The sequence below is a fragment of the Cyprinus carpio genome, unplaced genomic scaffold, assembly GCF_018340385.1.
Source record: "Cyprinus carpio isolate SPL01 unplaced genomic scaffold, ASM1834038v1 S000006781, whole genome shotgun sequence".
NCBI lineage: Eukaryota > Metazoa > Chordata > Actinopteri > Cypriniformes > Cyprinidae > Cyprinus > Cyprinus carpio.
Genome location: NW_024879370.1, coordinates 21,591 through 93,679, shown reverse-complemented (window position 1 = coordinate 93,679; position 72,089 = coordinate 21,591). Strand labels below are relative to the sequence as shown.

At 37.2% G+C, this 72,089-nt stretch overlaps 1 protein-coding gene across 1 annotated transcript; it reads right to left on the bottom strand.

Moving 5' to 3' along the window:
• Nucleotides 1–35,470: 35,470 nt before the first annotated feature.
• On the bottom strand, nucleotides 35,471–44,132 carry LOC109070321. Its single transcript, XM_042756051.1, has 6 exons — nucleotides 43,786–44,132; nucleotides 40,119–40,466; nucleotides 38,812–38,934; nucleotides 37,992–38,288; nucleotides 37,038–37,346; nucleotides 35,471–35,880 (listed from the first exon to the last, which is right to left on the bottom strand). The coding sequence occupies exons 1-6, from the start codon at nucleotides 44,060–44,062 to the stop codon at nucleotides 35,861–35,863; spliced, it is 1,374 nt and encodes a 457-aa protein (XP_042611985.1). The 5' UTR covers nucleotides 44,063–44,132; the 3' UTR covers nucleotides 35,471–35,860.
• Between the last annotated feature and the right edge of the window lie 27,957 nt (nucleotides 44,133–72,089).

Here is a 72,089-nt window from a genome sequence, read left to right as displayed (position 1 = left end):
GTAGGAAAAAACAATGCAGCATTGATTCAATTCAATTCAATTCAAGTTTATTTGTATAGCGCTTTTTATTGATTCAATTCAAATAAATCAAAGTTTATTTGTATAGCGCTTTTTACGATACAAATCATTACAAAGCAACTTTAAAGAAAATTAAGTTTCTACAATATTTAGTAGTAGCTTATCAGTGGTGACTGTCAGTTCATGTGCATATGGCAGAAATGTTCAGAAAAATCAATAAAAATACGTAAACAAACAGACGATTAACACTATTAACAGCAATTATGCAATCAAACTTATAGCAAAATGTGGTAGTTCTGTATGTTGTCTCTGGGTTAGCATCATCTGAGGTCCTCTGAGGGGCTGGCATCCTCTCTTCTCAGGTGTTCTAGATCCAGACTGGAGCTTGTGTAAATCCTAGTTACCACGGGATGTAAATCCCGTGGCAAAGCAGAGAAACAAATAGAGACATAATTAGCGTAGTGCTGTTCCAGCCTGAGTAAAAGACAAGTAAAATTAATTAGGTTAACCCAAGCTAAAGAATAATAATGCACATTTGATCAGATATAACTGCAGTCCAAAATTATGAGATGCATTATTTGAATGCTTGGCCAAAGAGGTGGTTTTTAATCTAGATTTAAACAGAGAGAGTGTGTCTGAGCCCCGAACATTTTCAGGAAGGCTATTCCAGAGTTTGGGAGCCAAATGCGAAAAAAGCTCTACCTCCTTTAGTGGACTTTGCTATCCTAGGTACTATCAAAAGTCCAGCGTTTTGTGACCTTAGGGAGCGTGATGGGTTGTAGCGTGGTAGAAGACTAGTTTAGGTACGCAGGAGCTAAGCCATTAAGGGCCTTATAAGTAAGTAATAATATTTTGGTAACTGATACGGAACTTAATAGGTAGCCAGTGCAGAGACTGTAGTATTGGGTTAATATGATCATATTTTCTTGACCTGGTAAGGACTCTAGCCGCTGCATTTTGGACTACCTGTAGCTTGTTTATTGAGGATGCAGGACAACCACCTAGCAGTGCATTACAATAGTCCAGTCTAGAGGTCATGAAGTGCATGAACTAGCTTTTCTGCATCAGGAACAGGTAACATGTTTCGTAGCTTGGCAATGTTTCTAAGATGGAAGAATGCTGTTTTTTGTAACATGGGAAAATATGATTTTCAAAAGACAAGTTATTGTCTAATATAACACCCAGATTTTTTACAGTAGAGGAAGTAACAGTACATCCGTCTAGTTGCAAATTGTAATCTACGAGATTCTGTGTAATGTTTTCTGGTCCAATAAGTAATATCTCTGTCTTATCTGAATTTAATAGGAGAAAATTATTGGTCATCCAATCTTTTACATTTTTAACACACTCTGTTAGCTTAGATAATTTAAAAGTTTCACCTGGTCTTGTTGAGATATATAGTTGAGTATCATCAGCATAACAGTGGAAACTAATCCCGTATTTTCTAATGATATTACCAAGGGGCAACATGTATATTGAAAATAGCAGAGGACCTAGGACAGATCATTGAGATAAACAAATATTTTACTGGTGATAAATGAGATGACTCCCCATTTAGATAAACAAAAGTGGTAGCGATCGGACAGGTAGGATCTAAACCCTCCTAAAAAGCCTGCCCTTGGATACCTGTATAGTTTTGTAATCTATCTATGAGTATGTCGTGATCTATGGTGTCAAACGCAGCACTAAGATCAAGTAAAACTAGCAATGAGATGCAGCCTTGGTCTGATGCAAGAAGCAAGTCATTTGTAATTTAAACAAGTGCAGTTTCTGTGCTATGATGGGGCCTGAAACCCGACTGAAATTCTTCACTAGTTTTATTTTTTTTTGCAGGTAGGAGCACAATTGAGCAGACGCAACTTTTGAAAAAATTTTTTAGACATAAATGGAAGATTTGAAATGGGTCTGTAATTTGCCAGTTCACTAGGATCTAGTTGTGGTCTTCTTAATAAGAGGCTTAATAACCGCCAGCTTGAATGGTTTTGGGATGTGACCTAAAGATAACGACGAGTTAATAATATTTAGAAGCAGTTTTTCTGCTACAGGTAACAACTCTTTCAGTAATATAGTGGGTACAGGATCTAATAAACAGGTTGTTGGTTTAGATGCAGTGATAAGTTTATTTAGCTCTTCCTGTCCTATAGTTGTAAAGCACTGCAGTTTATCTTTGGGTGCGATAGATAAACCTAAAGTATTAGACGCTGTAGAATCTACATTTGTTATTGTATTTCTGATGTTATCTATTTTATCAGTGAAGAAAATTCATAAAGTCATTACTATTTAACTGTGAGGGAATATTTATATCGGGTGACGTCTGGTTATTTGTTAATCTAGCCCCTGTGCTAAATAAAAATCTTGGATTGTTTTGGCTATTTTCTATAAGTTTGTGGATATGCTCAGCCCTGGCAGCTTTTAGAGCCTTTCTATAGCTGGACATACTGTTTTTTCCACGCAATTCTAAAAACTTCCAAGTTAGTGTTTTTCCTTCATTTGCGCTCAAGACTACGAGTTTCTTTCTTGAGAGCGTGGGTATTACTGTTGTACCATGGCACAGTACGTTTTTCTCTAACCTTTTTCAATTTGATGGGGGCAACAGCTTCTAATGTATTAGAGAAGATACTGACCATGTTGCCAGTCATTTTGTCTAGTTCATGTGTATTTATGGGTACACAGAGCAGTTGAGATAAATCAGGCAGGTTATTTGTCTTTGGTGGCTGGAACAATAGTTCTGCCCGGACGATAACGCGAAGCTAGATAGTTATTATTAATACGCAGAATGCACGATAACAAGGAAATGGTCAGTAACATCATCACTTTGAGGGTACGATATCTATGTCAGTAAGATCGATTCCATGCGATATAATTAAGTCTAGCGTATGATTAAAACGATGAATGGGCCCGGTGACATTTTGCTTTACTCCAAAACAGTTTAATAAGTTAGTAAACGCATAGTCCTAATGCATCATTTGTATTATCAATATGAATGTTAAAATCTCCGAAAAATGAGAGCTTTATCAGCGGTAACCCAACAGGTCTGAGAGGAAATTGATCATATGAACATACTCAGTCCCTCGGTTGCTTCACTTTCATAATCTAAGCGTGTACAATATTGTTCATAATGATTTTCCATAAAAACTATGCTTCAAGAGTAATGAAAACAGTTACTTAGCATTTTGAGCAGTTGTATCAATTGATAGTTAGATCATTGTAATGAAAAGAATAGACGCTCAACTCAGATGCGTGAGTTGCATTTTGAATAGTAATACTTTGATGTTAAGTTGTGTCATTTTGAACCAGTGATTTTAGTTCAATTAACACAATATCTTTGGTTTATGTGTATTGTATCCAAGCATTTGGGAAAAAGTGTTTAGTGTTTTTTGAAAAATGTGCAGTTTGATCATCGGTTGTGAAATATTTGTCTAGAGTTTTGAAAAATGACATGAATGTTCTGTTATTAGTGCAAAAATGATTGTAAAAAAAAAACTGTAAAAAGGAAAGTATACGAAGAGAAATAACTAGTATGCAAAATAATAATAATGAAATATAAATAAAAAATAAATAAATAGAAATAAAACGGGGGTGGGGAATAAAGAAAGAGGTGTAAGTCTATAAGGCAGTGAAGTGGGTAGAGAAAGGGGTGTAATGAGAGAGAAGATGAAGAGGGTAACAGCTTGAAAGAAGTGAGCAGAGAGGAAGATGGGAGAAAAGAGAGAAGGAAAGGGAAAAGAGATGAGTAGAGAGGAGGGCACTGGTGTATTGGAAAGAGCAAGAGGAGAAACTATAAGAAGACATGGACAGAGAGGAAGTGGGCAGCAGGGTGGAAGAGGTGGAAAGAGAGGTAGAAGGTGCAGATGAATTTCAGATGAAATCAGAGCTACTCTAATTGACCATGTAAAAAAATCATGGCCTCTCCTTTAGAGGGGAGAGACTATGTCAAAACTCTTATAAAGTGTTGTGCTATGATTGTTGATAATACAGATTTTAGTCCTACTGGAACAACTTCTGCTATTTACTGTAAATATCCAAAAAAGTTTTTCAGAATTTAAGTTTGAGATCATTCAAGTGGATAATCGAGATTATTTTTAATGGAACAGAAGCATTGTTGACATGGTGAGCCAGAACAACATCACCAGCCACAAAGGAAAGAGGCCTGTGGAGATGTTGAGGACAGGAGCTTGTCAAGCATAGATTTATGCTTCTTACATTTGTTTTCCGATGATGCAAGCACAGCAAATATGTAGTGTAGATAAAATGCATTGAAATTCTCTTCTAGATGGAAATGAAAGTAAAAGATCAATAATTAGGATAATTCATGTATACAGCAAACACACACACACACACACACACACACACACACACACACACCACAATACAGTGGTGGCCAAAATTATTAGAACACTAGTGTTTTCACCAGCTAAAATCCACCACTGTGGCCTCAGATGATACACAAACCTGCCAAATACCAGTGTTGGGAGTAATGCATTACAAAAGTAATGCATTACAGTAACATATTACTTTTTGCTGTAATGCAGTAGTGTAAGGCATTACAAATCAATTTTTCAGTAATATTTTACTCGGTACATTGTTTGTGATTCTGGCTGTCATCCTTTATTGCATTGTCTTGATCCTTCACTTCACCAATTATAAGCTATATTGTTATTAGTAGCCTGGATAGCCCACAGTCATTATCCTACACCATATCACCCTCTACTGGATGTAAAATGCGCTCTGCAGTACGTTGAAATTTCTGCACTGTGGTGATGTGACAATAAAAGTGATTTGATTGAAAATAACTCAAAAAGTAATACAGGAGTCGTGTAACGCATTACAATTCTGAGACAGTAATTGTAAGGTAAGGAACTACTTTTAAATTACAGTAACAAGTAATCTATAATGTATTACAGTTTGGAAGTAACTTGCACAACACTGCCAAATGCACATACTACTTTGTCTAGAGAACACTAGTGAGATCAATTCAAAATACTGTTACTAAAACCTCCTTTTGGGAATAGGAGGCCTTTTGTTAGTCAATGACTGTTACAGTATACGACATAAATAGAGCGGTGCAGAGACAGTAAAATTCAGCAATAAACTTTAAGAAATTTTACTGTCATTAATGTAAAGAGATCTTACAGTAAATGAGAAGCACTAGAAGAGAAAGGTTCAAAAAACCAAACATCTGAATATGCTGTAAACAAGTCAGGTCATGTCAAGTCAAGTCAAGTTTATTGTATAGCATTTTTTTCACAATACAAATTGTTGCAAAGCAGTTTTACAGGAAATTACTGTAAGTTTCTACAATATATTTAGTATTAGCTTGTCAGTAGTGTGACTATGTCAAATTGATGGTACACATTGGAATAGACTGTCAGTTACTTTACATAAATTAATTAATTAATTAATTATTAATTAATTCATCTCATTCATTTAATTAATTAATTAATTAATTAATTAATAATTAATTATTAATTAATTAATTAATTAATTAATTCATTAATTAATTCATTAATTTCATTAAATTCATCCTTCATCATTCATTTCCATTCAGCAGACCTCTGCCAAATTCCATTACACATATTGGTAATATGCTAATTTGGTTTATAGCAGTTTCTTAGTCTTCTGAAAAAAGACTTCTCTGCCTCCCCTAGACAGTCATCTCTCAGTTCTGCACAAATAGAGTACATGTAAGGACTACTTGGCTACAAATCAATCCAAAAGTAATGAGTTTGAGGGTGGGTACTGTACATACAAATGCGCTAGAGTATTTACTGGTACATTTGAATAATGAAAGTTCTCTCATCTGAAGGTACTGCTGCTTTGTACTGTGATTGTATTGGTATGTGTATTTTGTAAAGTCCGTATTGAAACCTTGTAGATGAGCCTGTAGTAGGCCAACTTCCCTCATGATCAGTACATGCAGAAGAACATGGTCACTACCCCCCCCCCCCCACTAGTTGCTTTGTATTTCAAAAGGAACAAATGACTTTTTGACCTCATCCCCTTCCATTTTTATTTTCCCCTCCTATTCCTGTTTGTCTCCCACTACCAAGATTCATTTTCCAAAACACATTCTCAATCCTGAAGATTCGACCTGTGTGTCATCAGTTTTTGCTACTGAATGTTTGGTTAAGATAAGTTTGTGTTTGGATGGGGCTGTGCTAATTGTTTTGAGAACAAGTACATTTTATTGGAGAGAAAAGTGTCAAATTGATTGAGAAAAACTGTAACTATTATGAAAGTCTTGTTCACAATATTTATAGAAAATTATTTGCATGATTTGTAATCTGTATGAAATTAATGAAAATGTACAATCTCTTTGTGTGCGAAAGATAGTATGTGCATAACATAATTTTGTGACAAAACCATGGAAATAATTTGTCATTTTTTTTCACATTGTTTTACTATATTTATTTGCTTGGTCAATGCCATTGTGGGTTTTGGTTCTTCTGCTAGGCTCTAGGCAAAGTGATTTGGACATGTAATGCAGTCAAGACCTGCCTGGAACTACTTACGTTTGTCAGCCAACCAGATTCAAAGCACTCAACAGCCCCAACACACTTCAGCTTAATGTTTTATTTTTGACTTCTGATTGAAAGCTTATCATATTCATGTGTTTTAAAGTCTTGTCAATTTAAGCATTCAAAATGATTTCAGACAGTGCACTATTATACCGAACTGAGTTCACTTTTGCATCTTATCGCGCTTGAATGGTCAATTACACACAAAATTAAGTTAAATCCTCTTAGGCACACTCTTAAACATGCACATGAGTAGCCTTGTAAGTGCAGCCTTAAGGAAGAAAGGTATTCCTGGACATGAAAGGAATGCAAAAGTGCTGAAAGGAAATTATATGACTGAATGAATAAATTCTATGAATACATAAAGGGCAAACTATCTTCAGAAAGTGTCAATGGCATTTGCTTTTCATTTTCTCTAATGCCTCTAATACCTAATAAATGATTTTTTATAAGCGGAGCCTTGATCTATTTACAGAGGTTGTTGGGAAACAGCTCTATTTCTGCTGTTCCATCAGCGCCACCCTGCTGTCAGACAGTGGGATTTACATTTTCATTTAGCCTGTCTGCCTTTTTTTGTTTAGACCAATGTGAAAATTTAGACCCAAGTGTTTGTTGTAAATCATAACCGTAGATGGACTAATGTTCATTCTAAAATCACAACACTTCACTTAATATTTTATATACGTCCTCATAATGTTGAGAGAAAACGTCCTGAGATCCGTGTCCTTATGATGATATTTCTACATAAAAAGAAAATATATCCACTTCATGAGAAACGTATGTTCTAACTGAAATGAAAACGTTTTTAAACCAACACCCCCCACCTGTCACAAAAGAGTTGCACCCATGCAATAGGTTCGTACAATATTAAAAATAAAATTCAAATTATTGTTTTTATTTTACCCCAATACAAGTAATTTTTTTTAACTAACCTAGTATATTCTAATTATACAATATATATGGCATATTATACATATATACACTCTATAAATATATAATATTGTATAAGAATGTATAAAATGGGTCACATATCATTTGTGCCATCGTTGGGTTAAATTTTTTACAATACGATTTTTAAATATTAGGTTAGTTCCCATAGTTGATTATTAGTTGTGGTTGTCTACATCACCATCATTTTTTAGAGCTTGAATATGCTGACTGGTGTAACTTTGCTGGTGCAAAGTACTTGATAAATGTCCAGCCTGCTGTGGTTCTGGTGTCTGTGGATATGGTTATAGAGATCCACAACTGATCCAGTTTCAGTCTCTCTCTGAAGCTCCCATCGGAAGAGCTGTCTGTCATTGTCATTTCTGAGTGATTTTAACTATGAGACTGTTGTGTTCTGAATCTCCACATTATCAGATTTTCTCCCATCATAACAACACAAATAGAAATAATATCCACACAACACACACACATAACACACACAAACACCAAACAAACACCAAAAACAAACAAAAAAAAATACTTAGTATTATGAGATTTACCAGATTTGGAGTCTTTGAAGCCTTTTGCAATTAAGGGGATCTGATGATGGCACTGAAAAGATATTAAAGTGCAAAATTAAAACAATAATAGAACAGAATGATGTGCCCAAAATGAAAATGTTGTCATTAATCACTTACCCCCATGTCACTCAAACCATAAAAGCTCAGTTCGTCTTCCAGACACAATTTAAGATATTTTTGGATGAAAACAGGAGGCCTGTTCTGTCTCAGCATTTCTGACAGCAAATAAATTACAGTTTCGGGGTCCTGGAAAGATTGAAAAAGGTCAAATACTCCATCTGTGGTCAGTACTGCAATCTGGGTTATATGAAGCCACGGGAACACTTTTTGTAAGCAAAGAAAACAAAAATAACAAACTTTTTTCAATACACACTTTTTTCAAAATACACGTAGAAACAGCGCATCCTTGTGGCGCGGATGACACAGAAGAGCATACGCAGCATACGGTGATATGGAGAGATACAGAGGAGACCGTTGACAAAGGAATGTTGAAAAAGTGTTATTTTTTTTTCTTCGTGTATCAAAAAAGTATACTCGTCGCTTCATACGTTAGGTTGAATCACTAGACAGACAGATGAGTATTCTGACGATGCTTATTCATACTTTTGAATACCTTTGTGTTGTTTTTATTTGGCCATCTTTGGGACAGTCCCTCAAACCTCTTGGTTTCATCCAAAATATCTTAAATTTGTCATCCGAAGACGAACAGAGCTTTTATCAAAGCCTTGCGTATCCCTTTAAGATCAAAGAAAAAAAACATACAAAGACGTTGCGTATCCCTTTAAGTTCACAGTAGAGAAGCAGACAAAGCCCGAGGACATCACAGATGAACACAGATGAGCGTGACAGGAAAGATTGTGCAAGCATTTTTGTGTAACTATGTCTGGTGGCCTGGCCTTATAAAGAGATATACGTTTGTATGATTTAAAGACTATATTCTATTTTAAGAAAGCAATATGCAAGATAAATAGCTATCAGTTCTCTATATATATATATCATTTAGTCCTTAAACATAAGTCTCATATCCATAATAGGTTTTGCCTGTTTTAATTTCTAATATTGTATCAGAAACTTGAATATACTAAATACTCTTGTTTCCATGCACTGCAAAACCTGTATATATATTTACATATATATATATAGTGCAGATATGAAGAACTATATATAATGACAAATAAACCTAGTTAAAAACGATCTAATACTATCTATGAAAGTCTTTTATTGAGTAACAACTGATCTCATTTGTTGTTCATGAATTCATTGATGATGAAGTCAAATCAATTTATCTGTTTTTGGAGTACAAATCTAATGAGGACTCTTAAAAAACAATAATTATTCCCACAAACCTTAAAACAAAACCACAAACACACTCTCAAACAAAACTAAAAACACTCACAAACCATAAAACCATTTAACAATCCACAGAAATAAAAAAAAGACAAAAACTGAGAGAATTCAGAGACAGACTGAAACTGCCCCACCATGAAAATCATTTAACATCCACAAAAGGAACAGGAGGGGGTGACTCTGGGAATTTACATGTACTTTTCTGCAAAGAAAAGATACAAAGCGCATCGCATATTCAGAGCCCGACACAAAGCTTTGTTAAAATAGACTGGTTTCTTTCCTCTAACATCATTCATTTAAAAAACCAAGTAAGCATCACTTTGTACACATAGCTTCAATAAAAACTGCAAATAACCCTAAATTCCTCAAATGTCATGTCAGAGAAACACTAATATTCTGGTGATATTTTGTCTTGAAAGACATGAAAATGAATGGTTTTCACCACACACATAAAATTCATATCTGTGTGATGTATAAATACATTTTATATACATGCAGGACATTTGTAAATGTTATACGGGAAATACTTTTCCTGTAATTCCTCTCTAAACATTAATCCTTGTTGTCAATATTAAGAGACTATATTTCAGTTTGTTTATTACATCTGTAAATGTACAAATAAACATATCTCCTTTCTGTTTTTAAGATCTAATTATCCTCACATGTCAGCTCATCTGCCTGTTCGAAGTCATGATAACTCATGATCATCAAAACCAGCATACTAAATGTGTGTTTTGTGGTTCAGTGGAAATGTGACTGCAAATAAAATAATCCTAAACAAAGGAAACAGATTTTAAATAAGTCCAAATATTTCAGATTTTGTCTCATTTGCAACTTTAGAAAAATTTCTTTTAAGGTGGAGTGTTGGATGATTCCAAAAGATGATTTGTGAAACATTCAGGTTACTTATAGATCAAACTTAAACTGAAACTCTGTCAGCCATGTTTAAAAAAATCTGTTTAAAACTTCATGTTTACTACACTATTCACCAACACTAATGATGTCTCCTTCACATCCTCCAGTTTAACTTATCTCTGATAGTGTTGATCTATTTTGCTGCTGCTAAATAAATTTAATAAATAAAACTAAAGCCAAAGTAAAATCTATAAAAATCTACATAGACATACAGAAAAAAAAAAAAAAAAGGCAAGTATTGCCTAAATTACCTAAACTAACAAAATGTATAACAATATAAAACAGATACTCGGTTATCAGTTAATTGAGAATTTTGTTTCTGTTATATTTTCTTACAGTTCTGCTCTTCTCACATTGTTATCAGGTAATTTGTAATAGACTGCATAAGATTCACAGAGTAATGCACTGGTTCCAGTAAAAACGATTTTGGAGCTATAGGATGCAGTCTCGTTTCTCTAATCTGAAATGTGTCTTCACGGCAAAAGTGGCTCAGTCAGAAACGGTCCAATTCTTTTCTGTTCAGAATGATGATTTTTTCCTCATTGCATAAGCAGAATCTGCTCTATGAACAATGTGTCTTTTTTGTTAAAAGTGGCTCAGTCAGAAACACTGATTCTTTTCTGTTCATCATTAATGATTTACTTTAACTCAAATGCATTAGAATCTGCTCTATATTTAAAGAGAAGAAAGCCATTTAACTTTCAAATTAAATGACACACTTCGCTTTAAAGCTCAACTTTCTTCAAATTATTATTTTAAATACTCTACTAGTCAAAAGAGGTTGAACAGGAACATATTTTGTTATGTTTTTAAAATAATTTTGTTCTGTTCATCAAGACTTCATTTATTTGATTCAAAGTACAGCAAAAGCCCTCGACCAGTGAAATATTTTTAATATTCAAAAACAACTGTTTTCTGACAAAACACAATATCCCTACTTGTCATTTATTCCAGTGATTTCAGTAATGAGTACACAGACATCATGGGGCTCGGGGCTCCGTGTCACATGATAACTGGGTAAAACATCTACAGTGATGAATGGAAAGCTACAAGAAACTTATTTCTTTTACTGTTCTTATTATTATTACCAATCAGTATTTAAAAAAGTCCACATACATTTTTCCAAGGATTCTTTGATAAATGGAGAAAACACCAAATTTCATCAATTTATTCTGCCATTATTTAACGAAACACTAGTTTTATGAAACTGAATGATATATAACACAGAGTAGTGTTATAAACATAAAACAAAATACAAAATACAAAACTCCTCTCTCTACTCAAGACACAAGATGATTCGCAAATATGAATAAAGATGAATACGAGACAAAACTACAGAATGTCACATTTTATTATTAGTGACTTTCAACACATACGTGTTTTACCAAAATAAAAGGGACAGCACTTTTAGAGTTCATCCCACTATTTGAACATGTAAGCATAAGTGATTGGAACAGTTGAATTTAAGTCAGATGTAAAAGATTAAAAGCTAATATTTTAGTTGCAGAGCCCTTGCATGCAATCAGAGCAGTGAGTCTGCAACCCATAGACATCACCAGACTCTTGGTCTTATGCTCTTGAAATGCTTTTCCCCAGCCTTTAATGCAGCCAATTCCAACTGGTTGCTTGTTTTGGGGAGTTTCTGTTTTAGTCTCCACTTCAGCTGGTGAAGTTAATGTTCAGATGGTGAAAGGTAATGTTCGGATTTAAATCTGGAGATTGATTTGGGCAATCTAAGACATTTCTTTGCCCTGATAAGCCCTTGACTGAACTGGCAGGGTGTTTTGGGTCATTGTCCTGATCCAATATGAAGTGCTTTCTAATGAGTTTGGTGGCATTTTCTTGAATATTGGTAGCCAAGATGATTTTGTACCCTTCCAAATTCATTTTACTGCCATCATACATTAAGTTATCATTAAAACAGAGAGGGCCTGTTCCAGAGACAGCCATGCATGCCCACACCATGACACCACCTACACCAAGCTTTATAGATGAGGTTGTATGCTTAGGATCATTTGCAGTTCCCTTTTTCCCCCACAATTTTGCTTTCCAATCACTTAGATAAAGTTTCATCTTTGTCTCATCAGTCCATCAACTCAGTTCCAAAACTCTACTGGCTCACATTTGTGATGAATCTTGCCTTTCTATTTTTGGTGCTGATCAGAGGTTTGCATCTTGCTTTGTAGCTTCTGTTATTCTGTGTCAAATTCTCCTGCGTAACTGTAGATTGACAGAGTAGATCACCCCAGCTTTCTGGAGGTTGTTGGTGATTTTACAGACATGTATTTTATGGGTCATTTTCACAGCTTTTATGATTTGTCTGTCATCAACTACTGTTGTTTTTCTCTCAGCCGAGTCAGGTCGTCGTTGGTTGCTGATGTCACCGGGTAGTTTCCAAACTCTTTGATTTCTCCATGCCCTTTGTTTTTCCTTTAGTTTTAATGGACTTCGTCTTTTTCTTTTAGCATCCAAATTGCTTGCTTTTCTTTCAGATCGGCTTCCTCGTCTTCATCCTGGTTTGTGTGTCATCATTGAACGCAAGACTTAGAATGCAGAAGCAATGGATATAACTGATAAGAGACTTTCCCTGCTTTTAATAACTGAATAATTAATGCAACAGGACACAGCTGAACACTTAGAAAGATCTTTGAGGCAACTGTTCCAATACTTCTGCTCACATCAGATAGGGAGATGAAACTCTAAAGTGCTGATCTTCTTAGCTGGTAAAACATCTTTGTGTTGAAAATCACCCCAGTATTAAATGTGGGGTGGGTCGGCTATAGAAATTAATACTTTTATTTAGCAAGGATGCTTTAAATTGATCAAACGTAATAATAAAGATTTATAATGTTACAAAAGGTTTCTATTTCAGATACATGCTGTTCTTCTGAACTTTCTATTCATCAAAGAAACCTAAAGATTCTACTGTTTTCAGCATAATAATAATAATAATACAGTAATACTACTACTAATAAATGTTTTTTGAGCAGCAAATCAGAATATTTGAATGATTTCTGAAGGATCATGTGACACTGAAGACTGGAGTAATGATGCTGAAAATTCAGCTTTGAAAGCTGTATTTTGGATAAAATAAATGCAGGCTTGGTGAGCAGAAGAGAATTCTTAAAAAAAATTACAAACCTTGCTGTTCAAAAACTTTTGACTGGTAGTGTACAATTTAAAATTTATTTTGAAAAAAACATTTAATTTTAAAAATAATCATAATTTTAAAATTGAATTTCTCTAATGAAAAGTTACCATAGTTCTTGAATCCAGAATTGACTTTCGATTCTCTGTAGTAAGATCATGATATTCAGGTAAAATCATGTTTTCTCATTACATATGGTTTTCTAAAAAAAAAAAAAAAAACAAGGAAAAAAAAAACTAATAATATTTTAAAATATAATAATAACAACAACACACAACAACAACTATGGAATCTGTGAAAAAACATCACATCAACAAGACACTGAAAAAAACCTTTATAAAAGTGACATCACTTTTGCAAGAGAGTGCAAAATCTTTGAAATACATACAGTATATAATATATATTATCTCATATTTCATCAACATGTCTCTTTAGGAGCTCCAAATGCTTATGATTAAGATAATGAATAAAAATAATATAACAGTTTGCAGTATCAAGCATCACAGTGGACAGTTTCTGTCCAGTTATAATAACTGGAAACCTCGTTCATTCACGCTACTCTTATGTTAAAAATAGGTGGCTAAAAATCTCCCACTTTTTCAGTGATCAGTGCATTACTCAGCCGACCCGCAGGGAGTGTACCAGTGCTCATGATGGCCAGTAGGCCTATACTCCTGCTTATACAAAACATAATAAAAATCAAATCACCTGGCTAAAGAACCCCCTGAATTAATAATGATCTGCCCCTGACTGTGACTGTCTAAGTATCACTGTTTTTTTTTTAAATGTACTTATATTTATTTCATTTAAAGTTTCTGGGGAGTTTATGAACATTAATGTGATAATAAAAACAAGGTCAAAAGGTCAAACATTATAACATTATCCCAGTTAAAAATGTAATATTAATGGATTATAATTATTGGCTTTTGAGCAGTGTTATTGTCTTATTTATGTTTGTGTTAATATCAATATTTTTGTCAGTCCTGTGTGTCTCTTCTGATGAATCTGCTGGAGCGCCACCTACTGGATAAACATGTTATTTCACTAACAGCTCCTCAGTCACATATTAGATTTTATAATGTAAAAGTTCTTAAAAAGCTGGTATGCATCCGTATTTTATATATATATATATATAATTTTCTTTAACCTGTTTCTGTACAATGTTAAATAAACATGCTTTGATATATTCTTTAAATATATTATTTAGACCTCTTTCCTGACCTTAGAAGAAAAAAAAAACAGTATTAAACACTGCATCATATGCATTTGTATCATCATTCATCATTTGCTTCATAAATACTGAAATCTAATATAACAAGTGTTAAAACTATTGAAATCTCATGTATAAAAAGTGTTAAAATGGATCCAGAATAGCTGAAATGTCTAGCTTTCACATGAGCAGCAGTCCAAAAAGACCAATATAACCATTGAGAATAGAGATCTATACAGGATGAGCCTCTGGAAATAACATCCACTGCTTTTTATGACATAAAACAAAATCACTTTATATTGCTCCTGGATTCTATGTTTCATTACATGTATTCATGTAACTAAAAAAAATAAATAAATACATATTATATATATATATATATATAATATATACATACATATATATATATTGTGACACGTGTCCCGAGCTCTCGTCAGCGTCGCCCCTGGAAACGGAGCAGGCACACCGGCGCCTGCTCATCACGGGCTGAGCGCCCACACTCTGTGCCCCATCAGCTGCTGCTCTCATAAGCCCTGCAAACCAGCACAGAGGTGAGAGATATCTCCACAAGACTCGGCTGAAACTTGTCTTTCCTTTTGCCCACAGAGAGCAGCGTGTGACCGCCAGCACCACCAGCCACGGGAGATCACGGCCCCACACTGCACCAGCGCACCGACAGCCAAGACGCCGAGCACCAAACCGCCTCACAGCAACGCCTATCACCACCCTTCCTATTGAATAAAATCCACCCTTCGGGAACTTACCCTCATCCTCGAGTTGTGTCCTCCTTCACCCCACCACAATATATATATATATATATATATATATATATACTCACCTAAAGGATTATTAGGAACACCATACTAATACTGTGTTTGACCCCCTTTCGCCTTCAGAACTGCCTTAATTCTACGTGGCATTGATTCAACAAGGTGATGAAAGCATTCTTTAGAAATGTTGGCCCATATTGATAGCATAGCATCTTGCAGTTGATGGAGATTTGTGGGATGCACATCCAGGGCACAAAGCTCCCGTTCCACCACATCCCAAAAATGCTCTATTGGGTTGAGATCTGGTGACTGTGGGGCCATTTTAGTACAGTGAACTCATTGTCATGTTCAAGAAACCAATTTGAAATGATTCGAGCTTTGTGACATGGTGTGCATTATCCTGCTGGAAGTAGCCATCAGAGGATGGGTACATGGTGGTCATAAAGGGATGGACATGGTCAGAAACTATGCACAGGTTAGGCCGTGGCATTTAAAAACGATGCCCAATTGGCACTAAGGGGCCTAAAGTGTGCCAAGAAAACATCCCCCACACCATTACACCACCACCACCAGCATGCCACAGTGGTAACAAGGCATGATGGATCCATGTTCTCATTCTGTTTATGCCAAATTCTGACTCTACCATCTGAATGTCTCAACAGAAATCGAGACTCATTTTTCCAGTCTTCAACTGTCCAATTTTGGTGAGCTCGTGCAAATTGTAGCCTCTTTTTCCTATTTGTAGTGGAGATGAGTGGTACCCGGTGGGGGCCTTCTGCTGTTGTAGCCCATTCGCCTCAGGTTGTTGCGTGTTGTGGCTTCACAAATGCTTTGCTGCATACCTCGGTTGTAACGAGTGGTTTATTTCAGTCAAAGTTGCTCTTCTATCAGCTTGAATCAGTCGGGCCATTCTCCTCTGACCTCTAGCATCAACAAGGCATTTTCGCCCACAGGACTGCCGCATACTGGATGTTTTCCCTTTTCACACCATTCTTTGTAAACCCTAGAAATGGTTGTGTGGTGAAAATCCCAGTAACTGAGCAGATTGTGAAATACTCAGAGCGGGCCCTCTGGCACCAAAAACCACGCCACGCTCAAAATTGCTTAAATCACCTTTCTTTCCCATTCTGACATTCAGTTTGGAGTTCAGGAGATTGTCTTGACCAGGACCACACCCCTAAATGCATTGAAGCAACTGCCATGTGATTGGTTGATTAGATGTTTGTTTTTGTTGTATTTACAAACAGGTGTTCCTAATAATCCTTTAGGTGAGTGTATATATATGTATATATATATATATATATATAAAGATTTCATAAAATGTATATATATATATATATATCATATCATTATGTGTAATAAGATTTTAGTAAATAGCCCACCCCAATTTCATATTTGTATATATAAAAATATGTTTCTTTTTTTTTTTTTTAAGGTGACAAACATTGTTCTCATCATGTCTGTGAGTGTTTCTGCTGAAAACACACTGTTAATCAGTTCTAGGAAGATGTTGAGTAAAAAAAACAAGAAAAAATGTGCGTGTGAAATGAGAAGCTGAGAAGAAAAAAAAACAGCTGACCACAGTCACACGCACGACAAAAATAAATGTGTGAACATCAGTGACGTCTTCAGTTTATATTCCACTCTGCTCTTAGTTTGATCTTTATCTCTCATCACGACTATTTTAACACATTTTTTATATTCATGTCTCCTAACCCCATGTTGTACAGATGTTTGGCCTGATCAAGTATCTCCATTGTCCTGCAGCTTGTCCTTCAGTGTTTTTTTTTTTTTTTTCCACTTTTGTTCGGTTTGGTCCAGTGGTTTTCTGCTCTCCACAAACCACAATGAATCTGAACAGAGCAACTAAACCTGCAACATCAGCTTTATCAGTCACTGAATCACCACATGAAAAGATTTCAGCAAGAGATCTGAATCTGAATGCTTTACATGAACAAAACATACGTTTTGTGCAAATATAGAAGCAAGTTCAAATAATTCAAAATTCTAAATTATTCAAATAAACATGTAGATTTATTCTTCAGCCTCATTACTGTGATCTGGGAGATAAAAGATCTTTAGGTTTTCAAACCCCAGCACAACATGCTTCTGTTCTGCTGTCTGTCAGCTCTGGCCTTCTGTTACTTTTTGATTTGGTTTTACTTTAACAGTGATGTATTTAGCAGATGCTTTTCCCAAAGTGATTTAAATGTGATTTATATCTTACATGATCTTTTAAGATTAAATCAATGCATCACATATGGTCATGTTTGCCTCATGATTGATCAAATATGCTGCATCCCAACATACGATATTCTACTTTAGAATCAATACCATTTCATTATGTTTACAAATTTTTTTTTTTCATTCTATTATAATTACAATTGTCCATATAGCAAACACTTTTAACAAGAATATACCACAAAAACTACTAGACCTTTTATTGCAAAAATAAAATAAGGACGAAACCTTTAGTGAATACACATTCAAACCTTAAAAATGATTTTAAAAGATGACAAAAATTAACCTCATCATGTCTGCGGGTGTTTCTGCTGGAAACACATTTTAATGAGTTCAAAAGAGGAGTGAAAAAAAAAACGATGAGTGTGAAATGAGAAGACACAACTGAACACAGTCCCACGATCACAAAAATAAATGTGTGAACATTCGTCATTTCTTCAGTTTGTCTTCCACTTTGATCTAGTTCCATCTTTATCATGACTATTTTAGCATTTTTTTTCATATATGTCTGTTGAACTCTATGATCCACAGATGTTTGGTCTGATCAAGTATCTCTGCTGTGTTCAGATGTTACAATCATTGTTTGATCCAGTGGTTTTCCTCCACAAACCATCATCAAACTCCACAGACCGACTAAACCACAGACATCAGCTTCATCAGTCACTGAATCACCACAAGAGAAGATTTCAGTAAGAGATGAGTTCAGTACAACAATCTGAATGATTCACATCAACAAAACATGTATTTTATGTGAATATAGTAGCAAATGATCATATCAGAGCAGAACTGCAACTTAAATGTGATTTAATGAGCTTCTGCAAAAAAGACAAATGCTGCTAAACAGTGCTTTAAGAAACTGAAGCTCTCAGGAGCCAAAAAGATCCTGATACTTCTGTGTTTATGCGTGTGAACGTGTGAGAGAGACGGAGTGAGAAAACCAGAGAAGAAACTCACCAGTGCATTGTTTTTAATACTAAACAATAGCATTCGTATCTGCTTTATATAACATAATCAAATCATGTCAATATATCACATTTTCAATATGACTCACTTCGTACAGAGATAATGAGAGCTTGTACAGGATCAGGATCATCTGTGTTGACTGAAGAGATAAATGAATCCTGATGACTCAATATGACTCACTTCTGCAGGATTACTCTTTTGAATAATATTATATCAATTTTGAACCATTTACAATTGATTTTTGACAGTTTAATGTAACTGTGTGAATGATTTAGACTAAAGGTCAAAAGGTCACACATCACACACAGAGAGCTGATAAATGTAGGATATTAAATTAATTATTATCAGGGTTTTTTAAACAATCTAAATATCGGAACGTTTTTAATCTTCAGATTCAGTCATTTGAACTCAGTCTAATGGTGTACAGACAGTACATCTCTCCTAAAGACCGGCTCGAGCGCCAACTAGTGACAGACAATGGAAAAACAAGATTATTTTACAGTGTCAAAGGCCTTGAAAACCAGTATGTGAAAACGTAAATATTTTAACTATTTAAATATTTCTGTGATCTGTTAAAAATACATTTTCCTAGATTATTTTATGAGTTATGTGATCACCACCTGATCCTGTTTTTGATATTAAGATTTGATTAATCATCATCACTAGAAGCTCCTGTGAAAATCTCAGTGTATTATTCAGTGATATGTGTTTATGAGGAAATATCAGCAGACTTGTTTATATAGCAGCTCAGTTTCCTCACTGAACTCATAGTGAAGGTTATTAAATCCCTCTGTTTTGAGATGATATATAATATCTGAAGGACAGTACTTGTATCATCATGTCTCATGGTGTGTGTTGTTTTCCTCTCTTCTCTTCCGGTCCATGATCTCCTCTGCTGGTGGATGTTGTTATAACACTATCTGGAGACACAGGGCTTCTTCCTTCTTTGAAGGCCATTCACACAAATATGTGTAGTTTGATGAAAGAAATGTATTTTCAAGCAACAAAACTGGAAATATTTCATTATAATATGCATTATTTGTTACCAGGTATTAAAGGTGGGAGGAGTGAATGTTCAGTGCTCTGTACCACGACTGAGGTGAGACCCTTGAACAAGGCTCCTAACCTCCAACTGCTCCCCGTGTGTGTATGATTGTGTGTGTGTGTGTGTGGATGGGATAAATGCAGAGCTCATACTCAGTCACTTTCTCTTTCTCTCTCTCCTGATGAAGCTGCTGTATCTCCCTCTTGTGACTGAATATGAACATCACTCTGATATTTCTGTCCTTTAGAGCACTTACACTCGGGGAATCCCCGCGAGAAGCACCCGACTGCAGCCTGCAGATCGAGGCGCCCCATACCTACTCTGATTGGTTTGATCGTCTTTCATAGAAATACATGATAAGAAATGTGTGTTTTAGTTGGTGTAGGACAGAGTATGTTGATTAAAAAAGCTAAAAATGCTGTTCAGTTTTACAAAGCCTTTACTATAATGCAGTGTTTATTGTTACCTTGAATCACTATATACTCAAGAGATGTTTACTGCAAGTTTAATCTGGACCAGTCAAATTCACAAATTAATCATTGGGACATTCAAAAGCATTTAACGTGAAAGTACATGGACTTATGCATTAAAACGGTGTTTTAAAAAGACCAAACTCAGTAAACAAATTATTAATAAAGCATTATATTCACAGCAGGGCCGTGCAGAGACCTTTGGAGGGGCAGGTGCTCAAAGTTTAAAAGGGGCACATGGAACAAGGCTTTAAATAGCGCTGCTCAAAATATCAATACAGCAATATATTGTGACGCATTCCTTGCTGATTCGCGTATCGATATGGATGATTATGTATTGATACAGCAGCAAATGCTGTGATGCAGTTTTGAAAAAGAAACAGATTAGAAAAGACAATTTTAAGTTTAAAAGTTAAAAAAAATATTTTCTTTCCACCTAATAATAACTCTGGGATTAGAAACTGAAATGTCTTAAGTTGTCCCAACCTGATGGCTTTTTTCTTCTCTGTTCTACAGAATAATTAATAATAGCTGTTATAGTAAAAACTATAGAAAACGTTATAGTAAAAATCGACGTGGCCCATGTTTCGTACAGTACAATATAGTTTTATTATCTGAGAAAAAAAAAACATTAATTGGGGGATAGGATGATGGTGGCCATGGCAGGGGTAAGAGTGAGAAAGAAAAATCTATACAGACAGAGGTGTGTGTGTTTGTGTGTCTACAGTATACAATACTGTGATCATGATTTCAAATTGCATTGTGACTATGAGATGTAGTTGGATTTTGATTGATTATGTCTAATCAAAAATATAAATAAAGAAACTAAAATGTGTGTGCGTTCATTCTGTTGGCACCTACTAAAAATCACAGTGTAGCATTAATCTTACCTATAAGTGGAGGATGAGTGGTTGTAGGCACTTATAACAGAGGTTTCCTGTTGGATATGTCCCTAAAAATGTTAATGACATCATTGTCATTTATTGGAATCTCCTTCTCAATGGCCAACAGAAGAAGGTCAGACAATCTCTCCTCTTTGCAAAGGCTGCGAAGTTTGGTTTTCACCAGCTTCAGTTTTGAGAAGGAACGTTCCACAGTTGCTGTGGACACCGGAGGTGTGCCATATGTCTTCAGCAGCTGAGTAATGTTGGGGAAAACTAGATGTGCATTGTTTTCCTTAACCACTGAAAGAATAGATGACACATTGACTGATGTCAGGTCAGGTATATTATTCATTTAATACTGACATTGATATTTTTACATTTATTTCCAGAGAGATATTATTGAGTTTACAGGCTAAAGTGGTCTTGCTGTTTTAAAAACACTGTTGCTATTGTAGAAAAAAAAAAATAGAAATGGGAGAACATTCCTATTCCTAAACTTGAGCAACTTGTCTCCTCAGTCCCCAGACGTTTGCAGACTGTTATAAAAAGAAGAGGGGATGCCACACAGTGGTAAACATGGCCTTTATTTAAAATAAAACATTATTCCCCCAAAAAAATAAAACACCTCATCATAAAAAGCATTTAATATGTCATCTATGTTGTATTCTGAATAAAATATTGAAATTTGAAACTTCCACATCATTGCTTTTCTGTTTTTATTCACAATTTGTACAGTGTCCCAACTTTTTTGGAATCGGGTTTGTAGAATGTCCCGAATCATTCCAGCTGACTGAAAAGAATCGGCTCAATAATGGTCGTAAAATGGGTATCGGAGAAGATACCAATTTAATATATTAATTTAATATAAATAGATGATACTTTATAAAGTTTATCTCAATATTTGACTGCAATGGCTGTGACACAACTGCACTAAAATAAGACCATAATGGTCATGAAATTGCGTTCGTTACTATAGTAACAGATTACAGGTATGTCCTTTCAGAATCATCACGACCAGTAGAAATAAAAGTTTCTCGATTTCTTCACTTTAAAATAATGAGGAGCAGCATATTTTTCCTGAAATAAAGGGGGAGGAAAATTACAATATAGTAAAGAAAATTCAAGTTTCATAAAAATTGAAATGGCACACAGACACATTATTGCAGTGTCATTTATCAACTGCATTACAGATTATTATATGTAACAATGGTCATGTTATATAAATTAAAACAATACTGATACATCCTTTTAATTTCCTTTCTTATACTCTGATGATATGAAATAATAAAATTTTCTAAAATTATTTAATTCACAATTAATTCTATCTGAAGACCTGATCCTCCCACTGTGTATATAATAAACCATTTCATTTCAAACCATTCATTTACTAAATGTGGTGGGTTGTTCGTCTGTTAGCCTAAAAATCAGCTTAACTTAACAAAACATCATTTCACACACATAGAGAGTTACAGACTAATGTTTTTTTTTTTCTTCTGTGCATTATAATGAAGGCTTTATAAAACTGCACAGCATTTTTAGCTTTTTAATCAACATACTCTGTCCTACACCAACTACACACACATTTCCTATCATGTATGTCTTTGAAAGACGATCAAACCAATCAGAGTAGGTATTGGGCGGGACTGCACATGCAACCCCGCCCCAGGTGCAGCCCCGCCTCGATCGGCAGGCTGCAGCCGGTTGTACTTGGGACGTGCCGTTCTCAAGCCACCCGCCTCTGTTCACTCAAGCCGGCCTCCGATCACTTTAGGCCACGGCTCACGCTAGGCCTCCGGCCTCTGCTCACTCAAGGCCGTGGTGTGTAATTTTTGCCTTCCAACAGAAGGCACGACCTTTGTTTGGCCTTCCAAAAGAAGACACGACTAGAAATCATGTTTATATTTTTAATCATGTTTTATCATTTTTAATCATGATTCTGATTCTGATTCTGATTATATCCCGTTTATAATGGGTTTTATGTCTCGTCGCTCCGGCCGGAAAAGGCAACGCACTATGCTAAGGGGCGTAACATTTCCGTCACATGCTTGAGGCATTCGGCCAATCACAACGCACTGGATAGCTGGCCAATCACAGCACTCCTCACCTCCCACATAAATAAACATTCAAAAAAACGATGCTTTTCAGAAGGCAGGGCATAGAAAATTTATGTACAGTATGTGGAAAATAATGTTTTTTTTTTTACCTTAAACCACATAAACACATTTCATTACACCAAATAATGTTCTTCTTAGCAACATAATATTACCCCTAGCAGCATCATATGACCCCTTTAATACGTTTTAATGTGTATTTTATTAGACAGGTGACGACCGCACAGAGTAGCATTATAACAGAACTCTTAAACGTATCTACTGTAGTATGATACAACAGCACTACTTTATTTTCCCACATACGAGTGGAAGGAACGGAAGCAGTCGACTGTGGCACAAGTCACACTCGTTCACCCTTCTTCATTCTACTACGTTAATAAATTATCATCTCATCCATGAACATGATTTCTGCCTGAGTCCCGTCGGATTGTGTCGGCTGTGGGGATGAAGACCACATCTCCCACAATTCCACACTCAGTCACGGAGTCACAGAGTCATCAAACTTTGTCTTTGTTTCTTTGTTTGTTTTGAATACGCACCCTCTAGTGGCAAAAACTTTCATATTGTGCCTTTAATTGTCTGCACTTCAGCTGCACACCCTTCACACTCATTTCTAGGATTTCTCAACCTTCACATTATCCCAATTCACCTTCTTATACTTTGAACTAAAAGTATATACTCATTTTGTGAATAAAATTGCACACTTTTAAGCGGAAAAAGCATTGCTGCACAGCTACATCCTATCTCTAGCAGTCGCTCATGCCGATGGAAGTCACTGCACACATGTAATAACTTTACTTTCTCTTTTATGTTTTCCAGCTCCTGTTCCTGTTCCTGTCTTTATGAGAGACTCTCTACAGTATTCATCATCATCAGAAAATGTCTGTTGCTGTGTTCAGTGTTGAATGTGAGTCACGTGACTCTCTCCTGGTACAAAGGAAACAGTTTATTGTCCAGCATCAGTGTGCCTGATCTCAGCATCAGTCTCTCTCTACCTCTGGAGGTGGAATATCAGGATAACAACAACTACAGCTGTGTGGTGAACAATGCTGTCAGCAACCAGACCACACATCTGGACATCAGTCAAATCTGTTCAGGTACTGTAGCTGTGATATTAGTTATGATATAGCCAATCTATGGTCCATTAATCATAATCTGCTGTGCTGGTGCTGTGATTGATTGTAAGTGTTTCCACAATGAAACAATGACAGACACTAATGTCCCTTGCTGTATTTCCCCCAAACTACATGAATAGTATTTTTAGTTTTCTAACGTTCTTCTAATTCTTCTCTCATAAGACTGTCGCTGTTGTGGTTCAACTGAGGCTGTGATCCGATTGGTCCTCGCTGTTCTGCTGGGCATGCTCGTGGGTGTCATTCTGGCCTTTCTGGTTTATGGATGCAGAACCAGAAATCTTCAACGGAAGAAGAATGTGCGGAAAAGAGCAATGGACAGGGATCTAACATATGCAGATGTCCTTGAATGACTGGAGCCATTATCTGACAAGAAATCCTTTAAGAAAATATAATTTCAATCTGGTGGAAAAATATAAATATGGAAGGAAAAAAAGCCAAAAAAAAAAAATTATGTGCGAGACTTCAGATTCATTAGCCTATCATAGATGATCAAGATGCAATAAACAAACAATTCATAAAAAAAATAAAAAAAATAAAAAATTTTAAAAAAAAACAAGCATGACAACAAAAAACAGCATGACGTTTAAAAAGTGTTTTTGTACAGCTAAAATAAGCAGGCTAAGTGAATTACACTTACAGCCTCGCACTTTGCACATTCACATTTATACAAAGCATCCGCTCTTATGTTACTTTTTTTTCCCTTTGCAAAGAATAGTGCCTTGCTAACCCACTGCGATCACTATTATTAAAATGCTAAATTAATATATGGCTCTGTATGTCTCTTTTTACTAACATCTGTAATCTCTCTCAATGTGATAACCTAGTGCAGGGGTGCCCAAACTTGGTCCTGGGGGGCTGGTGTCCTGCAGAATTCAGATCCAACTCCATTCAGACACACCTGAACCAGCTAATCAAGCTCTTTCTTGGCATACTAGAAACTTCCCGACAGGTGTGTTGAGGCAAGTTGGAGCTAAACTCTGCAGGACACCGGCCCTCCAGGAACAAGTTTGGGCATCCCTGGCCTATTGTAAAAATTCTTAAGAGTTGCTATGCAAGATCTTATATGAAAAAATTGATATGCAGTTTATTTCATATTGTTTTTATTCCTTTTTTACAATATTAAATAAACATGATTTCATATAATCACTTCTTAAGCCTCATTTCTGACCACTGGAAAAATTTTCTGTTTGCAAACACAACACCATCATTAATCTGCTCTCACTGTTGATTGTACAATCTGTAGTTTGTTAGTCGCAATAATTCCAAGTTAAAATCAATCCATGAACAGTTTTGCATTTTCAATTTGTTGCATGACTAATAAAATTTAATATAAAATGTGTTTCAGCATTTCACCATTTCAGCATGGTGTCTTTATGTAGCATCCACTTGAGCACCAAACAAGAACTGAGAATACAAGCATTGAGAACAGCAGCTCTATTACACAATATCCCATTGAGTACGCAAAGTTCGCAGTTTGCATAGGGCACCAACTCCCAGGGGGGCACCATCCCAGTTGCTAAAAAAAAAAAAAAAAAAAAACCCTCAAAAATTAATTGTAAATCATCTGCTAAAGATAAAAACGAAGCCCATGCATCACTTTCAGGCACATTCCTGTGAAACTTTTTTGGCTGTTGACGTTTATAACGTGTTTTAATGTCAGACATAATTTCACCACGACCAACGCATCTAATATTCTCTCTGACCTTCCATGTTCCCCTTACAAAAATTAGCCATGATTTTAACAAGAATAACACCCCAAAAATTATGGTTCTTAGCCATGGTAACTGCAAATTAACAATGGTTTTGTTTCTTCAATTAATAATTTACAAAAAATTATTAAGATCTTTTTATTTTTTATTTATTTATTTATTGGTTATAAAAACAGACCTAAGCCATGAATAGACTTTAAAATGACTTAAAATGCATTATACAAAAAACAATGAGGCAACAATGATTGGTTAATAACACTGTTAAAATACATAATGTAGGCTAAAAAAAAAAAAATAACCAATTTATGTACATAACATGTTATTACAAATGCCTGCAAGGGAGCCAAAGGCCTGGTTATTGCTGCTGTTACACTTACAGGACGATCAAATCCTTGTTTAGGGTTTTATCACATTAAAAAAAACTAATATCATATTAAAACTTAATTTTTGGACAGCTTTTTGCTATTGATGACACAGCCTCTATAATTTCTTTGACAAAAAGTTTTATCATAGTAAAACTGCCTAATTTTCTTTTGCATGATTTCTGAATGCCTGAGACTATAAAATCAATTAGATAACTGTATTAATAAAGTCATAGCCATAGGTAACTGTCAAGAGCTACAATTGTAATTTGTAAACAATAAAACATTTTATTTATTTACTTTTTTTTAAAGTAAAGTTCTGTTTTTACCCATATAGTTTTATTTATTTATTTATTTATTTATTTATTTATTATTAAATTTGAGGTGGGGGGCACAACAATACAATCCAGCTTAGGGCACCCATTTGACCAGCAGTGGCCCTGAGTAGCACAACTTAAATGTATCATGGATGTGGGTTTTCCATTAAAACACACCCCTCCAAGAAGCATGAAACACTAAGTGTGAAATGAGAAGACGAAAAAATAAAGATCAGTGCAATCACAAAAATAAATATGTAAATCCATGACCTTTAGTTCCTTCTTCAGTTTATATTTGACTCGTGTCTGCAATATTAGCAGACTTTATAGATCTGTTTGAGCAGCTTAATTTCCTCACAGAACTTAGATTTAATGCATTTAATGTAATAGTGATTGGGGTTTATTAATAATCTGTTTTCTTCTTTGAGTATTTGTACCTAAAATCATCAACTTTTTCATTCTGTTCAATAAATATAGCTGAGAGTGAGACGCAGTACTGTGGGACCTCGTGATTCTAATCCTGTTTATTTATTTGTCAGTTTTACTTAAACCGACATCACATCAGGCTGGATTCGATTCGAAATCACTGTTTTTTACAGTGACTGTAAAAAGGGTTAGAAGAACAAGGATGAGGTTTTTCACACCTACAAGCACAGGCTTTGGGGTAATTTAGTCAGGTATTGTAAGGTGAGCTAACTGAGCGCTATGAGTCCCATCGAGCAGTGTGTCAGCAGGTCAGCAGTTGCTCTGGATCAGCAATGTGTCGCTCCACAGGCGTCAATTGTTTCCTGTCATAAAGAACTTGTTGCTTTTGAGTCCTGGGAAGTGAGTATTAGAGATCTGGAGGGCTAGATCTGGGAAGCTGTACTCTGATAGTAACAGAGATTTAGATCAGAGAGGTCAGTGGCACAGTGCTGGCTGACACATGGTTGTTCAGGGAGAGAAAGTGAAAACTGACAGTGTTTCATTTACGCTCATGCTGGATTTATCCAGTTATTTATTTTTGAATATATTATGAACTATTACTATAATCGAAGGATTTGATTCATGCCTATGTTTCTATTCTTAATAATTCTCTAATAAAACAAACTTTTTAAAATAGGTATAGTCTATTAGTGCCATGGCTTATTGGTATAGCACATGACCATGACATGTAAGTTTGAGTTTAGATTGTCACTTTTGTATTTAAAAAAGAATAAATTAATAAATAGAGAAATTATCATTGTTTATGAATGAGTGTCACAATGACAAACCACTTATAGCAAATGACAAACAACAACAAAACAAGTAAAAAAAAATCCCATAGTAGTCATTTGTAGTCCCATTAAGACACTTGTTGGAAAAATCACTTCAAGCTTTGAAAAAATAAATAAATAAAAAAAAAAAAATCACAATGGGGTATTAATCTTGACTTTTGTGTCACAAACAAAATGTGAAAATATCCACAGCTTGTGTTAAATGTAAAACTTATGCATTTAACCAAAAACCCATTAAAAAGGAAGAAGTTATAGAAGTACACTAATGCTGCCAGTAACAGAATAATATCAAAAAAATATATATATATGTATCAGCACTTCTTGTACACTATTAGTTCCTCACTCTGAATTTTTTTTATTCCCTTTTTCACTTCCCTTTTTATTTAAGTAACAGTTTTATTTGAGGGTGAGAAAAAATGCACTTTTGACAAACTGTTATCTAAAATAAAATGAGCATAATGTGAAATGGAACACATGTTGAGATTCCTGCCCCCAAATGGAGATTATGATCGGTCACATATTTAAGGTCTTAATCAGCTGCATCAAACAATTATACAATGACACAATTTTGATATATTTACAATTTTACCAATATAATATAATATAATATAATATAATATAATATAATATAATATAATATAATATAATATAATATAATATAATATAATATAATATAATATCACTTATATTTTACAAGTGTTATTTTTCTGTTAATATTTTATTTAACAAACACATAATATTTAACAGTATTCCACATTTTCTATTAAACTTTGAGCATGGGATTTTTGGTAGTAAAAGAAGAATTGTTTAAATAAGTAAAAAAAAATAAAAATAAAATTATAATAATTATATAAAATAAACAAACTAATAGACCCTATAATTCACTATCCTAAAGGCTGGACAAATTTATTTAACTTTTTGTGGGCAAAATTCTGAATTTTAAATAGGAGTCCACACAATCATGTATTTTAAGTATTTCCCAAACATATTTCACAATGGGTAAATTTAACAGAGTAATATTTAACAGTGTCCCACACTGAAAAGAAAAATACATGCCACCATATAATATTGATTTTGACCTGCTAAGTCTGGCATTTTCTGAAGGTTAAGCACTGACACTGACAATTTGTTAAAAAGAAAACACACACACACACACACACACAAAAAAAAAAAACCCTTATGTCATTCCTTTCTTCATCTTCAGGCCACAAATTAAGATTACAACAATGCAACTGACACATTCAAGGCTCAGTAAGGACATCGTTTAAATTGTCCATGTGACATAATTGGTTCAACCGTAATTTTAAAGGGGTCATCTGATGCAAAACTCACTTTTACATGTTGTTTGAACATAAATGTGTGTTGGCAGTGTGTGTACACAACCACCCCATAATGCTAAAAATAGAGACTAAAAATATTTTTAGTCTCTATAAATAACATCCCCTTTTTCAAATCAAGCAACAACCACCTTCCTGTCTGACTTAATACATACACACCCACCCCCCACAAACAATGATTGACATACATGGCCGTTTTAACACACACCCTCACCTAAATGAAACATAACAACCCCAACACAGATCACTACCAAAACAAAAAAAAACCAGAAAAACTAAGGTTTTTTTTTTTTTTTTTTTTTTTTTATGAATCTTTGCAAATTGCTTTTCCTAATAATGTGCAAGTTATCAAGTTTTGCAACTAAAGTAAATAGGACTGCCCGTCACCCTACAGAAGAGAGGGGTGGGGTGAGCAGAGCTAATTAGCCTTTAAAGGGAAATGCAACAAAACGGGTTGCTGTGAAAAGAGCTCATTTTAAGGTAAAAAGCATATTTTTTACACTACTATTGAGGAATTTTCAATTTCCAAAGTATGTTATATACTTTTCATTAAATCAACTCCAATCAATAGGCATCTGATGACCCCTTTAAGAAGTTATGATAATGTTTTTTTGTGCACAAAGAAAACAAAAATAACAACATTATTTAACAATTCTTCTCTTCCGTGTCAGTTGAAGTGCGGTCACACCATGAGTACCATGACAAATGATTGTTAACAAGCCACAGTGGGGTTCTACATCACCAGCACTGCACGCATGCTGTCACGAACGAGCATCGAAGACTGACCTGGAAGAAAAGAAAGTGTTGAATAAAATTATTTTTTGTTTTCTTTGTGCACAAAAAGTATTCTTGTAGCTTCTAAAAATTACAGTAGAACCACTGATGTTACATGGACTATTTTAATGATGTCCTTACTACCTTTCCGGGCCTTGAACGTGTCAGCTGCATTGTTGTCTATAGAGGGTCAGAAAACTCTTACAGGTTTAGAACGACATGAGGGTGAGTAATTAATGACATAATTTTCATTTTTGTTGAACTATCCCTTTAACACTTATCAAAGTGATAAGTGAGAGCAAGCAGTGAATGCTGTGATGCTCTAGGCATTTTTCTTTTTTTCTTTTAGCATGTATATCGTCATACTTCAGCTAGGCTTAAGTTAGCCACCTGTCAGGCCTGTAAATCTATGAATAGTCTGTATATGGACATAATGTGCCTACCTATGAGTTTGTATCTGGGTGTTCGAGGCATGGGTCAGATGACTTCTTGGCGGGAGATCATCAGGTTGGGAAGGTGTAAAGTGCTGACAGATAGAGAGAGAGCTACATGATGACATCTCATAACTCTCACTGCCATGATGCGAATCATGATACTAAAACAGCTAGCTTGATGTGAAAACAAGATGTGCAGAGAACATGAAGTACAGAGACCCATCTAATCATCTAAACGCACTCTAGGCAAAACCACAACTGCTTCTTGTTGATATTTCACACTGTAATGAGAATCTGCGTGTTTCCGATCTATTTATTGGATGAAACCCACAGGGAAATATTTTCAGCCTCGTTCACAATTTAATAATAGCCAACATTCAATCATGTCACTATTCTATCATTCTGTCCTCTCCTTTTAAATGCATACAGTATATCTGCTAAAAGCAAACACTTATAGGAAAAAATCTGGAGCACTTCCACAGGCTGAACGCTACAGTCTCTGACCTTGTGATGGGAAATACATACACCTTCAGAGTTTTTCAGAAAACAAGGTAGGAAGGAGTGAGACTGCTTCTGTAACAAAAGATGCTGTTCATATTCAGAAAACATGTAATCTCATTGTTTTAACTCCACAGCACTTCAGACTTCTTCCATTCAGTAAAATTAATCCAAACACATTTTAGTTGCTTAGGACCAGCTTAGGACCCCTTGAGTGTCTTATTGCTGGCAGCATAAGTAGTATAATAGAATACACCCATGTTCATTCACTATCCTAACTGTAAGCTGTTTGCTTTTGCCAAACAATGTAGCAAATTGCCCGGTTAAAAAACACAAACAGCATTTGCTGGTTATGCTTTAAAGCGTGGCAGCTAGCTGGTTTGAGCTGATCCTGATATACAGCTAGTTGCTTAGGACCAGCTTAGGACCAGCACATGACCAGTTTAAACCACCTCATAACCATCTTAAACCAGCTGCCATACTTCAATGTACTTTTCAGTACATTTAAGTTATAAAGTTATTCAGATTAATCAAATGTATACAGGAATGTGCAGAGAGTTTCTCAGGTACAGGGGCTCATATGTAAAGAAAATATATAACCTATAAAAAAAAATAAACATAAATAAACCACAGCAATGCTAAAAACAGATAGAAAAAAACAAACCAAACCACAGCAATGCTGACGGCAGATAGAAGTAAACATACCTAGAACAGATCTCACTGTTTTTCGCAGTGTAGTAATGTAGTTCTGACTCCAGAAGGGACATAAATCCACACATTTCCTCACAGTCAATAATACATTTTCGAAGTTGTTACATGCATGTCATCTGCAAGCAGCCTATAAATAAACTTAACAATAATTTATCAAATTGATATTAATAAATGATACTAAGTGAACTGCTAACACATGAGGCCATTTTGTTGGCAGCAAATGTTGACAGCACATAAGTGTACTCACTGTGTGAAGATAAGACTTGGCTCTGCCCTGAGTGCTAATGACAGTTCTCATTCTTCACATCAGAGCTATATGGTAGGGTGACCAAATGAGCCATTTTCCCAGGACATGTCCTGGCCAGGATTTTTATATTGCCTAAAATATCCAGGGTTTGGCCTTGGTTTCCTGTTTTCATACTTAATGAAGGTAATGATCGTTTGACCAAAAACAATGCAGACATTGTATGTAATCAACCAATCGTGGTGTGTGAGAAGGTGGGATCTACAGAGAAACGGTCAAAGCTATGCAAATATGTGTAAATATTAGTGTTGGACTTTAGGCTGCCCTGATCATACCGATCAGTGTATGACATCAAATTACCGTGAGAGCGATTCAAAAGTCTGCTCTCTAGAGCTCTCATGGTACTTTGTCATCCCACAATTGGTCTGCACAGTGCAAAAAAAAAGCCAAAACGTGGAGATTTTAGGCAATATAGAAATCCTGGCCAGGACTTGTCCAGAGATAAACTCTGCAGGATGGTTGCCCTCCAGGAGTGAAAGTGAAATTGAAAGTGATGTGATGTGACATACAGCCAAGTGTGGTGACCCATACTCAGAATTCATGCTCTGCATTTGACCCATCCGAAGTGCACACACACAGCAGTGAACACACACACCCGGATCAGTGAGCACGATTGGACACCCATGCCTTAAATTCATAGCTGCTACAAATATAAACATTCCGATAGACATCTTTTGCTGTCCACTTATGTCCGACTGGGGCTCTATTTAGCCGACTAGGAACCCACCAACCGCTTTTTAAAACCTTTAGTTTTGCACATCCCTAATGCAATGTAACAGCTATACACTCTGCACAACTGTCAGTCCCGGCTGAGGTTGTCGTCCCCTGTACTGTAGGTATTGTCTACAAACCACTGGTGTACAAGAAGCACTATTTCAGCGAGGCTCCCAAGTTCACAGCACCTCTCAGCAATAGAGCTGCCACTGTGGCTACACCACGGAACTACTATGTGCAGTCCGAGGCAGTCCAAATGTATGGATCATCTCTTTTCTGCTGATTTGGTATAGTCATCCTTGTCCTTCTTCCACAGTGTCTATCATGGCTAGATGTTTGTAGCCAAGAATTAGCTGATGTGTTGCTACAAATATACTTCTGAAAGAGTGTCATTGTAATTCAACAAAAGCTGTTAATAACCCAGTAATGGTATCAACATGTCCAAATGTCCTTGAGTTCAAGCAAGATATTTGAGCTGTCTAGGGCATGTTGGGTGCAAATGGATGCAAATATAAATGTAATACCTTCAAAGCCACAGTAGAACATGATATGTTTCACAGAAGAAGAACTCAATAATGGCTTCGAAAGGGTAAGGGTACAGTATATACAACATACTTCAAGCAATACAGTAACACACAGGCAGAGTTTGAGTTTGCAGTCAGGAACTCATAAAGGATTGTGACACTCAAAAGTCCTTGCTCTGGTTTGTAGTGCTGGGGCCCAATTTACATTTGGCACCAACAGAGTTCCAGGGTGTCTTGAGCTTTTTGGATGAAGTTGGAAACCTAAAACCTTCAAAGTCATAAGAGAACCCCATGCAGCACTTCATAGAACGATGCTATAGATTATTTTTCACCCTCATTCCGTTCCGTGTTTATCCGTGTCAGTTAACAACTTTACACTTTCTTTTTCTACTATGGTGCTGAAAAATCAGGAAATGTCTGAAATGCAAGAGTTCTTGACAGTGTGATAATGTACAGTAAGTAAACATTGAAGTAAGAATTCTCCTGTACTGTACTGTACTACACTACAAAATCATTATTGCGTCATTATAAGCCAATGGTGGAGCCTGGGTATTTTCATAGGGGAGGCCAGGTAGGATCCCACCACTTTCAGGATGGTTTATCCACTCCTAACTCCCCTGCTACAAGCATTCTTCCAGGATGGTTGAGAATTGTGCTGAGAAATGGTTTGTAATCATGTTGTGCCAAACAAAGCTCAAGTGGAAATTCACTTGGAACTGTTCCTCAGTTAATGGAATGAGTTTTCATGAGTTAATGGAATGTTGCTTGGAATGGAATGTTGCAAAAAGGCACAACAATGGCTGCACTTCCTCAGAGTGCTCTGGAACAACAACCTAGAATGTAAACTGCCGGTGTCCTTTTATCGCTCCACCATAGAGAGTGTGTTAGTGTACTGCATTTCAGTGTGGTACTCCAGCTGCACTGCAGCAGACAAGAAAGGCCTGCAAAGAATAATCAACACAGCCCAAAAAAATCAGTGGCTGCTCACTACCCTCCCTGGAAAGCATTGCTCACTCCCATTATCTCTCAAGGGCCAAAAACATCATCAAGGACACCACCCGTTTAATCTTCTGCCCTCAGTGAAAGTCGTGACATTTGCCTAGCATGGTAACCCATACTCGGAATTGGTGCTCTGCATTTAACCCATCCAAGTGCACACACACAGCAGTGAGAAGTGAGCACACCGTGAACACACACCTGGAGCATTGGGCAGCTTTATCCAGCGCCCGGGTAACCCTCTGTACATTTGTTGCGACTGTTTCAGTGTTTCATGGTATTTTTCCTATTTAAAACTCTACACTTTTGTTTTTTTCAGACTCTCTCAGTATTTCTTGCAATTATTACTATATTAAACTGTACTTTTCTTATGTAAAAATACACACTAAAAATGTTATTTTTCCTATTTAAAACTTGACTCTTCTGTAGTTACATTGTGTACTAAGACCGACAGAAAATGAAAAGCTTTGATTTTCTAGGCTGATATTGCTGGGAACTATATTATCATTCCGGCGTAATAATCAAGGAACTTTACTGCTTTACCTTGGGTGCAGCAGGCGCAATGATATTATGCAGCATCATTTTCTGCCACCAGATAGGCTCCGCCCACAAAAAACACTCCATCCCTGTTTAGGATCTGTAAGACTATCCCAGTAAAGTCAATTTCGTTGAATAACAGTGCTTATCTCTAGATGACAAGCTCTTGTTATATGCAAAGAACATTTTGAAAATGACATCTAATCAATATAATCTGTGTAAACCTAACTATTTTGTACCGTATCCATGTAATTCTCTATCAGTAAAGGATTTCCTGCAACCATGATGTGCGCACATCCTGGATATTTACAAACCTATAATTGGTCTATAAAATAATAAAAATAAAATGTAATATTGTAATTGAAACACAACTATTATTATTATTATTATTAAAAATACTACTACTACTACTACTACAACAACAATAAAAAAGGTCAAAATTAACACAACCAGAAAAAACATTGTATTTTTTTTTTTATTTTTTTTACTATATCTGGTCATATTCAGTCTACTCTGTAGATTTGACAGAACATACAGTATGCAGCAACACATTTAACACAATTTTCTTTTTATCAATTATTTATATCGTAACGTTCACATACAAATGTATATTTAGGTAAATTTCCATGTGTTTCTTGTGAAAACAGCTGTTAGGAAGCAAAAGCTGTATCAGTGTTTTTCCGCTAGAGGACAGAAATGATCAGACATTAAGATCAGTGGCATATCAGTACCCTACATGAATATTTATTCATCAAGCAGATGCTTTAGTGAAAATTAATAAAACAACACATTCATACATCAGCATGAATACAAAGGCACTATAAATTCGGGTTGAATATACAATCTGACATCCAGATCTGATTAATTTAATTATTTAAATTAAACTGGATAACACATGTAATTTATTATGTAAAAAACTAAATAATATAATAATATATAATATTTATAATATATAATTGCTGTTGTAGCTGCTGATGATGTCAGAGTGATTGACACTGGTGGGCAGGTCTTATGTTATTAAAGTGAACTCCTCCCCTCCTCCTTATTCACTCCATCCACATTCTCTCCATTCATCAGTAGCTTCACTACAGTTGCTGATTTATTCACTCACTCTCTGTGGATTCTGAAAGAAAATGCAGAGACAATAAAGAATTAAGAGAAAATAAAAACAACAAGATCTAGAGGTCAATCTAATGCCAACAACTTACTATCAAACTACCATTAGAAATAAAATGTGTGAAATAATTTCAATTCCATATTTTCAGTATAGCACATTTGCTGAAAAGGTCACAATAAGCATAGAAATGTATAATAAACATCTCCCTCTCTTCTCTGCTCTAGTCTTTTCATATTCCTTTGCTCTCCAGTTGTTTATTGAATGAATGAATTATGCACTTATATAGCGCTTTTTATTTTGTATTTCTGTACACCCAAAGCGCTTTACATTCATGAGAGGGTCTCTCCTCAACCATCACCAGTTCATTGCCTCACTGCTGTTATTGTGTTATTCTATTATAATATGTTATTTACTCAATATAGTATTATCTTAAAATATTATGCATGACTATATGCTGAGTTATACCCAAATACTGGATGTCTTATAGAAGGTTGGATGTATAAAGGCCCTCCCATTGGGAGGTGCTGGTAGTCTTCCATTGAATTGTACCTATTTACTAAAATAACTGTGTGTATTGCACCTGTGAACTAAAGTAACCCTGTGAACTTTGGGTGATCTGCAGAGGCTGACAGCATTGGTGAACATGATGAATGTCTCATGTGACCACAGCCAACCAGGAATAGGCAAAATAGATGTTTTATTAAAAATGGTTTATTTGGCCAAATTTCACCATTAAAAAATGGACCAGGTGGACTTATAATAAACTGTGGCAAACCAGGCAGGCAGTGCCAATTAAAAACCGGAACTACCAACTTTGGTAAGAGAGTATAAAACGAGTGTGTGGACAGACAGAGAACTCAGATGCGGTGCCCATTATCTCGGCTTTGTTACTTTGATTAATAAAGTCTATATTTTGACATCTGGAACTCTGACTCCCGATCTTTATCAACCACATCGAAGAAATTCATCATTGGCTTTGAGACACAACACTGTCTCTTCCCTCTTCTTGATTTCTATGCTTATATTCTTTCCCTTCTTTGTCACAGTGATTTAATTTACTCACGTCACTCAAGTTTGAGCTGAATTAACTGCAGAAACAGAACAACAGAATGCAGGAGGAAGAACTGTGATCGTTATTACATTCAAAGACTTGAGATACTCACCTCCGACATAAGTGAAGAATTTACTGCACAAGGTCCTTCCTCTGCTGAGAATCAGTAGTTTATAGAGTCCAGCGTGATCAGCTGTGATGTTTTTGATGGTCAGCGATCCATTCGCTTTAACCAGCTCCAGTCTGTCTCTGAATCTCCCATCAGGACCTTCATGTGTAGTCATCTCTTTGGTCTCTCCTTTGATTTCAGCTATGAGAGTATCTTTATCTCCAAACATCCACCGTATCTCATCACCGGTCTGTATTTCAGTTTTAGTCTCTAGAGTGACAGAACCATTCTCCTTCACTGTCAGTGTCTTCCCTACATGTCACAGCAGCACACAGAAAGAGGAGAAAGAAGAAAGAATAGAAATGAGGAGCACTGATAATTGAGTAAAGCTTCATTAAAGGTGTGTGCGTGTTTCATATATGAGAGCAAGCATTGGTAAAAATGAACTACACATTAAATATGTGATATTAATTAATGTAATATGGTTGTTGATAATGTATATCAGTATTTTTTTCAGTTATTAAGTTAAAAAATGGTTGGCTTCCAAAGATAGATATCATAATTATTATAACTTTAAGAAGCACATTCCACTGTACAATAATGATCATATTTCTTTATTTTGGGGTTGTTGTGATGTGAAGACGTTTCAGGGTGTATATGATACTACGAGAGTTTATGCTCATGATGTGAACTCTTATAGCACTTCTGGAGATGAAGTTCTTGTTCATATAGCAGTGCTGGATACAATAAACATCAGACATCCTACAAAAATGTGTCAAGTTACAACAATTCTGTCACATTCTATATTTAAGGAAAACATGGAAGAGAGAAGGAACACGATATACAAGAACTGAACCTGTATCTCTGGTGTTTTGACATGCTGGAAATATGTGATACATGACAATCTATTTCTATTTTTTTATTTCATTATTACACAGAAGGTCTGGAGATACTCACCTTTGATATAAACAATAAATTTCTTCTTGTATTTCTCGTTGATCAGTAACTTGTAGGGTCCAGTATGTTCAATTCTGGGGTTTGTGATGGTCAGAGATCCAGTCTTCATGTCCAGCTTCAGTCTGTCTCTGAATATCCCATGAAGAACATCCTCATATGAAGTGATAGTCCCTCCTTTGATTTGAGCAATGAGATTGTCTTTATTTCCCTTCCACTCTATCAGATCACTTGTCTGTATTTTAGTAACACCAGTGTTTAGCTCAACATCCTCTCCCTCCTCCCCTGACACTGCCTCCGCTTCATGACACAGGAGCACACAGAAACAGAAATGAAGAGATTATGAGTGAGTGATCAGATAAACATGACAGAAACACTGAGAAGACACTGTGTGATTCTTCACATGTGCTTCCAATAATCATAATAGTCATCTCTTTTCTTTAATAGCAATTTACAATAATGTTAACATAGGAAAACACATAAATGTATGCAAGAAGAAAATCTGTCTAAAAACCATTACACATATCATACCCACTACTAAATAAACCAGTCCTTATTTTAAAATCTTAATGCAGATCTGTTCCATACAATGAAATATTGTCATGACCATCTCAAAGATCAAAAAATGTGTAAGACACCAGAAATGCAGCATTAATCTTTTCCACATGACTTGTGCGCTATACGTCTTCTGAACATATTTAACAGCTGTGCAATTGAAGAGGTTATTTGCTTAAAATATTCCACTTTTCTACAGCTTTTAAATCTCATTCTTTTCACACAGTAGAGCTATTTTTTCTGTCGCTTTATCAGCTGTAATACTTACGCATTTCTGCGATCGTTTGGCGATGGTAAATCAAACCAGTAGCTGCTGCAGCCACCAGGAGAACAACAACAACAATCCCTGCAACAACAATCCCTGCTACAGGAGCTGGAGATAGACCTGGTTCTGTAATGTTAAAAGAGAAAGTCATGTGTGTCTGATATATAACAAGCACTAGAAACATCAGTACTGTATAACCTTTTAGGTATAATGTTTGTGATACTTATAGTATAAGCAATGAAAACAGAGATGAAGCTTAAATTTTAAATTACCAATTGCTGGACAGCAGTCAGTTGCAGTTCTACACTGAATTACACCCCCAGGGCGAGTCACTTAAGAGTTATACCCACCAATTAACATTAGCCCTTCATTCATTAGAGAACATATGAGAGAACATAGTTGCACACCTTTATCTTTTGCTCGGTTCTCCTCTTCCACTAAACAAATAGAACACCTAGGATGGATAAAAACCGCTACTGCCTAAATAACATAGAAAATCACTAAACCCAGAGAACAGTTAGGATGGATAGTTTCCCATCCCCACAACACTGTCACTCAGGACCAGAAGTCAAGACTAAACCCATTCAACTTGGTGAACACAGAATCGTTTTGTATTACCTATTTTTATTAGCCATTTCACACAATTCAAAAAAAACTAAAATGTGCAGGAACTATAGGCCTGTATTTATAATACTATGAATGGAATGTGCATTATTTGGAAGAAAGTCGAGGTGTGACTAACTTTTGCCCACTAATTCCATTAGAGTATTGCTCTATACAGTAGATCCCCCATTCCCCCCTTGTCCGTTCCATTTGGTAGAGACCCAGAGGTGAACTGTCCCCCGAGTCATGCCCCGCTCCCCTTTTCACACAGCTTCTATGCAAGGCACCTTCTCAGCAAGCAAGGGGAACCAATTTCACAATTCCCCACACAGTGAAATGATAGATAATAGAAAAACTTTTTTTAACTGCTCGTGCCGCCCCCATGTATCATGAAAAAATGCCGCCCCACACAGCTGCCCGGTTCGCCCGTGCCAAAAAAATATACTGACAGCAGTTGTTATTATCATAGTTCTATGTTTACAGGTGTAAGTAATTTTATATAATTCACAACAAATTGTTTAAAATAATAAAAGGTCCGAAGAAGAAGTTATGAGCTCTTGAAGTTACTGTATGACATCACTGTACACTGAAGTTTCTTATTTTAAAGGAAGGTTTGCTTCCTCGAAATGTCACATCATCTGGAATTATTCACAGACAACTGATACACAATCAATACTTCAGTTACTTACTTCAGTTGAGTTACTCACCACTGACAGTAACAATGTATTTCTGGTATAAGGTCTGTTTGTTGCTGCTGATTTTCACTTTATAGTGTCCAGAGTCTGTGGTTCTGGTGTTTGTTATGGTCAGAGATCCAGTCTGATGATTCAGTTGCAGTCTGTCTCTTAATCTCTCATCAGTTTCATCATATAATGGTGGGATTTTGGTCTCCATATCATGTTTAGCTATGAGTCTTCCTTCATCTCCAAACCTCCACACTATCAGCTCATCTCCGGTTAGTTGAGGAACATCAGTCTGAAGAATGACAGGATCTCCCTCCTTCACTGACAAGAGCTTCATGTCAGTTACACCCGCATCAACAGCAGATGGTGACTCTGCAAAAATCATGTTAAGTTACATGATTAGTTCATCTTCTGGTTACAACATAAGGCAAATGCAGATTAATAAAAATAATCGCAACTGTGATATTGTCATATTAAATGTATATGTAAGACTGCTAAACACATTACAAGTAATATTTGCTGGCTGTACTTTGAATATCAGTTTAATTGTAGCAAGCCATTCAGACCATCACTGACTATAAGACACACCACTACAGGCCTGTGATGATGACATATCCCTCCCAGATGCACTCAACCATTTTTATTCATGGTTTGAAATGCAGAATGACGCACCTGTATAAAAACTGCCCACACCTCCCAACGACCAGGCGCTCTATCTGTTTCCAACTGACGTAAGGAAGACCCTATTTAGGATTAACCCACGCAAGGCTGCGGGTCCTGGCAACATACCTGGCCGTGTACTGAGAGACTGTGCTGCACAGTTGACAGATGTCCTAACAGATATCTTCAACACTTCGCAGAGCCAGGCAGTCGTCCCTACATGTCTTAAATCCACAACAATCATACCGCAACCAAAGAAATCACCTGTATCCTGTCTAAACGACTACTGTCCCATAGCACTGACTCCAATCATGATGAAGTGCTTTGAGAGGTTAGTCATGCACAACATCAAAACCAGCCTCCCCTCCACACTCAATCTGCCCTAGTTAGCATAGCGTCCAAACCGCTCTAAAGATGATGGAATTTCTTCCACCCTCCACCTGGCTCTTATCCACCTAGAGAATAAAGAATCCTATGTTAGAATGCTGTTCATTGACTTTAGCTCAGCATTCAACACAATAATCCCACAACAGCTCATTAATAATCTAAACCTGCTGGGCCTAAACAATTCCCTCTGTAATTGGATCCTGGACCGGTGACCCACAAGGCTGTGTGCTCAGCCCTCTGCTCTTCACACTGATGAGCCACACGACTGCACTGCCAAGTTCAGCTCCAACCACATCATCATGTTCGCTGATGACACTATGTGGTAGGTCTCATCAGCAACAGCGATGAAACGCACTACAGAGAGGAAGTGGCATAACTGGCTGAATGGTGTGCCACTAACAACCTGTCCCTCAATGTGGGGAAAGACAAAGGAGGTTGTGATGGACTTCAGGAGACGTGCCGGTGAGGCTCATAATGAGTTTTCACCGTTGGGCTAGAAGCTCCGCTGCGCTTCACTAAAGCCCACCCTTTACACGTCTCTCGGGAACAACGTCACGCAACCCCATAATTTCACTAACAAAGAGAAGTTTTCAGAAAACTAATAAGAAATATAAGTCACTGGAACTAGCGCAATCACAAAACAAACATGATAAGAGTGGCCGTTTGTTTGCATACTTTGTTAAATATTTAAATCCAAGTATCGATGTTTTTACAATAATAAGTGATGCATTTGATCATAATGAGTTAATTTATCAGGATTAAAAAAATTAGTCACACAGAAATGAAGCGTTATGAACATATGAACGAGTCTGTTTCTGTTTATTTGTAGTCATAGTAGGCTAGCCAATATACATCAACATTTAGAAAGAATTATAATTGCTATAATTTTTATAAAAGCTCCTGTACAAAAACCATTATTATGTTTTTATGACATAGCCTACGTGGAGCTAAACTCTCAAGATGAGACTTATGACAGATAAAATATTTTACTAAAATAAATACACGATTGTAATTGAGAATAATAAGCTGACGTCTGATTTCTTCAAGCCGTGGCATTTACCATGTTTACTATGGTAATGTTAGCATGCATAGCCTTTTGCATCACTTTATAAATATTTCAGCCTTGTAAGGTGATCATAATCCACATCAGATTAAGTTATTTCAAACACTCACTGCTGACAAAAAAGTGAGATTTGAGCTCAACTTATTTTAAAAAAGTCTTTAATGCTGGTGTTATAGCTGTTAGCGTTATAAAATGATCCGCTGCGCTGACGCTCTCCAGACGTGGAGAAACTCTACCTTTTGTTCATAACCACTCTTCTAGCCCCAGCTGGCCTGCTTTGGCCCAAGGTTTTCGTCGGTCCGAAAAACCCAGGCCGTTGGCCCCAAGGAAGCACTGACGAGGCACGATCAAGCTTTGGAAGTGACAGTGGAAACACAACTGGCTTTGGCATGCATAGCACACCCGCTTTTGGCCCGACAGTGGAAACACGGCTACAGAGGATCTCACCTGGACCCCCCAACACCATGTTACTCTCCAAGATGGCACAACAGCGCCTACATTTTCTCCGCCGGCTAAAAAGGGCAAGTCTCACTCCAGCCATTCTCACCACATTCTACAGGGGCACCATAGAGAGTGTGCTGAGCAGTTGCATCACTGTCTGGTATGGGAACCGTTGTGCAACAGACCACAAGACCCTAAAGCGGAACAGAGAACACAGCTGCAAAGATCATCGATGCCCCTCTCCCCCTTTACCCTGGACATTTTCCTTACAAGATGCTCCAGCAAAGCCAACAGTATCGTGAAGGACCTCACCCATCCCTCCCACAGTCTCTTCCAGCTCCTACCATCAGAAAGACGGATGTACTTGAGCATCAGAGCCCGCCTCCGCTCAACAGCTTTTTTTCTGTCACCGATGGAGTTTTGGTTCCTTGCCGCTGTCGCCTCTGGCTTGCTTAGTTGGGGACACTTCATTTACAGCGATATCGTTGACTTGATTGCAAATTATTGCACAGATACTATTTAAACTGAACTGAGCTGCATGATGACATCACTGAATTCAATGATGAACTGCCTTTAACTGTCATTTTGCATTATTGACACACTGTTTTCCTAATTAATGTTGATCAGATGCTTTGACACAATCTTTTTTGTTAAAGCGCTATATAAATAAAGGTGACTTGACTTGACTTTTTCCCCAGGCTGTGAGAGCCCTGAACTCTAATCACCCTGCCCCACTCTGAAACCGCACACAAATCCCCCCACCTACTGAAAAATGGACCATCTCACCTGCTCCACCCCCCAACACCCTCCAAACTTACCACATCACAGGAAAAAACTTTTTTTTGTGCAATTGGAAGTGTGCTACACACAGGTGAGTGGGCCTGTACAAACCACCTGTAGTAACACACTCTCCTCTATGTGCACTACACACTTTTAACACACACTGCTGTGTGTACATAATCCCCCAAAAGACTCAGTGATATGTGTCAGCCTACATGCTCATGCACTACAAATCATCTTTCACTGTTCCCCAGCCAGCTGCTTGACTTACGATGTTTCTCTTTGCACATGTACAGTATATGTGAAGCATTCGTATAGTTAAAAACTGAAAAGATATTCAAAAAATAAATATATCCTCACCATAGACAGTAACTGTGAATTTCATATTTGAAGTCCCAGCTCTTTGGAGGACCTCTATTTTATAAAGCCCAGAGTGTTTAATTCTCATGTTGTTGATTGTGAGAAATCCAGTCTGATCCAGCTGCAGTCTGCCTCTGAATATCTCAGTGTAACTGGGATAGAAGGTCACTTTTCCATTGATTTGAGCAATGACTGGATCTCCAAACCTCCATAGTATCAGAATAAATCCCTGTATTTTAGCAGGATCAGGGTTTAGAGTGACAGAATCTCCCTCCATAACTGACACTGACTTCACTTCATCTTCATCAGCAGCAAACACACCTGCAGAACAAACAGAAACAGTTTCTTAAACAGAGATTAAACTCATGTTACACTGCTGGTAATTTAAATAAACAAATTAAACTGAATTTAGTCTGCTTTTTGAAACAAAATTCGACTTATTAAGGTGTAAATAAAGAAAGCAGTGAAACAACATCCTCTGTTGGTCCACTGGTGCGGATCGAGCGAGCGGAGCAGAGGTCAATTTCAGTTCATTGAGTTGAGCTTCACATCTGCACAGTGGATCGAGGGATTGACAGCAGACCGAGAAAACACTGAGAGTGGCAAAAAATTTGGGCACAGGGCATCATATTAGCGTTAACTCTTATTCCCTACTCCTGCTGTAGAAGTTGGGTGTAATTGACTCCTGGAATCGACTCCGTTTACTTACAGGGTCAGCAATAAGAATAATTACAAGATTGTAATCTTGATTACAAGAATTTATGCCCTTGTGTGGCCCAGTGTTTCATAAACATAAGAATTTTTACACTCTGTTCCACAACTGAAGCTCCATTTTATAAAATGACAGGAGATAGTGAGCAGATGGTGTCAAGAACCAAAAAGGAAAAATACAAAAGAATCCAAAGACAGTCCGCAGTCTTCTAACACCATTATATAGACTGATTTTATGACCAGGTACAGTTAAACTTTAGTGATATTAAATAGTTGCTGTATGGAAAAGAACTGTGCAAATAATTCTTCAAAATTTTGTTTGTATACCAGGAAAGAAAACTTAAAGTTAAGAAGTATGTCGGTCATTCAATAATGTTACTAATAAGCACACAAAAATACTTTTTATTTAATTAAACAAAACTTAAATAACACTTAGGCCTATAATTCTTTTTCGTTATATTATTTTGTTAGACCCAGTCCACTAGTGGACACATGCTTGTCTGGTCGAAATCTATATGAAATGTCAGAGTACCAATTAAGGGTGCGTTGGGATTTTTATTTTTATTTTTTAAGAGCATAAGGCTTTCACACTGGGCTCATTTTGCTGCTGTCAAAGTCCGGGCGTGTTTGTTCCCGGTGCCCCCCGTTGGTCTAGTTTCACACTCAGCTTGATTCTGTGGAACCCTGGCGCGTTTTCGTTCAAATTACGTAATCACAAATGCGCACAGCACATGATAGAAAACGGAACGCGGCTAAAAAAATAGTGATTTGTATTAATCTAGTGCTATTATGTTCAGCGGAGCAACGCATGCGTACACTGCAGGCTCACTCCTGCTCGAATCCAGGGAAAATCATCAACACTATCTCTTATTTGTTTCATTAAAGTAAATAGGTCTACATTGGCTACGTTTACATGCACAATTTTTGGTTCAATCGGACTGAATTCATTACGTTTGATGAATCTGAGTGTAGTGTTTAACGCTAAATAAAGTGATCGGGTTGACGTGCGCGTTTGTGTCACCGCTTCAAATCGGAATAGATTATTATTATTTTTTTGACATGCGCACACTGCTCAAATAGTGAAAGTGAAAGTGAAAAGTGAACGTGACATAGATAATATCGAGTCTCTCACTGTTTGCACATAATAACCACTCTCTTACACGGTTTCTTTATTTGTTTTTAACAGCAGAATTAATATACACCCGTTTATGGATGAATATACATATAAACAGCTGTGCTGTGCTGCGCATGCTCATATTTATCACAAAAAAAATTAAGGTGTTTATATGAAATGTTTTTCAATCCAACTGAGCCGTCAATCTGATTACAAACGTCCCAGCCAACATTCTACCATGGGGCCCATGTGGGCCCCATATGGGCCGTAAATATGGGGCCTACATGGGTTTGTCCATGGGTTCCATGTGGGCCCCATCTGAATTAGCCCATATGAATCTCATATGGGGCCTGACTGGGGCTAATGTGGGGCCCAACTGGGCAACACACATAAGACCCATATTGGTCCCACTTATGACCCAGCCAACAAAACAAAGGTGGGGCCTGACTGGGGCTAATGTGGGGCCCAACTGGGCAACACACATAAGACCCATATTGGTCATATTGGGGCCTGACTGGGGCTCCCACTTATATTGACCCAGCCAACAAAGCAAATGTGGGGCCAATGTGGGCCCCATATGGGCTGTAAACATGGGCCCTAGATGGGTTTGTCCGCGGGTTCCATGTGGGCCCTGTATGAATTAGCCCATATAAATCTCATATAGAACCTAAGTGGGGCCCAACTGGGCAAAATTCATAATCATATGTCTGCTTACAATATACATCTGCTTGAATATTCCACTGTTCATTTATCTACAAAATCACAAAACATTAAAATGTGCAATTAAAAAAAAAAAAAAAAATCAGATATTAAAATGTAAAAGTTCAGTATATCAAATACTTTATTATAATTCAGACATTTTCAATAAAACTTCAAGTTTTTGTAAAATGTTAAACACCAAGATTAGCAGTTTATTTTAAAACAGGTTGATACTATCCCAACGGATGGTTTTACATAACCAAACTTATGTAATATTAAAAAATATTACTAATAAAAAAATGAAAACAGTCAAGAAATGAAAACTTTGACATTACGTACCCTCATGTTACTCCAAACCCATTAGGGATGTTCATTTCGGTTATTTTTCCAAACCAACAACCGACGCTCGTTAACCGATTATTAACCGTTAACCAACAAGATTATTTTAAATTAGAATTGAATTAAATTAGAAGTGTCTGTGACCCATTAAAAATACTAACATTTGTTTCCCGGGGAATTATTTTTTACATGCGCAAAAAGCAACAAACAACTGAACATGAGGATTCACATGGTCTTCACATCACACACCTGCTTCGCTTCTGCGAGCAGAGAAAAACATAATAAAGCTAGGCTATATATAGCAAATAAACAGGCCTATACGAGAAATATATTTTTACTTGAATAATAAATTATGAAAATGAATGAAAAATGCAGAGTTTGGTTCATTTTTGTACTGCGCGAAAGGAAATGGACAGCAGAAAGCGACATCCTATTTTTCTTTAGGCTTATTTTACGCACAAAGATTTGCTTTTAATTGTGAATGTACACAAATAAAGGCAAACCGTTTACAGTTCTGATTATCTTTATGACTAAAAGGAAAAGTTGCTTCCACTGTTAGAAGGGAAAAACTCAAGTGATTGTGCTGGTGCAGCATGCATGCACAAAGTTAAGCTTTGCTACTTTGACAATGCAGCCTGTTTATTATCATAATAAAATACAGTCAGTCAAACGTATGGAGAAAAAAAACACACTGCTCAGTTAAAATATGTAATAAAATCTGTGCTGTTAAGTGTTATCACCGCACCGCCATGATGTTATGCAAAAAAACATTTTGTTTTACGTGGATATTGTTACGTGAGTGAAGTAGGCTTTAATGAATAATAATTTGGCATTCAAATACATCGCGAATACGGAAATATTTGATTTTGTGTCAAATGAGACACCCCAACACTGGTTTCAGTTTCGTTTTGGCTTGTCATTAATGTTGCTATAACCTTATATAGGCTATTTTTTATCCTTGTTCTTTTTTAAATAGGCTATTGTTAATTGAAAGGATTTGTTGTGGATTGAGGGGAACTAAAATAGCATAACTATGTTTACAGTGTTTATTATAATGTTTGTAAACATTAAGCCTCGCATTAGGCCTCTTTCTGAATGAAATAATAAAATACAACTTATTAATAGGCTACAGCGACTTATGTTTTTTTCCCTTTAAAAAAACAAAAAACTTTACACGTGTAGTGTAGCCTATTTTAACAATGCAGCAAACCTTTTTAAATATTTTGAAAAATAAACTGAAAATAAATAAATAAATGACTCCTAAAAACACATAACAAATTAAATAAATCGGTCAAAATTCTTAACGGTTGGTTAATGGTTAACAGGTTAAAATGAACATCCCTAAAAACCCATAAGAAATTAATTAATTTTTGGAACAAAACCACACTGGGAACAAAAACCTGGGGAATTTCTGTTGCTTCATTGAAAGTCTGTTCACCCAAACCTCCGATGCTTCCAAACAGTAATAATAAGATGAAAAAAAAAAAAAAACTTAAATAGAGCTTTTTTAATTCAAGTTGTGTGAAAAAAGTCAAGAATATACTTTCAATGGAGTGACAGAAATGTCTTAATTTCATTAAAAACATAATTTGTTTTCAGAGATGAATGAAGGTCTTATGGGTTTAAAGAAGGGGTGTCAAAATCCTGGAGGGCCACAGCCCTGCAGATTTTAGTTCCAACCCTGTTCCAACACACATAACATCTAGTTTTCAAATAAACCTGAAGGATTTCATTAGCTGGATCAGGTACTTTTAATTAGGGTTGGAGCCAAGCTCTGCTGGGCTTTGGCCCTCAGGATCAGAGTTTGACACCCTTGGTTTAAATCAACAGAACAGATAGAATAGATTTTTACATTTTGGGTGGATGATCCCTTTTAAGAAACCCTTTTAAGATGACAACATAAAACACAAAAACTCTGTTTAACTTACAATACAGCATTAAAATACTTGGACTCATAACAATTTGTACGGATGGACACAAAATTTATCAAATTCCTGAAGACTGCTTAGTAGGGCTGTGCGATTTGGGGAAAATATCTAATTGCGATATTTTTTGACTGATATTGCGATTTGATTTGAAGTCAAGCTTCAGCTTAATATTGTCAATAGTGTGCAGCACAGTATAAGTATCATTACCCTGCTGAAAAAAACAAACAAAAAAAACATTAGAAACCATCATAGAAATCCTTATGGTTTCCAATAAAACAATTACAAAATTCCTTTTTGTAGTGTTTTGGGCATTATTCCAATAGGAATTACTGTTGTTCTATTGTTTCCCATCTGCCAAATTACATCCCACCAACGGAATCTATCAAAAACCAGTAGACACGACTTAAATCCATCCATTACATTTTCTATTGTAATTTGTGAGGGGTTCTATTCAGAGTTTTTTTTTTCAGCAGGGAATATTGGTATTGTTATTGGTAATGCAATTACTACTTTTACAGAATTTACTTAATTACCGAATTTCACAGGAAAGATTAGTTCATTTTGTGTAAAATAAAGAACTGTATTACTTTAGGTAATTATTCAAGTATTTAATAGGTTACATAGGATGATTTATTCATTTTTAAGTATTTGGGATTTTTTGTGGAAAATGTGCTGAATGTTTAATTTCATCCAAGTGAAATTAGCAAAGCAGTTAGACTGAATTTACACTTGTTTTAGATGCGACCAGGCATGAGTTGACACAGGTTGTGCGTGTGCGTCAAGCCTCGTCCACATTGCCAGATGTGCGCTCGTATAACCAAACGATCGCGATTCACTTAATCACACAGCCCTACTGCTGTGACCTTTTCTATGCCTTTCTGGTTCAGTCTTGGTCGTTGCATTCTTCTTCAGTCCACCTATAAAAACAAAAGTTTACACACATAATTTACATTTAGTCATTTAGCAGACACTTTTATCCAAAGCGACTTACAAATGAGGACATATAATCATCTGAAATGTCCAGCTACATACTTGGGTTACATTTTATTTTATAGTGTACTTCTCACAGTGTAGCTGTACATATAACTACTCAGTAATGTTAATTAACAACATTTTATTACTAGGGTTAAAATATTAGTTCACCCCAAAATGAAAACGGTCATTTACTCACCCTCATCTTGTTCCACACCCATAAAACTTGTTTGTCTTTTAAACACAATTGAAGATATTTTTAATGAAATCTGAGAGATTTCTGTTCCTCCACTGGAATATATATAAGTATATGATGAACGTTTTCATTTTGGGGTGAACTAAATTAATGCACATTTTTATAATAAGTACATGTAAAATGGAGGCTTTAAAAATTAGGGAGGTCTGGGGGGTGGGGGACCCCTACAAATCCAACTCTCATTATATACACTATAAACAAAACATATAATCAAATTTGTTAATACTTTCCTATAGTTAGGGGTGAATAATTTTATCAGCTGTTTATTGTTAATGCAACAATACATATTCCTGTTATAGTTTTTATTACTAGCCATTTCTATACAGCTGATAACATTGTCTAGTGCTCTTATGAATTGTGAAAATCTAACTTACTATACTGAATGACATAGCATAGACTTCTTCATGGCTAGTGTTTGCGTATTTCATTTCATTCTAACCTGTTGTACAGATCTGTGTACTAGTATTAAATGCTACTGTTTTGACAACGTTGATGATGTTTTTGACCGATTGTGTGTCCCGTCAGCAAACTTGACCGTGGGTTTTTTGATTACTGTCAGTTTAAGATGCAGTGTTGCTATATTGTTTTTTTAACTAAACAAAAAAACCGAAAAAAAAAATAAATAAAATAAACATAAATTATGTCAAATCTTTTGCAATTAAGATAATACAAATATATTGCTGAACCTAAACTGCAACTTCCCACTTCATTAACTTTCTAAAGTGTCAAATTAAGTGGAAAAGTCAAGTCTAAAAAACGCGTATAATAGCTGAATCTGGCAACACGGGGGCTGCGCCAGCGCCCTCCCTTACAACTCTCACAAGAGCTCGCTTTTGAACATGAAAAGCCTAAAGAATGGAGGTCTCAAAACTGTTTGACATCCACCCTACTAGCCGCTTTTAGGAGCTAGTTATGTCAGATACCTTAAAAACTCAGTATTTTGCCATTCAAACGCGGTTATTACCATAAATTGTGTGGAAATTCAGTTTCCACTCAGGTAAAAAAAAAATAGAGGCTAGACGGCCACAAAATGCATCAGTAAAGCATAAAAATGAACAACAACCGAGAATCCTACTTCATTAATGGCTGGCAAAAACAAAACTACACCTTACCATCAACAAAAAAGAAATGCTTTAAGCCTTACAGAAATTTTTAGCGATTACGCGGTCAGAAAAAAAAAAAACATTATTTTAAAGGCTACATTATTTTAAAGGTAATTTAAACAGTCAAAACAATGTTCCCATACTTGAAACCTTGGATAATTAAATAATTTCTAGAAAATATGCATTTTACCTGCTTATTTTCGATCCGACTCATCGTCTGTGAACTGTTAAAAAGTAGTGACTCCTGCCGTGCTGCCGCTCCACTGTGCTTAGAAGAGACTGTATCCTTGCGCCATGCAGCGCAGGAATTCCTTTTGTTCGAATATTTAAAATCTTTACAGTTATACATTTAAATGTACGTTTATTTTCAGCCAAGATCAATGACATATGATATTATGATATAATATTATGTGAAAAAAAAATCTAACTAAAATTTGAATGCAACAGGACTACTTGGTCAAGCGGAAGGTGTTGTCAGAAGATCATTTGAGAGGGTAGGTCCCATGTGAGACCGTCTAGACTCTAGAGTTTGAAAAAAAAAAAAATCGTTTAGAGTTTGTGATTGTCCCTGCTAAAATGTGTGCAGTAAAAGAAAAGTGCATTTAAATAAATGGATAGGCAGGGTAACATTGAAATATTGATTCACACAGTTTGAAAAAAAAAAGTTTAGAGTTGTGTGATTTGCCTGCTTAAAATGTGTAAAGAAAAGTTATTTTGATAAATGATCCAGGGTAAATTGAAATATTGATTCAAACATTTTCATTTAAAAATGGGATTATTTTGTTGTTCCAAAATAGTGACTAAGTTGTTTAAAAAAGTGACTAAGTTTAAAGTAAAGTTGTAAAGATGTTTTTTAAGTTTGAAATCATTTTGCCCACATAGATCCAAGAAGGTCCCATATGTTCAAACCTATATGGGACCCACATTGTGAAACACACATGGGACTCACATAAATTGCCCATTTTCAGCCCATGCCCACATAGATCCCATGAAGGCCCCATATGTTCAAACCTATATGGGACCCAATTGTGAAACACACATTGTCTCTCAGCCCAAACACACCCATGGGAAACCCCACATAAACACACATGGGACCCATCCCATTTTCAGCCCATGCCCACATAGATCCCATGAAGGCCCCATATGTTCAAACCCATATGGGACCCACATTGTGAAACACACATGGGACCCACATAAATTGCCCATCTTCAGCCCATGCCCACATAGATCCCATGCTGAAGGTATAACCCATATGTTCCCAACCAATATGGGTTTAATTGTGAAACACACATTTGAAGGACCCACAGTAAATTGCCCAAAGCTCAGCCCTTGCCCACTTAGATAATATGAAGTACCCAGCTTTTTCAAATTATTCCGAATGGGAACGAAATTGTGAAAATACAGTTTTGGCGCTCCTTAATGCAATTGGCGCGGTCGCTTTAGCGCCTCAGTTCAAGGGCAAGTGAACCCATTTAATCTTTTTCTCTTTACTAATATAGTACAGATAGTGAACATGAATTACATCAAAAGATAGCTATTTGTTTGATAAGATGCTTATGCTCCATGATACTGGTACAGATTCTGTGTAATGAACAATTCTTTGTGACTGTAGATTTCAAGCTGGAAAAGACATTTAGCTCCCACTTTAAGTGAACCTTAGTTCCCAGGTCATCTACAAGATGGATTAAAATGCTGATAAAGTCAAGAAAAGATCAGACATAAACACAACAGTATGATTGAAATGAAAAAATCACAGGTCCCAGGCACTCAAAAAGAAAATTATTTTTGAGTGCCTGGGACCTGTGATTTTTTTCATTCTATTCTACTTCCCCATTCCCAGAGCACCTACTACGAGTTCTTATCTCACCGGAGCGCCAGGTTGAATTGTTTTCTAGTATGATTGAAATGTTGAAATGTAAATAAATAAATAATAATAATCTTAAAATAAATAAAACACGTTTATTCTGTGGCACCTAAAAAAATTATTTGGCTCCTAAGTTTTTTTCTTATAGGGGCCAATTGCTCCTAACTTGATTTTTTTGTAAATCTCATTTATATTAACTTCATAACAGGTTTCAAATAACTTATTTTTGAGATCAGATGTGGTTCATATCACAGAATAAGGCAGAAAATCATACTATTTTATAGCATTATATACAGTGATAAAGGCTATGTCCATTACCATTGCATTATAAATACACTTTACAAATACCCAAGATTGCTTGAAGAACACAGACCATGTATTTTGTGCAATCCCATGTTTATTGTCTTCAGGTTTCCTCAGTCAAGATTTCTCTATCTGTGTTTTATTCAGCTACAGCGATCACTGGATACCTCTGTCCATATCAGTGATTTCCCTGAGCAGTTACTTCTACTATGCATATGTGGAGTTTTTGCGCGAGGGCGTCCTCCGGCTTACAGTATAAAATAAATAGTCATGTGTACTGCTCACAACACCCTATTTTGGGTAAAACTAATAAAGATAATACTTTTCTCTTAAAAAAACAGGATTCCCTAAATTATCGTCATTGATATCGTTATCGCAGTAAATATCAGAAATTATTGTGATACATTTTTAAGCCAATATCGCCCATCCCTAGTGTAGATACATTTATAAAATATTGACAAACAGATTAATTTTTTTTTTTTTTGAGGTGATAATAAATGTTTTTATGTACGTATTTATTTATTTAGTCTTTCTGAAGACTTTCAGACTGCAGTATCACTGAAGAAGGTTATAATACAGTTGCAATCAAAATTATTCAACCCCGTTGACCTGCAAGACATTTTGCTAAGGAGAACAAAATTTTATGAAAACAATTCAACAAAGGCATCAGTAAAGTACATTTATGCTCAGAATCTTTTAATCATTTAAATCACCAATGAACACGGTCTGTAAGTGCTTAGTTAGAAGCTTCTATCACCTCTCTACTACAGTCTTGACCCATTCCTCGCCTGATAAAAGCTTCCAGATCACTGATAATCTTTGTTTTTTTTACATTGCCACTGCTTTCTTCAAATTCATCCAGATATTTTCAATGAGAATTAAATCTGGAGACTGAATGAATTTTAGCAAGTTCAAGTCGGCCTTTTGTTCTTCTTGATCAAGAGTGGTATTCAAGATGTCTCAACATGAAGGCCATACTTGTCTAGTGTTCTTCTTACACACTGCATTGAAATAGTTTTCCTCCTTTCATCGGGTCATCTTTCAAGTCTTTGGCTGTACATTGCTGGGTTTTCTCAGTTGCTCTGATTAAACATTTTATGATATTGTGCTTTTTCTTGAACACTCTCAAAGGTTTTCTGGTACAACACACGTTAAGCTAAGAAATAACATTTAATGTCTTGGAAATCTTCATATAGCCTTAGAGTTTCTAAAGTAATAAAATTATTTATTTTCTATAGCTTCTCTATAGCTTTTGTTAGGTCTCTGTTGACTTTGCCATTTTTGCTACTCAACTTCAGCGCATTCATGGACTAACTGTGTATGTGTAACAACTCAAGCTAATTCTGTTTTTAATAGAGTTTCTAAAGACTTAATCGTGTTTTGAGACTATTTTATTCCCCACCATGCAAATAAGTGACTTAAAAACAACAATGTTAAATAGGGGTTGGAAAATTATGACACAGCTCTGTTATTAAAATCTTATAACTAAATATATTACATTATATATTGACATTATCACTTTTAATATGCCAGTGAACTGTAATAGATGCCATTTTTATTTTATCCTGGATCTTGGGAAAAGCTTGTATTTGTAAAGTACTACAATCTCTGAGGGGTTGAGTGATTTTATTTGCAACTGTAGATTATAATTGTGGAAAATGAAAATGCAAAAATTGCATTTGTTGTAGTTTGTTCACCAATATATAACTTTACCCAGCTTTACTGTGAAAAGAATTCATTCAGGCCAAAATTCCTGTAGTGCATCTTTATATTTTCTTCATTCTAGAACATGTACTTGAGTGACAATCTGTATTATAATTCAGAATAACATCTTTTTTTCAATAGACTTTCAGACTGCAGTATCAGTGAAGAAGGTTATAAAGCTCTGTCTTCAGCTCTGAGATCAAACCCTTCACACCTGATAGAGCTGGATCTCACAGAAAATGATCCTGGACAATCAGGAGTGAAGCAACTCAGTGATTTACTATGCGTCAAAGCAACTGAACAACATTAATTAGGAAAACAGTGTGTCAAAATCAAGTCAAGTCAAGTCATCTTTATTTATATAGCGCTTTAAACAAAAAAGATTGCGTCAAAGCAACTGAACAACATTAATTAGGAAAACAGTGTGTCAATAATACAAAATGACAGTTAAAGGCAGTTCATCATTGAATTCAGTGATGTCATCATGCAGCTCAGTTCAGTTTAAATGGTATCTGTGCAATAATTTGCAATCAAGTCAACGATATCGCTGTAAATGAAGTGTCCCCAACTAAGCAAGCCAGAGGCGACAGCGGCAAGGAACCAAAACTCCATCAGTGAGAGAATGGAGAAAAAAAAACCTTGGGAGAAACCAGGCTCAGCTGGGGGGACAGTTCTCCTCTGACCAGACGAAACCAGCAGTTCAATTCCAGGCTGCAGCAAAGTCAGGTTGTGCAGAAGAATCATCTGTTTTCTGGTGGTCTTGTCCCGGTGGTCGTCTGAGACAAGGTCTTTACAGGGGATCTGTCTCTGGGGCTCTAGTCCTGGTCTCCGCTGTCTTTCAGGGCCGTAGAGGTCCTTTCTAGGTGCTAATCCACCATCTGGGCTGGATACGTCCTGGATCCGGGTGACTGCAGTGACCATCTGACTTGGATACAGACTGGATCTGGTGGCCACGGTGACCTCGGAATAAGAGAGAAACAGACTAATATGAGCGTAGATGCCATTCTTCTAACGATGTAGCAAGTACATCGGGTGTTATGGGAAGTGTTCCCGGTTCCGGTTTACCTAATTAATGCAGCCTAAAAATCCTTTAACAGATTTGGATATTAGAAGTGTATTAGTATGTTATGTGTAAGCCAGGTTAAAGAGATGGGTCTTTAATCTAGATTTAAACTGCAAGAGTGTGTCTGCCTCCCGAACAATGTTAGGTAGGTTATTCCAGAGTTTGGGCGCTAAATAGGAGAAGGATCTGCCGCCGGCAGTTGACTTTGATATTCTAGGTATTATCAAATTGCCAGAGTTTTGAGAACGGAGCGGACATGGAGGACTATAATGTAACAAGAGCTCGTTCAAATACTGAGGTGCTAACCATTCAGGGCTTTATAAGTAATAAGCAAGATTTTAAAATCTATACGATGTTTGATAGGGAGCCAGTGCAGTGTTGACAGGACCGGGCTAATATGATCATACTTCCTGGTTCTAGTAAGAATTCTAGCTGCTGCATTTTGGACTAACTGGAGTTTGTTTACTAAGCGTGCAGAACAACCACACAATAGAGCATTACAATAGTCTAACCTTGAGGTCATAAATGCATGGATTAACATTTCTGCATTTGACACTGAGAGCATCGGCCGTAATTTAGATATATTTTTGAGATGGAAAAATGCAGTTTTACAAATGCTAGAAACGTGGCTTTCTAAGGAAAGGTTGCTATCAAATAGCACACCTAGGTTCCTAACTGATGACGAAGAATTGACAGAGCAGCCATCAAGGCTTAGACAGCGTTCTAGGTCATTACATACAGAGCTTTTAGGCCCTATAATTAACACCTCTGTTTTTTCAGAATTTAGCAGTAAGAAATTACTCGTCATCCAGTTTTTTATATCGACTATGCATTCCGTTAGTTTTTCAAATTGGTATGTTTCGCCAGGCCGCGATGAAATATAGAGCTGAGTATCATCAGCATAACAGTGAAAGCTAACACCGTGTTTCCTGATGATATCTCCCAAGGGTAACATGTAAAGCGTGCAGAGTAACGGCCCTAGTACTGAGCCTTGCGGTACTCCATACTGCACTTGTGAACAATATGATACCTCTTCATTCACTGCTACGAATTGATGGCGGTCATATAAGTATGATTTAAACCATGCTAATGCACTTCCATTAATGCCAACAAAGTGTTCTAGTCTGTGCAAAAGAATAGTGTGGTCAATAGTGTCGAACGCAGCACTAAGATCCAATAGCACTAATAGAGAGATACAACCATGATCAGATGATAAGAGCAGGTCATGTGTAACTCTAATGAGAGCAGTCTCAGTACTATGATACGGTCTAAATCCTGACTGGAAATCCTCGCAGATGCCATTTTTCTCTAAGAAGGAATATAATTGTGAGGATACTACCTTTTCTAGTATCTTTGAAAGAAAAGGGAGATTCGAGATCGGTCTATAATTAACTAGTTCTTTGGGGCCAATTTAAAAATTTCTAATTAAAAACATAATAACACCAATTTTGAAGGATTTTGGGACATACCCTAATAACAATGAGGAATTAATAATAGTCAGAAGAGGATCTATGACTTCTGGAAGCACCTATTTTAGGAGCTTAGCTGGAATAGGGTCTAACATACATGTTGTTTGTTTAGATGATTTATCAAGTTTATACAATTCTTCCTCTTCTATAGTAGAGAATGAGTGCAATTGTTCCTCGGGGGATCTGTCTGATGTGACACTGTAGCTGATGGCTGCATGGTTCCAATTTTATCTCTAATAGCATTGACTTTAGAAGTAAAGTAGTTCATAAAGTCATTACTGTTGTGATGTTGAGAAATGTCGAACACTTGTTTGACGCTTTATTTTTCGTTAATTTAGCCACTGTATTGAATAAATACCTGGGGTTATGTTTGTTTTCTTCTAAAAGAGACGAAAAGTAATCAGATTTAGCAGTTTTTAATGCTTTTCTGTAAGATAGGTTACTTTCCCTCCAAGCAATACGAAATACTTCTAGTTTTTGTTTTCCTCCAGCTGCGCTCCATTTTCCGGGCTGCTCTCTTTAGGGTGCGAGTGTGCTCATTACACCACGGTGTCAGACTGTTTTCTTTAACCTTCCTTAAGCGTAAAGGAGCAACTGTATTTAAAATGCTAGAAAAGAGAGAGTCCATAGTTTCTGTTACATCATCAAGTTGTTCTGAGGTTTTGGATATGCTAAGGAATTTGGGATACATCAGGAAGATTACTTACAAAGCAGTCTTTTGTGGTAGAAGTGATGGTTCTACCATACTTGTAACAAGAAGTGGAATTTACAGTTTTAGCTATATGAAGTTTGCACAAAACTAAATAATGATCTGAGATATCATCTCTTGGCTGCATAATTTCAACACCAACAACATCAATTCCATGTGACAGTATTAAATCTAGAGTATGATTTCGACAATGGGGTAGGTCCTGAGACGTGTTGTCTAACCCCAATAGAGTTCAGAATGTCTATAAATGCTGATCCCAATGCATCTTTTTTCATTATCAACATGGATATTAAAATCACCAACAATTAAAACTTTATCTGCAGCCAGCACTAACTCGGATGTAAAATCAGCAAACTCTTTTAATAAAGTCTGTATGGTCCCCTGGTGGCCTGTATACAGTAGCCAGTACAAAAACATCACAGGGGATTTATCATTAACATTTGTTTCTCTGGATAATGTTATATTAAGCACCAATACTTCAAACGAGTTATACTTGAAGCCTGCCCTCTGAGAAATCCTGAAAACATTGTTATAAATTGAAGCAACACCTCCCCCTTTACCTTTTAGATGTGGCTCATGTTTATAACAGTAATCTTGGGGTGTAGACTCATTTAAAATAATCAATCAGGTTTTAGCCAGGTTTCTGTCAAACAGAGTGCATCTAGATTATGATCAGTGATCATATTATTTACAAAAAGTGCTTTCGTAGAAAGGGACCTGATATGCAATAAGTCATGCTTTATTATTTGTTTATCCGTATTGCATCTGTTTTTTATTTGTTGAACCTCAATTAAATTGTTGCTCTTAAATTGGTTTGGACGATTTTTGTATTTTCTAGCCCAGGGAACAGACACAGTCTCTATAGTGTGATATCTAGGTGAAAGAGTCTCTATGTGCTGAGAATTAACTGACTTCTGTGACTGGAGGCGGCTAGCAGACGGTCGGTTTAGCCAGTCTGTCTGCTTCCTGACCTGGGCCCCAGTTAGTCAAGTACAAACTCTAAGACTATGTGCCATATTTCTAGAAAGAAGAGCGGCACCACCCCAGGAGGGATGAAGACCATCTCTTTTCAACAGGTCAGGTCTGCCCCAAAAACTCGCCCAATTGTCTATAAAACCTATGTTATTCTGTGGGCACCACTTAGACATCTAGCCATTGAGTGACGATAGTCTGCTATGTATCTCATCACCACGGTAAGCAGGGAGGGGACCAGAGCATATTACAGTGTCTGACATCATGCTTGCAAGTTCACACACCTCTTTAATGTTATTTTTAGTGATCTCTGACTGGCGAAGTCGAACATCATTAGCACCAGCGTGAATAACAATCTTACTGTATTTACGTTTAGCATTAGCCAGCACTTTTAAATTTGCCAAGATATCAGGCGCTCTGGCTCCCGGTAAACATTGGACTATGGTGGCTGCTGTCTCTATTTTCACATTCCGTACAATAGAATCGCCAATAACTAGAGCACTTTCATCAGGTTTCTCAGTGGGTGCATCACTGAGTGGGGAGAACCTGTTTAATTGTTTTGATCGGAACAGAAGAGTGGTGTTTAGACCCACGACTATGCCGCCTCACAGTCACCCAGGTTGCCCTGCTGCAAAGGCCCTGTTACCGAAAAACGAACAATGTACAGGACTCCCTGAGCTAGACGCATCCAAAGCCGTATCTAGAGCCCTCACATTCTTACTGTCCTCAATTAAAGTTTGGATGCGTGTCTCTAATTCTGAAATCTTCTCTGTCAGCCTAACTATTTCCCTGCATTTATCACATGTGAATCCCTCATCACCGACAGAGATAGATAAACTATACATGTGGCAAGCAGTGCAAATAACAAATGCAGACGAAGCCATTACTCACTGTGCTTGATGAAAGATTCTTACCACAGTTGTTTGATGAACTTGTGAAAACCGGAGAGAGAGAGTAACGAGAGAGAGGAGAGGAGGAAAGAAAACAGCGATAGGCACAAATGGAAACGCTAATGACAAGCTAACGAATGCTAACGCGATGCAGGTGCACTGCACTCGCGGATTTAAAATAAAAGTGAACGAGCAAATTAATCAGATTAGATTGATAAATAATATCAGAAATATGGGGGGAATTATGTGATATTTTATCACTTTAAACAACAGAGAGTGATAGTAATATAAAGATTCTACAGAAAAAAAAAACAAAGCTACACGGAGCTACGATCACAAAACAGCAGCACGGCAAGCAGGAAGCAGGAATAACACTGTCCAACAGCGACCAATAATGCAAAATAAATGTGTAATGGGGCTGACGTGTCATGAGATGTGCGGATCCATGCGTGAGCTTTTATTAGACAGAGACGTGGTCATAAGGCATAGTTCAAACACTGGCAAACAGGTAGATACAGGGCAAGACACAAGAATAATCCTAGAGCAAGCATGGGTCTTCGATGAGCTAACAATATCCACAGGTTTAGACAAGAGGGGTAATCCAGTAACAGAGCAAACGGGTCAAAACACGAGAAAGAGGGCAGGGCAAGGAAAAGACTATACTATGAAAACTATATACTGAACAAGACTATGAAAACAAGAAACTAAGACAAGACTATGAAAACAAGAAACTAAGACAAAACTATGAAAACAAGAAACTAAAACAAGACTATAAAAACAAACACAGAAATGCTAGGTATCCCAGAAATCGTTAGAAGAGGGATATATGCAGAACAATACTCGGCAGTGTGTGAGAGGAAGTCCAATACTTATAATCCTTGTCTGATGATTGTGCTCTGTGTGTGTAATTCAGGTATGTCACGACACGCACACAGACAGGTAGATCCAAAAGCAGTGTTTATTGGGAGAAACCAAATATCATAATCCAGCCAGGCAAAAAACAAAATCAAGGTACGCAGTCAAACAAGAAACATAATAATCGGCCAAGAAACACAAAAAAAAACCAGGGTGACATTCAACAAGGACTCCGTAACAAAGACAGAAACAAACCAGGTATTTATAGACATTGCAAACAATGTAAGTGGGAACAGCTGAATACAATGAACAGTGGATGAGTATCAACAAGACTTGTGGGAAATGTAGTTCCGAAGTGGGGTAATGATAAGGGGAAGTGAGACCTCTAGTGGACACCCAGGGATACACAAACCAGACACTGTGACATTACCCCCCCTCTAAGGAGCAGCTTCCAGATGCTCCTACGACAAAAAAAACAAACCAAAAAGACCAGGAGGGAGGTGGACTGGTGGAGGTAGAACAGGGGGAGGGATGGAGTGCCAGGCCCGTGTAGGGGAACAGGGACAGGCAGCGATGGCTCCACTGGCAGCCAAGGTGGATCAGTCAGTTCAGGGGGCCAGGGTGGACCTGAAAGTTCAGGGGACCACGAGGGACCAGGCAGTCCAGGTGGCCACGGAGGATCCGTCAGTTCCGTTTGTGCCGATGGCCAGGGAGGAACCCGCCATTTGAGCAACCCGAGCGGAACCTGCCATCCCGGAGGCCCTGCAGAGACGTGAAGGCATTCTGGAAGGCCTGCGGAGACGTGAAGGCGCTCAGGTCAGCCTGTGGAGACGTGAAGGTGCTCTGGACGGCCTGTGGAGACGTGAGGCGCCAGGTGCTCTGGCACCGCCTCTGGAACGGGCCTCGGGCACCGCCTCGGTCCCGGCATCGGGCACCGCCTTGGCATCGGGCACCGCCTCGGGAACGGCCTCGGGCACCGCCTCGGGAACGGCCTCGGGAACGGCCTCGGGAACGGCCTCGGAAAACGGCATCGGGCACCGCCTCGGCCTCCAGAACCGCATCGGGCACCGCCTCGGCATCAGGCCCCGCCTCGGCCTCCGGAACCATCTCGGGCACCGCCTCTGCATCGGGCACCGCCTCGGCCTCCGATCGGGCACCGCATCGGCAGCCTCGGCATCGGGCACCGCCTCGACCTCCGGAACGGCATCGGGCACCGGCTCGGCATCGGGCAACCGGCTTCGCCCTCCGGAACGGCATCGGGCACCGCTTCGCCCTCCGGAACGGCATCGGGCACCGCTTCGCCCTCCGGAACGGCATCGGGGCACCGCTTCGCCCTCCGGAAACGGCATCGGGCACCGCTTCGCCCCTCCGGAACGGCATCGGGCACCGCTTCGCCCTCCGGAACGGCATCGGGCACCGCCTCGCCCTCCGGAACAGCATCGGGCACCGCCCCTCGACCTCGGGAACGGCAGCGGCCGCCTCGGGAACGTCCTCTGGGCTTTGAGGAACGGTAGACGACTGTCCCTCCTCCTCCTTGGCCCTCTATGATGGCGAGTCGGTGGCACCTTGACGGAAGACTCAGGCGTTGAGTCAGCCATCTTGTCTGCCAACACAGGTGTGAGATTCGGCCATCTGTTCAGTGGGTGCTGGGCTGGCGGCCATCTTGTTGCTGTGGTGCTGGGCTGGCGGCCATCTTGTGCTGTGGCGCTGGGCTGGCGGCCATCTTGTGCTGTGGCGCTGGGCTGGCGGCCCATCTTGTCTGGAGACTCAAGTGTGGTTGATGTATCCCACTGAGCACGATGGCGCAGGTAACGGGTAAACCCCCAAAAGTCCAGGATCTCCAACCCCTTCATCTCCCATTGAGGCAACGGGTCATCCAGGCAATTGTTAAAATAGTCTTTCAGTGTTGCATCATTATAACCCAACCCTACTGCCATGGTCCAAAACAACTGCGCCAAGCCACCCACCTCACTACCCCTTTGGCAAAGGGTGGTTAAGTTCCGGAATCTCCCCCTCCGTTCCTCCATGGTTGCCACGAAACACACACAAGGGGTAGATCCAAAAGCAGTGTTTATTGGGAGAAACCAAATGTCACGACACGCACACAAGGGGTAGATCCAAAAGCAGTGTTTATTGGGAGAAACCAAATATCATAATCCAGCCAGGCAAATGTCAAATCCAGGTAAGCAGTCAAAACAAGAAACATAAACATCGGCAAGAAAAACACGAAAAACCAGGGTGACATTCAACAAGGACTCTCCGTAACAAAGACATAAACAAACCAGGTATTTATAGACAGGTGCAAACAATGTAAGTGGGAAACAGCTGAATACAATAAACAGTGTGAGTATCAACAAGACTTGTGGGAAATGTAGTTCCAAAGTGGGGTGACGATAAGGGGAAGTGAGACCTCTAGTGGACACCCAGGGATATACAAACCAGACACTGTGACAGGTTGCAGCTGTGTGTGATAGTTATTAGGTGAATGTGATTGGTGCAATGGCGCATGGGAAATGTAGTCCAGGGTGTACTGTGTAGTGTGAGAGTCTGTGTTGTGGATGATGACCTCTGGTGGTGAATAAACGGAAGTTCAATGACTGGATCATGAAAAAATGATACGCATGTGAAATATTTGTATAATATATAAATATTATTATATTATGTTCAATTATAGTATATTAAAGTGTATTATAGTATAGTATTTTATTACACTAATTCAGTAAGGTACACAATTTGTTGCATCAAAACATTCAAATTGATCAAAATTGATAAATCAGATGCTGCATCTACTGGTATTTTGATGATAAATGTCAGCACAGTTGTTCGATTCAATTTAAGTTTATTTGTATAGCGCTTTTTACGATACAAATCATTACAAAGCAACTTTACAGAAAATTACGTTTCTACAATATTTAGTAGTAGCTTATAAGTGGTGACAGTCAGTTTATGTGCATATGACAGGATTTTTCAGAAAAAATAATACAAAACGTAGTCAGTTGTGTTAAAAGTTCCAGGTTAATCAGACATTTTGTGTCACTAGAGATGTGCTGCTATTCAGTAGTTTGGTGTCTCCATAGTTTAAAACACACACACACACACACACACACACACACACACACACACACGTCTGAACCTGAAATCCTCTCATAATGAGCAGAATTACTGTAGCATCAACACAGACATCAGGTAAATAAAACTATCCAGAGATGGTCTGAACCCAGATCATGTTCTCTGTTAGTGGATCAGCAATCCAGTGTTTGGTGAATTCTGCTTCATAATAATAGGAAGAGCCGGCATCAAAAGATCAACTTTTGATCTTTTTGAGTTTCTTTTAAAGAATTTACTTTGAAATATTTCTGAAAAATGATTTGTATATTTAAATGTTCAACTGTTTAAAGTTGAACTAGAGCTTTTCGTTACAAACAATGTTTGATGATCTTTAAATGTTTTGTGATATAATGCACATTGAATTGATTCCAGCTTCATCTTCTCTTCTGCAGGTTTTTGGGGGGTCCTGCTGCAGATGAGGCTGTCAGTATGTGACTGGAATTGTGTGGTAAAAAACCCCGTTATTCCTGAGAGAGCTGGATCTGATCTGAGTGAACATGAACTAGGAGACACAGGAGTGAATCAGATCTCTGCTCTACTGCAGGATAAACACTGTACACTCAAACACTGATGTGAGTATCTTACATCATTTCACATGTTACATGACTAGTAAAGTTACAGTCATCTATTTTAATTCGTCATTTGAGTCCCAACCCCCACGTTTAAAAAGCTTAGAAGAGCCAGGACGTTTTTAATATAACTCTGATATATTTTGTCTGAAAGAAGACATTTCATATACATCTAGGATGGCTTGAGGGTGAGTAAATCATGGGGGGATTTTCATTTTTGGGTGAACTATCTCTTTAAGTGCACAGGTGTTAGGGAAAGTAATGTGAACACATCAGAGATAGCCAGTATTTTATTAATGTGTTTACCATTGTTTGCCTTTAATACAGCTTCCAACCTTCTTAGAATAGATTCATACAACTCTTGAATATACTTCAGTTAAATTCTGTCTCTAACTTCTGCTGTGACTGCTGAATGTGATCATGTTTACTGACTACAAACTGAGGATTGAAGACTATTTAAAAACATTGACCACCACACCAGTAACACCCTCCCTCACAGATGAACTGAAGCCCTTTAATGCTTGCTTTGATCGTATAAACACAGAAGCAACCTCAAAGCTTGAGCCCCACACGACGACCTGCCCTCTCCTCATTTTTTAACACCCCGTGAGGTGTGCTTCTAACCTGAGCAGAGTGAATGCACAGAAAGTTGTCTGACCTGGCGGGTCCTTCCCTGACCGAGTGCTCGGGTCTGCACAGAACGCTGGCTAACATTGAGATTAGTGGTGCTTTCACGTGGCTAAGCCAGCAGCAGGCGTGCAGGCCGAAGTTCACGCTGGAAAGCGCGCTCGAAGACACGCTAAAAAGTGATGGGACACATAAAAAGCCACGACAAAAGCTAAAGCAAAAAAGCAAAAGGCTAAAAAGCGGACAATGATGATGCAAAAAGCTAAACGAAGCTCTCAAAGCTAAAAAGCAAAATTTTGATGGTGTCCTGAGTATTTTTAAAAACTGGCCTTTTGGCCACACCTCAAATGTGTTCTGACCAATTAGATATTGTTTTTTCGGGGTGTCTTGCAAGTGTTTGTCCACAGCCCATTCATAAATCATATGTTATATATACAAGCACGAGGTTCCCGAATTTCCGGCTATGTTGCAGGTAGATAATTGGAACACATGATTTTTCTATAAACAGATGGAGGAATCTGATACCAATTTGACAAATAACATGATGGTTTAGAAACCTTTAAGCAAGAAGTTCAGACCACACACATATTAAAAAGAAGGTTGATTCACTTAAGACATTCAAAGAGTCTTATTTAAAAAAGACATACAAAAGTTGATTAGAAACTATAAGCAAATGTGTGGGTACAGTTCATGATATGGAGTTGAGACCAAAATGGACTGATGTCCAGTGAGAGAAAAAAAGTCTTTTTGTGGTTTCATTTGTGTGTATGCATATAGTCATTTTATAGGCACATTCTCTGTTTCCATTCTTGGGGAGTAGGCTACGTCCTGTGAAGACAGAAGGGGGTTAAACAGGTCTTCCGTAGGAAAAGTTTCAGTCCGGTTTTTGTTTGCTAGGTGGGTGTGGGGGGAAGAGTCAATCCGAAGAGCTTGTTCACTCTCATGATCGTCTTTAACCATGTTAGGGTCAGAGGGTCCATCTATTCGATCCTTGCCCCAAATTGACAATCTCTCTCTTTCTTCGCATTGAAATTGTCAATAATTTGTCTAATGGTGTTACTGTTGGGAAAGCTGTTCTGTCAAAAGAGTTGGGTTTATCAGACTGTGGTTGCTGGGGAGTTGATTTACAACATTCCGGCCTTTCTTGTTGGAATTCGGCTCATGTTTCAAACCACGGCTCCCGATCGCGAATCTTTAATATAAACTTGTCTAGGTTCACGCATACACAACAAATGTTTCAAGGACATTTTTAACTGTCATTTTTTTTATGTGTCGTGTAAAGAATTGCTCTGCTGAACAAACCCTTCTTTGTTTTGACTTTGGTTAGACATTCATTTCAGCAGCATCCTCAGCAGCAGTATTATTTGTCAACTGTAAGACTAAAACATACTGGTTAAGAGTCCGGATGAAACTGAAGTGTTTTCCTCTTATATGCAAGTCTGACAAGAACCAAACTGTATCACAGACGGAGCGGTGTCATGTGCTGGCCTGCCGCTTCTAAAGTCAAAATCCTTCAAATCGGACATGAGCTGGATCTGGATCGGAGAAATAACTAGGAAACCCAGGATTGAAGTATTCAATCTTGACTCTGTTTGAAAACTGTACAGTGTAGGACTGGAGAAAAAGCTGAAGTAAAGTATTTTAAAAGTGGTATCCTCATTAATACCACAGACTCTAGTGACCCAAAACAGTTTTCATATAATTGTGAAAATATTTGACAATTCTCACTTGGGATTGGGTATGCGTTTACATTTTTATTAACACCCGTTACTGCTTACCGATACCGATTCTTATCGAGTCACTGGTTTTGATACTATTTGGTGCCAAAAGATATAAGTTGAATGAAAAGTTTATGTAATTTTTAGTTATTTTATTACTGCTGAGCTTCAGCAACTTTACGTTCTTCAGTCAAGAGCAGTGAGTTATTTTTTCTTTGTGATTTATTTTATTAAAAACCCAAAAGTGAAAATGGTGTCATCATTTAGTCACTCTCAAGTTGCTTTAACCCCTTTGCGTTCAAGGATCATCGGCAATCCCAGATTATTGTTGTTTCACTTTTACAGCACGTTAAACATTAGTAAATGTTAGTAAATGTTTCATTATATTACTTGAGTTGCCTCCTTTGTTCACTATTACACTACTGCATATTGCATCTGACACTGGTGTCTCTTAGTTTTGTAACGAGAGCCCACACTTTCAAACGTTTCACCCTTGCCGCAATGACTGACTGCAAGTGCACACACACACACACAGCATATGCGCTGGATATCACACGCACATCAAGCAAACATCGGCCACATATTTCAGTGAAGGGAAATGACAAGCAGCAGCTTCTAATTCGTCGTTAACATTGAAGTATACGGAGATAAAACAAGGCAAGTATGGATAACAGTATGTTTGTCCTGAGCTATCGGTACTTCGTACCGACCCAATTACGTACCGGTCCACAAAAATGCCGGTTCCTGGTACCCATCCATACTTCTCATCAGGACTGCACAATTAATCAAAATAAACTCGAAATTGTGATAGGGGGTTAATGCATCTTATCAAAATCACAAAAGACTGCATTTTAAGAGAGTAAACGTTCTAATTTGCTATTAAATAAAATTATTTAAAAAATGGCTGGTGAGCAAGTTATTTTGAGCTTTTAACATGATTTTAAAAGGTTCACCTAGTTTTGCGTTCATGTAATTTCTAACCATTTTTGTCAGAATGTTTGCAGATTTCACCAGATTTGTACAACAAACGGTTTAAAAAACCTTTGTGAGCTAAACACAGAAACTTAAAGGTCACTGTTAAGTTTTCCACTAAAATAAAAGCCTGAGAACATTTGAAAGTAAAGAAATTAAGACATAAGAATTAAAAATAAATATATCATTCAATCCTTCAAAATTAGAATCCTTCTTCAAGCTGCTTGTTCTATGTAGTGTTCTAAGTATGGTTTAGTCTTAAGTATTGTACTGTAAAATACAAAATATTTTTATAATTATCAAAAAAAAAAATATAATAAATTCACAGTGTGATTTATCATGCAGGTATCATATTGGTGGATAAAAGTGGGTAGCTTAAAGCTGCTATTTATGTGTAATTGGTAGTATATCTGAATTAGTTGTGTTCTCTCTTCTACAGGTTAAAACTGCCATCAGTATTACAGATGGAAGGTTGTGCTGCTCTGGCATCAGCTGGTTTAATTCAAACCTCAGAGAGCTGGATCTGAGCAGGAATCAAATAGGAGACTCTGGAGTGACAGAAATCTCAGTCTGCTGAGCAAATTCACAGACACGACAGATACTCGGTCTGAATTTGGTGAATCTAAACATGAATCAATGAAAGCTCCACGCTGGTCTGTAAACTGATGCTGTTTCACAAGGAATGGGCCAGTGATGTGAAACTGGTGTGTTGGTGTAGATACACTTATAAAAATTTGCAAACAGATGCCTTTTTGAGGTGATGGAAAATGTTAATTATCCTAATCGTATATTAAATGTTTTAATGTGATTTATTTTATTTAGTGTCTTTTCTGAAGGACTTTCAGAGATTGCCATTATCACTGAAGAAGGTTATAATAAAGTTGAATAACTCCTATTATTAAAAAATCTTATAACTCAAAAAATTACATTATATTGACAATATCACTTTTAATATGTATCAGCATTTTTTTATTTTACCCTGGATCTTCAGAAAAGCTTGTATTTGTAAAGTACTGCAGTCTCTGAGGGGTTGAGTAATTTTGATTGCAACTGTAGGTTATAATTGTGGAAAATGAAAATGCAAAAATTGTAGTTTACGTTCAGCAGTATATAACTTTACCCAGCTTTACTGTGAAAAGAGTCCATTCAGGTCAAAAGTCCCGCAGTACATCTTTTTATTTTCTTCATTCTAGAACAAGTACTTGTGTGACAATCTGTGTTATAATGAAGAATAACATCTTTTTTCTAATAGACTTTCAGACTGCAGTATCAGTGAAGAAGGTTATAAAAGCTCTGTCTTCATCTCTGAGAGTCAACCCCTTCACACCTGATAGAGCTGGATACTCACAGCGAAAGATCCTCCTTGACCAATCAGGAGTGAAGCAGCTCAGTGATTTTACTACACGTGATCCAAACCTGTCGCCAACTCACGGACTCTGAGGTGAGACCTGATGAAATAATGCTAAATAAATGATACGCATGTGAATTATTATATTATATTGTATTATATTATATTATATTAAGGAATAATTGACGACACCTCGGGTGTGCATTATTTTTCTAATTATTCAACGTCCCAGAGTCAATTATTCCGCTTATACTACGGTTACCACCATAGGTGTCATTTACACTGGGGACGCTGGGGACATGTCCCCACCACTTTTTGAAATGGCTGATTTTGTCCCCACCACTTTTTGAAAGCATTTGGTTAAAATGTTTTTTTAAAAAATCAAGCGAACCAACAAGAAATGTTAAAGCGTTAATTTGCACAAAATAAAACATGCAATGCAGTTTAGATTCAGAAAGCCCCCAAACAATGTAACATTGTCCAAAAAAAGTAACTTTTACACAAAAATAAACTATTACTGGAGATTCTAAACTAATGACCCAAAACCATGCATGCGCCGATCAGTAACTTGAAACAAATTCTTGACACAGTTTGTCTTCTTGTCCACGTTATAACATTCTCTCTCTGGGAACATACAAACAGCCAGACTGTTGGCGTCGGGTTTGGTGACATTGAGACGCGCTCAGCCCAGTCTTCTAATTTCTGTCTCATGCGCTCACACTGAAAGCTTCTCTCTTGCTCTGCGTCCAGCAGATGAGGCAGGAGCAACGAGCAACAAAACGCAGAAGTCACTTCTGAGCAGGTTTTGTAGGTGTCTAAATTGGTCAGTGCACATGGCGCAAAAAAAATGTTAACTCAAGACCTAATCCTTACAGTAGGGCTACACTATCACAGTGGCGGGGGGCCCCCTAGAAATTTTTAATAGGGGTGGCCAGATGAGGCCACCAGTAAATCTTGGGGTGGCACACACACAAAAAAAAAAAAAAAAAGAAAGAAAGAAAAAAAATATTTAAGGGTTTCAATATTGACAAAAAAATTATATCTCTGTGATTTCTGGGATTTTATCGGTAACGATAAATAGACAGTATTTTGCTGAGTGTGTCATTGTGCTGAATATCTTATTCTAAGTGTGCTGACAGCTGACTCCTGATTATTTTATATTTTTTACCTTCGCACCATTTTTTTTTCTAAAAGTGTGCCCCCATCTTTTAGGTCAAATACTTGCATTTGGGATTTTACCAAGCAAATCAATCAGTAATCAACACCATTGATCTTTGCAATGCAGAGAAAACAGAAGCTGCATCTGAAGTGCCATTTAGATGTTGTTTTTACACACTGTTTATGCAGCTCTGTGGGACATGAAATACTTTAAAACCTGCAGATTACAAATGAATAATAATGTTTTGATATTTTAAACATAAAACCATTGAAAACTGATGTTTGAAATTATTTAAAAAAAATGAAAAGGTACCTTAAATGTGAAGTTACAACTGCCAGTAGGTGGCAGAGAGTCACTGTATACATAAGTGATCATTGCAATTGAACCGAATCATTTAAACGGTTGATTCCATTCGGAACGAAACACTATGGTGTTGCTCAGATACGCAAAACATTGGCTGTGTTTGGAATGATTTTTGTTTTTAGAAATAGAGCAAAATAAAAGGGAATATGTTGTCTAAAATGTAAGTCTCTTGATATTAACTTATTGTTTCATTAACTGTTGTATAAAATCAATATCACATTTGTAGTTATGCTGACTTTTGGAGAAAAACGTCACTCTTCGTGTGATAGTAACTATATGAAATTATATAGATCTATAAATTGTCTGCCCCATATATCTTGAAAAATTAGATAATTCTAAATTTCCAGTGGAAGAACACACTAAAAATGCGTATTGTTTGACTGGGGAGGGCGAGGGCGAAGGGCAGCAACTATGGTGGTGCCAATTTGCAATATTTTTTTGGTGGTGGCTGCAGCCGGTGCTGCAATTTTTATTTTTTTTTTTACTTCTTAAACGATTGTGAATTTACATTCTGCATTTAAATTAATAGTACCCACTGCAAATCATCCTAGGGGTGGATGCATCTGGTCCATTTTAAAGACTGTTTAATTGGGTGATCATCCTAGGGGTGGCCAGGGGTGGCCAGAGTTTATACAGTGGTGGCCGTGGCCCCCCTTGGGGGCGCCCCTGGCTGTAGTTGATAATATCAACTACGGCTAAGCAACAGTCTACAACGTGTTTAGGAAAACTGTTATTGTTCATTAGATAATAGAGGTAATCAGCAGGCCTACTGTTAAATCATAATGTAACGTTGATTAGATGGACTGATTAACTAGCTAGCCAGCTTGAATAGCTAGTTTGCAAACATATTTCTTATTGCTGGATTTTACAGTAGGCCTCCATAATAAGATCATCACTTACAGTACAGCGCTGTTTGCTAAAGTAGTTTCTAATGTCTCCTCCCTTCTTCCTCTTGGACACTGTGAGTTTGGGTTACTGTAAATTAGGCTACTGCAGTCGATCACGCCGGTGTGATTAGAACGGTCAGTGCATGACGTGATCAACTGCTAAATTCAATTAGACACGTTTTATTCATATCAGATACACACTGTGTAAGTAACTTTAAAGTTTACTCTATTCTTCTCCCAATTCACCAGCCACTTACTTTTATGTATTTCGGGAGAAGTGGATGAATTCACGTGTTGTAACTCCAACAGACCCGATTCTCTGAACTGCGTCTGCGGCACAAATCGTGCATACAGCTCAACTAACTGCGCGATCGTTATAAAGGTGTTTTAAACAGCAAAACACTTCAACTTGCATATATTTGACAATCGGAATATCAGTTATTTCATGCCATATCTAAAAAATATGTGAATATTTTGAATAAAAAAGGAAAAAATGACATAAAACAGATCATCATTCATTCAGCTCTATTGTTTGCTGCGTGTGTCACGTTGACAACGCAATGACGGCGTCACCACGGAAACCCGACAGACCTCAGTGACAC

Bases quoted from the DNA above. Each gene is read 5' to 3' on its own strand.
- LOC109070321 (XM_042756051.1), bottom strand. From the start codon at position 44,062: ATGGAGGGAGATTCTGTCACTCTAAACCCTGATCCTGCTAAAATACAG. The intron at 38,289-38,811 runs GTAAGTATTACA...TGTGTCATGAAG, and splicing joins CCAAACGATCGCAGAAATGC to CGGAGGCAGTGTCAGGGGAG. The intron at 35,881-37,037 runs GTGAGTATCTCA...ATTTTCTTTCAG, and splicing joins ATTCTTCACTTATGTCGGAG to AATCCACAGAGAGTGAGTGA.